General features: G+C 32.5%; 5 protein-coding genes and 2 pseudogenes across 5 annotated transcripts; 6 read left to right on the top strand and 1 right to left on the bottom strand.

The window, feature by feature from the left end:
• Window positions 1–2,273: 2,273 nt before the first annotated feature.
• LOC110700406 (polygalacturonase 1 beta-like protein 3) lies at window positions 2,274–4,628 on the bottom strand. Its single transcript, XM_021877948.1, has 2 exons — window positions 4,328–4,628; window positions 2,274–4,241 (listed from the first exon to the last, which is right to left on the bottom strand). The coding sequence occupies exons 1-2, from the start codon at window positions 4,385–4,387 to the stop codon at window positions 2,430–2,432; spliced, it is 1,872 nt and encodes a 623-aa protein (XP_021733640.1). The 5' UTR covers window positions 4,388–4,628; the 3' UTR covers window positions 2,274–2,429.
• A 9,396-nt stretch (window positions 4,629–14,024) lies between these two features.
• LOC110700405 lies at window positions 14,025–20,325 on the top strand (annotated as a pseudogene).
• Window positions 20,326–28,229: 7,904 nt separating this feature from the next.
• On the top strand, window positions 28,230–34,422 carry LOC110700862 (polyamine oxidase-like). The gene is made up of 8 exons (XM_021878445.1): window positions 28,230–28,436; window positions 30,556–30,805; window positions 31,016–31,103; window positions 32,277–32,423; window positions 32,500–32,649; window positions 32,842–33,096; window positions 33,188–33,269; window positions 33,907–34,422. The coding sequence occupies exons 1-8, from the start codon at window positions 28,325–28,327 to the stop codon at window positions 34,101–34,103; spliced, it is 1,281 nt and encodes a 426-aa protein (XP_021734137.1). The 5' UTR covers window positions 28,230–28,324; the 3' UTR covers window positions 34,104–34,422.
• Window positions 34,423–36,873: 2,451 nt separating this feature from the next.
• Window positions 36,874–39,046, top strand: LOC110700404. The gene is made up of 5 exons (XM_021877947.1): window positions 36,874–37,375; window positions 37,494–37,739; window positions 38,034–38,115; window positions 38,403–38,617; window positions 38,719–39,046. Exons 1-5 carry the CDS (start codon window positions 37,131–37,133, stop codon window positions 38,837–38,839), a joined length of 909 nt encoding a protein of 302 aa, XP_021733639.1. The 5' UTR covers window positions 36,874–37,130; the 3' UTR covers window positions 38,840–39,046.
• Window positions 39,047–40,314: 1,268 nt separating this feature from the next.
• LOC110700403 (E3 ubiquitin-protein ligase SIS3-like) lies at window positions 40,315–46,527 on the top strand. Its single transcript, XM_021877946.1, has 10 exons — window positions 40,315–40,638; window positions 40,741–40,779; window positions 41,008–41,074; window positions 41,206–41,279; window positions 41,678–41,816; window positions 41,893–41,985; window positions 42,117–42,185; window positions 43,928–44,047; window positions 45,406–45,519; window positions 45,695–46,527. Exons 1-10 carry the CDS (start codon window positions 40,610–40,612, stop codon window positions 46,100–46,102), a joined length of 1,152 nt encoding a protein of 383 aa, XP_021733638.1. The 5' UTR covers window positions 40,315–40,609; the 3' UTR covers window positions 46,103–46,527.
• A 1,471-nt stretch (window positions 46,528–47,998) lies between these two features.
• Window positions 47,999–55,724, top strand: LOC110700402 (protein EXECUTER 2, chloroplastic-like). Its single transcript, XM_021877945.1, has 11 exons — window positions 47,999–48,494; window positions 49,811–49,927; window positions 50,019–50,084; window positions 52,315–52,421; window positions 52,510–52,591; window positions 53,391–54,077; window positions 54,269–54,395; window positions 54,483–54,652; window positions 54,770–54,844; window positions 54,937–55,029; window positions 55,144–55,724. Exons 1-11 carry the CDS (start codon window positions 48,135–48,137, stop codon window positions 55,243–55,245), a joined length of 1,986 nt encoding a protein of 661 aa, XP_021733637.1. The 5' UTR covers window positions 47,999–48,134; the 3' UTR covers window positions 55,246–55,724.
• Window positions 55,725–59,009: 3,285 nt separating this feature from the next.
• LOC110700861 lies at window positions 59,010–64,809 on the top strand (annotated as a pseudogene).
• The last annotated feature ends 7,280 nt before the right edge of the window (window positions 64,810–72,089 follow it).

The following is a 72,089-nucleotide window of genomic DNA, read 5'->3' as shown; positions in this document are numbered from 1 at the left end:
AACTACATTGTCAATTTTGTCATGCCAAATTCCTTTATTCTGAAATTAGACACGTCTAACGTACGAGCACCTATTGGCAAACATACGCGTACTTGCGAATATATCGATCATCCTTTATTGATACTTGTGCTTTACTTCTTTTCTAAGGGACTTCTGTCGTCTATGTACATGCATGCTTTTCATGGTAGTGCAAAGCGAAAGCTATATGACTATGAGCAGTTCTTAGTTAATCCTTATATGCCGTGGAATGATATATATGTCAAAAGAGATCGAGGAGTCCGGTTACTACTGGTCGTAATCCCGGGTGATTGCGTCGTTGTGCGGAGGGTTTACTGTGCTAGTGCCGTAAGAGCGTGCAGTGTATCATGCACACACTGCACCGTGCGCTTTAAGCTATTGCGGAGTATAATGTCAATAAAGATTAGATTATTATGTGGAGAGGTTAGTATGAAACAAAGTGAAAATGTGAATAAGAAATATATAGAAGAGAAATATCTTCAAAACACCTTGATTATTTTAGGCGTTATGAGTTGTAGTTAAACATGTAGAACTTAATTTTTAAAAGAAATAGTTAGTAGCATAAATGGAATAAAATCCCAAAAATTATGCTACCCTAAGGATGTTTTTATAGTGGTCGTTTGAAGACCTGAATTACTACACTAGCTCTAGTAGATGTCATCACGAGCATTGTGCATGAGTGGCGATCAATTGTTAAGGTGCACTATAACTTGATACACCAAATGATCTAGCTAATTTTTCATGGACTACTACTCTACTAGAACAACCAATTAGATGAAGCTTGAAACATATAACTATATAAGCCGTAAAGGCAAATATCGTGCAACTCTCACACATCGTTTTAAGGTGTATCAGATTTAACATCATTAAGCTAGATTTAAAAGATACATAATTCTATCATTGTGTAAAAACTAAATTCTTGAGAAAAATTCTAGGGAGTAATACATGTTGGTCATGTGAAGATAGGGAAGACAATTAATGAAATATTTGATGGATTAGCTGAAAAGTTCTTATACCTTATCCAAAAATCACATCTACATAAGGACACTACACCAACTGCATCTTAAAATCAAGTTTTGCAAGTTCAATTATTAAAAGAAACAGGGTTGATATTAATAATACTCTGCCTTGTTATCCATTTAATTTTTCCTGTAAGTTGTTATCTGTAAATATAGCAGGAGCTAAATTATGTTCCCCAACCTCCAAACCCAAAAAATGATGATCTTTTGAGCACCACATTGCCCTTTTATGAGTAGTAGAGATTAAGGGGAAACTTTATGTAGTAGTAAAGTACTGCTCATGTCATTGGGTCACTTACAAGTTACAACATAATGGCTGTCCGACTTTCCGCCCTAAATTAAGTGCAAATACTATATTACTTGTACAAAGTACTAACTCTATTTATGAAATTTGGACTCACTTTTATATATGTGACCAAAAGATATAAAATACTTTGGGCCTGTTCTAATAGAATGAAATCAGCTGAACTGAACTGAATTGAAATGAACTAAGCTGAACTGAACTGAACTAAAATGAATATTTTATAAGAGAAGGAAATTAGGAACTGAAATGAACTAAAATGAAAATAAATGTATGAGAACAGGCCCTTCGTAGCATGTGGAATCTAGTTTTACTCTTCTCAATACTGAACATAGTGCCAAAGTCAAGATAGTTGAATTTTTATGATGAATACCATTAAGTGAGATCTTGTTATAACTTGTTTCAAATTTGATTTTAGCATAAAATTAATTTTGTGATGTTGATCGTAATGTAATTAAATGTGTAAATTAGGGTCTGTTCAATTCAGCTTAATTTCAGTTCAGTTCAGCTCCTAATTTTATTCTCTCATAAAATATTCATTTTAAATCTATTCAGTTCAATTCAACTCTAATCATTTCAGTTCAGCCCAATTCAATAAATGTGAACAAGATTAAAGATGAGCCCGTACGTATGAAATGTTTAGCTTAATTTTGGGGCAGAGGTTGGCAAAGGATAAATATATAATCGGCATGATTATATAGTAGAGTACACGCCTGCTAGCAGTCTAGCAGTTGTTTGTGGGGCTAGAAATAATCAGTCACTGCCCTCTGATCCAAGCATGAATATGAGAAATGATGAGCATATTCAATATTCCAAACACCATCATTCATGTTAGTAAATTTATGATCATACTATTACTATAGAATTGAACATTTGAACATAGATTTAGTTACAAATTAGCAGTAATTAAATCGCTCAAATAAATAATCACTCGGTAGCAAATCAATTTTTCTCATAAATATAATGTAATACTCCGTACAAATCTTGTGAAATATTAGAAATACAACAAAAACACAACCTCGGCAATGTATCAAGTACAATTAATTTGATCTTTCATGTTTTGTACTCTGCAATTCCGTATGTCTTTAAAATTAATCCGCGACTGCCCATGTCATATCATTTTCAAAGATCCAATGACAAACTTCAATTAGGCCCGGCCCAGAACCCAATGACAAAAAGGCTCCATGCCCTGCACTCCAAGCTGAAGTATCAAGATGACAAATTGCAACACCTTGATTTATCTTAGCTTTACTTTTCTTGTCCAATATATCTGCCTCATACACTCTTACTTTAGGGACAGAGTGACAATAGTAAAGTAGATAAGGTAACAAACTTTGGTGACACGATACTGACTTTGTCACCTTACCCCTATTTATCCCTCTTACTGACCCGATCACGACCTGCTTACCCGATCCGTTCACATTTTTCGTAGTCCGGACCGCCACATTGTCACCCAAGACCGAAATTACAAAATCTATCATGTCTTCTACCGAAGCAACACATTGTTTGGTCTCACCAGGGCTCGACGGCCTCTCACACTCACCTAGCGCGTTCACAATAATGCGCTCTAGAGTAGAATTCTCCTTGGCCTTGAAGGTTCCCCTTAGGTCCCCCAACTTAGATGTCGAAAATGGTAATTTCGAGGAGATAACCCGGGGCAAAAACGACCTTTTAGGCATTTTATCCTTGATATCAGGCATCTTCATAATAGTACCAGGCTTCAACAAAGATTCTCTAAAGAATTTACCCTCCTCAACCCACTTATTTACCAATTTACCACCTTGAGGTACACTTTGGGTATACCCTGTAAAACTAACACCCTTCTTATCAGCATACCCACTAAAAGAATTATTAACACCGTAAGTTTTGAACTCAATTTGACGATTAACCGCACCTTTACCATACCCCTTAAACTTATCAAGCCCTTGATTAAAAGACTTCCCATAATTAACAAAACTCGCTTTGGTAGACGTGGAATCCCTTAAGTAATTTTGAAATGTGTCATCCCCAACATTCGCCTCATCCCTATAATTTTCAAACCTCTCAACCCCGGAACTTACCTTAGCCCCGTAATTCTTAAAAGTACTATGAGGGTTATTCGCGCTAGACGAGTAACCCTTAAACGAATCATTGGCCGCATTGGCCAACTGCCCATAGCTGGCAAAAGTTGACCCGACAATATTCGAGGACTTACCGTAGTTGTTAAACTCGGTAGGGACCCCATTCCCATTTTTACCATAAGAGGTAAAAACCTCGGTACCTGAATTTGTATTCTCAGTATAGGAACTAAATGATTGCTTATGATTATTACCGTTAGAACTGTAACTACTAAATTTGAGATTAGGAACATTCACGTTTGACTCATAGCTCTTAAACTCACCTAATCCACCCGTCGCACCTGCTCCGTAACTGCTAAAACTATCATTAGCAACATTGCCATTATCCGAGTAGCTCGTGAACCGTTCACCGTGACCCGCCGTGTTAGGGCTGTAACGAGTGAACGAGTTCACGGGCATGTTGATGTTATCCGAGTAGTTCTTGAACGTATCAGCTCCGCCAACGCGGGACCCACCATAAGTGGTGAACTGTTTATTGTTGTAGGAGGCAAAGTTTGCGTCATCTTTGTGCGGAGGTGTTAGGGGACGGCGGTGGGTTTGCAATGACGTGTCAAAGTCGCAGAATAAGTTGGCGGCGGAGCAGAAGGTGGAGAGGCGGGTGTTGAGGGTGTTTTCGGAGGCGAGTTTTGTAAAAAAGGCGGTGTCGACGGCGTTGAGGGGTGATGCTTTGGAGATTAGGAAGGTTGGTTGTGGAAGGTTGTTGGAAATGTGGGTGTTCCAATAACGGATTAATGAGGCTTTTGGTGTAAATGGGTTTTGTTTGTGTTCATCTGTTGCAAATGATACCTGCATTTATAAAATGACATTAATAATTAATGTAACAAAACAAACTAAAATACAAGAAAAAAAAAATAAAGGAGAAAAAAACTAACATGTAGGAACAAATAAGAGAATAGGAATAGAATCAAGTGAAGGTTGAGTGGTTTGGACATTGTTGGTTTTATGAGATGTAGGTTGAATGGAGAGTTTGGCAGGATGGAAGGGGACAAATGTATGTATATATATTGTTGTAGTGAGAGAATTTTATCTGTTTAATTTTCTAGATTTCTAAAACTGAGATTAAGGTTTCTTAAGAAGGTTTTAATGAGAGATTAGTACAATTTATTTGTTATTATGCTTCAATTATCCATTAAAAGATTCCTTCACAAAGGAGGGTTGCAAAGATTTTGTAAATGGCTAGCTTAACGGCTAATATTTATATTGTTGGAAAGAAAATTAATTAGTGTGACTGTTAGGTGGCGTACTCTTAACCATTTAACCTTACTCTATCAATTAAAAAAATTAGATATTCTATATACTACTATTTGATACCTAACATCTAATTAATCATTTTTCATCGTAGGCTAGATTATTGGAAAAAAAAGGTTAAAGTGAGTGGAAACAAAAGTTTATACCATTCGTATATATGTTACTCTAATTACTGTGTACAATAATACTAATTGTCAAGTTAGCTTACTCAAACCAAATACTAAAAACATGCTTTTCACAAAATGGACCTTCTTATATCTTTGGGGGCCACAAGATTGTGACTTTTGGGAGAGGTGGTTCTTATTTTATAAACCACGTTATTATTGTTAAAAAAAGTCATTAAACTATAATGTATTTGAAATTGGCCAAAATGCCAAATACTGATAAAATTGAATTTTAGTACCAAGTCTTTACTACAAAGTATTGTATAAATTATGAATCTAACCATACCTAAATTTAAAAGTTTATAAACCAAATTAGCCAATGACTAGTCAGAAATAAGCCAAATAAGCAACTTTAGTTAAAATGTAACAGTAGTTACATTATTCTAAGATGATGAAGATAAAACAAGAATATCTAGCTTAAATCATGATCTTACCTTAGGTTTTCTTTTACATTTAAAATCATAAAAAAGGTAAGAAAATAATAATGTTTTACTATTGAGAGTAGATTGCTTTTAGGCAGCCTCCTATATATAAGGCTTTTTACTTAATTAAGTAAGACAAAAAAGATGCAATAAAGTAAACAAGAGACATTTACTCCTAATTGTTGAAGCAAAGAATCACTTTAGTTTTCTGACTTAATTTTGACTTATTTCTATAAAGAGTTGTGTGGGATGAGTATGGGCTACTGCTACATACAGTTAACAAAGTATGGGACTAATTATAAACTACTGCATGTATAGCTTATTGACATCAACAACCCATGATATTTAACGGGAATCGGAGTTGCTAATTACGACGAGTTTTTACGATTAACGATGAGATTAATTAATAAACTAGAGGTAAAACTGTGTTATATTGATAATTTTATGAGCTCAAGAAATACCATTTGTACCAACTGACATTGCTTCCTTACAACTTTCAATTTTTAACTTTGTATCTAGAAGAGTTTAGACAAGGCTACAATTGTGAATGCCTTAAAATAGTCAAGTTGATTGACTAGAATACATGCAATAATGTGATGAACGGTAGATTGAGTAGATCATTGACTAACCTAATATCAACCTGGTCTAAAAGTTTAACTGCGACTCACTGGAGCTTAACTCCGACTACATCCGGATCCGACTTGGATAGCACACCTGACTTATGGTGGGTGAGGCTCCGAATAAAAGTTTCTGCATACGGCGAGACTCGAACCCGAGACCTCCCTTAAACGACATCAAGTTGCTTACCACGAGCCAACTCTTGTTGGTAAACCTGGTCTAATAGAGATGGGATATTATAGATTGGGTAGACTAGCATTTTAAAACCAAAATAATATTCAAGGAGTTGTACCATACATATTAATAATAACAATGTTACAATTCAAACTTAAATTTTCTTAGAATCGGGACCGGACGTACTCGATCACCTCTACTACTAATAGTAAGTAGGGTTGATTATGCTTATTGAATAAGTTTGTACAATTCAGTTATAAATTAAATTATGTAAGCAATACTCATGAATTAAATTCCAGAGGTCCATAATTATAAAGCAAGACAAGAATCAGAAGAAGGCAGAACATGTGGGCACGTACATCCTTTATCAATGAACCACAAAATTTATAGTGGAATTTACTTTTTACGAAGTACTAGTAATTAGAATTTTCAATTTTGTTTCCTTACCACATCTTTTCTGCCATGCTCTTTAGTCTTTACTCTTTACTACGTATTTCTCAGTCAGCATATAACATATTATATAACCTTCCAGCTTTGGAGGGTAAATTTAAATATGCAAAGCATCCTGTACTGTTGTTGAGCATCTCCACCCATAAGATGACAAAAAATTACTTCAAGTGTAGGAATTAATATAGTGTTATGGTTGCGTATAACATAATATATTAAGTTCAAACTTTTGCATTAACAAGTGTGAAAAGTTAAGTGTAATCATTGTATTAATACATACTTCGTAAGAATTATTTGGCGTGAGATGGCAGTATTGTACTTAAGGGTCTATTATAAGAACTTAGAAGAGTTGATTCTATATTGAGATAGGAATGCAATTTTATTTATTTATTTATTTATTTATTTTTTAGGGAAAGATAGGAATGTAAATTGTGATATGATATTATGAGAATAAATAATACTATAAAGTTACATGTGAGATATTGTGAATAAATTTAGGAAGTTAAAATATTAAAGAATATTATGGTTGGATTTTGTCTATATATATTGTAACTTGACCGAATACTATGAATGAGAAGATATTATCGAAAAAAAACAATGAGGAAATACAAAGAATTATTTTTCTAATATTTAACATGGTATCAGAGCCAAGCCCATGGTATGAGACCTCTAATGACTTGAGTAATGAGTACACTCGGCCACATTGAGTGAGGTCCGTGTGAGGGAGAGTGAAAAAAAAAGTACTCTAACTCCATAAAACATTGCATGAGACGAAATTTAAGAAAACTTTACATTTTTTTTGAAAACCTTACATAGTTACATACATGTGAAGGGAAATGTTAAAGTATAAACTTTCAAAACAATATATAAACTTTTAAAACAATACATGTAAGTGTCACATTATGAAAAAGAAGGGAGAGTTCAACACTCTATAATAATAAAAGGCTCCTCCTACTATCGCTATTATGATTTTGGGATGGAACTTCTTTTAATTTAATCTTGTGAAGTGAACTCTATCTCTCTTTTGGTTGCAGATACTGCCCAAACCCTTATTTAACATACTATTTATAAACAAGGCCAATTAGCTATTCTTGGTAATTGAATGACTGACCTTCTTCGTAGAAGTTGAAAGTGTTAGTTTTGTTTTCTTCTCTATTCATTGGTTTATCAATACAAAGTATTTTGTTTAAGTAATATAAACAATATTTGAATTCAAGTCTTAAGAGATAATCTTTCTGTGCACCTAAAATTTTAACCAACTAAATCATCTAACATATATATATATATAAACAATATGGCCAAGCTGTTTCAGGCTGAAAATAGATGATGATGTCTCAATACATATAGTAGGAGAATGAATTAATAATCATACATTTATATAAAGTTTACTTTCTCTTTTATCATTATATACACAATACTATGTTATATTATAAAAAACATCTGATCAATCATGTATGATAAGTTAAGCAAGGTTCCACAAGATTAGTGGTTGAAGTAAATAATGATGATATGGAGAACCATTATGATGAATTTTTATCATTATGATGAATTTTTGAAATTATAGATCCAACAATCATCATTCATTAAATGTAACAAGCTTTAAAAACACTTTATCTCAATAAATAGTTTGTTTATTGATACCTTTACAAAATTAATGTCCAATTGTCCAAATAGCCCAATCCAAAGTCCAATACAAATTGGCTGGGCATACCAATGTAAGTAACCACGTAATAGTCCGTAGTGGACATTAGTCAATAATATTTCATTGTTCCTTAAAATTCTTCATATAATCATATTTCTTTAAATATGGTCAGATTTTTCAAACAATATTCAACTTTTTATAAATTTTGAATTCAAAAAAATATCAATGGTCAGAGAGTATTTTGGACTTTGTATATACAGTGGCGGATGCACATGACCAAACATGAAAAAAAAAAAAAAAAAAAAAAAAAACCTACAAAATTAAATTGTGTACTTACTCACATAAAAATTATTTGTATTTTTTATCAAATGACCCCAAAAAAATTTATCAAATGCAATTTGACCCCGTTAAATATTTTTTCTTGATCCGCCATTGCGTATTTAAACACCGAATTTTTAAGAAAGTGAGTTTGGATGAGAGATGATAGCCAATTATCCTAATTTTGGTAAATCTCAACTTCTCAAGCGACATAATTTGGATCAAAGATTTTGAAGGGTATATGCTATGGCTATATGCTATCCGGCCCACTTATCAAATAGAAGCCCATGATGGAGCCTGATATTACTTACTTGTAATAGCTCAGTAATTGTGGACTTGTTAGAACCAAAGTTGTTATGTTCACCCAAATATCATTTTGTTCTTTAACAAAGGTGTACAAAAATTAATGTGCTAATTAAATTTTTATGGTTTTTATTTTTAAATTTTTTATTATTATTTATTTTTTTAGAACAATCACATTCAAAATTCAATTTTTGTTTTGAGTCATTAGAGCAAATTAAAAGGCTTTTATAATTGGTGATGATTTATTTTGAGTCATACTATGAATAAACCAATTTTTTTTTTGATGGAAGAATAAACTGATATTTTGATCAACCATGAGTTATTTTATGGGTTTGAATGTTTGATCATCATGAAACATGAAAAACTGGATTAAGACTTTGGAGTGTTGGTTAAAAGTTGGATAATTCTTACAGAGTAGTAGTCATTATAAAAATGATACCGATGCATATTGCAAGTCTTATTATGAAGTAGATGTACGAGTATGGAATTGGATTGATCCACAAAGTTATAAAATACTCTTAAAAAAAGTTATCCACAAAGTTATCCCATATTTGTTTAATTATTTTCATGTTTTTTTATGCAAAATACTTGTATATTTAATATCTTTGTGGATAACTTTATTAACTTAATTATTAGCTTAATCTAGTTGTAATTTTTTTTTTTAAAAAAAAAAAAAAAAAAAAAAAAAAGATACACGCTCTATCTGGTAAGCCTAAGAATGTAAGATTGACAGTTGTAAACTTGTAATACGTGAGATCGTGAGAACGTGACTATATACGTGAGTCGCAACTTTATTTCTACTTTCCGATGGACCTTCTTTCCTTGAGATTCCATATGTTTGGACTTTGGTAGGAGTACAGCGTACTTGACTAAGTAAATCCCAAATTTACAAGTATATATAGGGAATTAAATAATAAAAATTACTCCCTCCATTCCTAAATTACATTTTTCTTTCTATCATTTATTCATCACATAATAGAGAGGAAGAGAAATGTAATTTAGGGACGGAGGGAGTATTTATTTTATTCTAATAATTTTTAAAATTCGTGCATTGTACGGGTCTAATCTAATTAAAAAGAGAAAAAAGAAAAGAAAAAAAATATGCATTTTAAATATTTTATTATTGTAGTCCGTATTAAAAATTTTAAATTGCTTTTTTTGAGGGAAAAAAAAAATTAAAATTACTTGTGTAAAATTGTTGCCTTTTTTAAAAAAAAAAATTATTTTTTGAGAATTAATTGTTGCCTTGTTGGGTTTAGGGTAAGGCTCACATAACAATATATAGAAAGCTATTGAAATAAGAATGTGTATATTGATATGATATTATATTATTATGAGAATAATATCATGAGTAAAGATATTATTGTGATATTATATTGTGATAATATCCTAGAGAATATGTGAAAAGATATATGTGTGAATATATATTTTTGATTTATTAAGGGTCTATTCTCGTTGACTTAACACAGCTAAATTGAATTGAAATGAATATTTTATAAGAGAAGGAAATTAGGAGCTGAATTTCAACGTATGATAACAAACCCTTAATTCTAGATTTTATTTATTTTTAAACCTATTGATTTATATTGTTTAAATATATTTGTATTAGGGATTCCAACGGACACGATGCACTCAATATGACTAGCCCTTTGAGAAGATTAATGTCCGGTGGCCTATATGGTCTATGCTTGTTGGCATGCTAGTTTATTATAGCTATTTATGTGTTGGTTGTTATTTAGCTATGCAATGTTTGAATTTTTAGTAGAGCTATTTTGATTTAGCAAAGGAATAGTAAAAAAAAAAAAAGTGAGATCCAAATGCCGGAGATTCTAGCCAAAATTATTAGAGTGGTGCTACTTAAACTTCTTACAACTTTGTGGTATTTCTTTTAAAAAAAAAATTAATAAGTATTAAGTAGTTGTTTTCAAAATACGTGCTTTAATGGGTAATTGTTGACAAAAATTTCCTTTAATAAACATATTTTGTGATAGAGAATATCCATATAATATTCTCATCCTAGGTTTAGGATATATTTTGTATAAGATTATCTTTGATATCTGTACATATCTTATAGTTACCTAATATGATTAGGTTTCTCATTGTAACCCTATAAATATTGATCAATGGAAATCACTCTAATCAAGGAGTTTATATTATCTGACATGGTATCACAGTTTAGGTTAGATCTTGGGATTATATACAAAATTCTCACCCCGTCGGTGGGTTAGAAAATTAAACCCACCGGCGGGATATACAAAGTTTTTTATGCTTCCACAAACACACATATAATTTTTTTTTTCTTTTCTCAAAGTTTTTTTTTTAGAATCTTTATGTAACCTTGCGCCTCCCACCAACAGTAGCAATCGCGAAAGTCTCCTCCATCATTGTTGGCAAACGCATACACTACCGCCTCCCACTACTGGCAGTAACCACATCTGCCAACCTACTCCATGTGTCGTACTCTATTTCCACCTCCCCATGACCAACAATGATTCTTACATTGCCTCATTAGTTTTTTTTAACACATAATCACATAGATTTTGTTTTGGTGGTGGTATATCACAATAAGGTCAACTTTTGCACATCTCTTTTGCTATCAAGTTAGCTCCTTTTATTGTTGCAACACTTGGAATCTTTGTGGAGTATTACTTCTTGCTACCTGGTTTCTCTTTTGAGAATTGATTAATTTCAAGCAGTGGGATTTAATCTTTTCTTGCGCAATTTTATTTGTTTTTCTTCAATTGTGATTTCACGTAGTAGAGTAGTGTCTTCTCCCCGATGATGGTCTGGTCCCTTAGCTTCTTCTTCTCTGGATCTGCAACTTAGCCCAAGTATATGCGTGACTCTTCTCCTTCGGCCTAAAAGCGCATATCTTTACTATACGTAGGTCGTGGTTGTTGCTTCTCATCGTCATCACCAGCACACGTCTACTACTTCTCTTTTGATCATGGGTTACTATACTATCCTTACCGTTCGATGCGTGATTTAGATCCAGTCTGAGCATCCGATTTTCTCCCGCTCCGACTGCGGGGTGTGATAGAGAATATCCATAGAATATTTTCATCCTAGGTTTAGGATATATTTTGTATAAGATTATCTTTGATATCTGTACATATCTTATAGTTACCTAATATGATTAGGTTTCTCATTGTAACCCTATAAATATTGATCAATGGAAATCACTCTAATCAAGGAGTTCATTTTGTATATGGTTTTTTTTGAAGGAACTTTGTATATGGTTTTGGGCCACATTATTAATCAAATAAAGACATTGGAAATAATTCATTCCTTGTTTAAAATTTTTCATTATATTTTTGCCATGATTTTTTTCTATTTTGGTCAGAGGGTTCGATTCTAGGATTTTTTAGGGAATTTTGATTCAACTGCGTATACGAACCTGGATTAGCCATATAGCACTATGGAGACATATTGCTAAATATACACATTTAAACATATTATTCACTTCAAAAACTATGTACTTCATATATGACAAAGTCTTAATATAGGTTAGGAGCAAGCTTAGGACTCTTAAAAGGTTACTGAGTCACAATTTTGAGTTAGTGCCAAATAAAGAAATTAAACCTTGGTAGAATTAATAATAGCAAATGATTAAACTAATATAATGAAAACACACTCATTCAAATCTACTCATGAAAGATTTTAAAAAGTTTGCCAATATTGTATATGGCGTGTCTTTTTTTTTTTTATATATATATATTTTTATGCCTTTACACATTTGGTACCATTTGACCCTTTGTTTATTTTATCTTTGATTACTTTGTAGGTGAGTGCATAATAGAAAACGGAGGGAAATTTTATAAATAAAGGACAAGTTCAGCTGTTCAGTAGCAAAAGTTAATTACTTAATTTTATAAGTTCAATTCAACAAATATTAATCAAGTTTAAATAAGTAATAGGGAATCACTAATTTTTTATTTTTTTTTTCTTAAAAAAAATAATAAAAAAAACTTTAGCTAAAATTATATGAAAAGAACAAGATCAAGATCTTAATTTATCAGTTATGGTGTTCTGAAACTAACATTGTCTTAACTCCAAATAACATTATTCCGCATTCATTGTAAAACTACAAAAAGAATTGGACTCAATAACACCAACTATAGGTTTGGTGTAGAGAATAATACAACTTTAATCGGGTGCACTAGACATCACAAACTATTACCCCGTAATTTAGTTTGGTGCAGAAAATGTCATAAATGATATCGGAACTTCTACCGAAAAAGTATAATTTTATTAATTAATATTTTTTTATAAAATTTCACCCTTTTAAAAAATTTTCTCTTACCTATTTAATTAATTTACTATACCTAAGAACATGCCCCCTTTATTATAATTCACTTATTACCCCTAATTAGTAAAAATTAATACTACTCCTTGAATAACACCAATGTAAACGAGGAAGAAAACTAAGATCAGTCCTAAAATCCTAGGCAATCAATTGGCACAAGACATTCTTTAAATTGTACTTTGGTAAATTATGAAACTTAATTTCTAGATCTGTGCTGAATACATGCATTTGGTTATTCTTTTTTTTTTTCCATAATTTTATGAAAATAGGATATTCTTTGGTATTATGATGATTGGTTGAAATTGATGTATTGTTTGAATGACTTTGCATAATTTGTGTTGTGAGATATTGAGTTATGTCACTAGAAAACTTTATTTTGCCAAACATAATCCATTCATTCCAATTCATTATGAATTACAAAATATGTTAAAGAAAAGTAATTAGGGAGTATGGTCTAGTTATCATAAAGTAACTAAATAGTTTAGGGAAAATTTAAAAAGGGTGAGAATTATATATACTTTGTATATATCAAAATAAAAAAATACTCTTTTTGATGTGATCTTTTAAGACATTTTCTGCACCAAACTTAAAAGTTTGTGATGTTGAGTGCATCCGATTAAGGTTGTGATATTCTCTTCATCCAATCTATAGTTAGTGTTATTGAGGCCAATAATAATAATAATAATAATAATAATAATAATAATAGAACATATGCGTTAATTATGTAGGAGTGGACACAATCAGACAATGTAATGCTTACATCAATGGACGGAGTAGTATTTAATTACGGAGTATTTTTTTGTAGAACAACCCACTTGTTGATTACATGTATTAATATTGACTACTCGTAGAATAATTTCGTGAATCTCGAGCTAATATATATTATAATACTAAGCACGACTTTAAGACCTTACTTAAGCCCTATAAGTAGAGTAATTTTCCTAGCTAATTATCGCAAATCGCAATTAAGCAACAAACACTCCATCTCACAAAACACAAAATGAGGGTGTTAAACTTAATAATGCTCAAACATTTCTTCCTCTTCTCCTTTTTGTTAGCCTCGGCTTATGCTTTATCTTCAACCCCCTCCGTCATTATCGTCGGCGCCGGAATGTCAGGTACGTACTACGTTACATCCTACGTACCATACATTTGTACATTTACTAAATCCTAATATAACTTTGTACTTGCGAAATTAGTATTATTACTAGTACTACCTTAATTATATTTTGATTTAGTTTTCACATTATCAGTGACCTAGTGTAAAACATGTATGTGCCCAAAAATTAACATTGGAGAAGTGTTTTACCTTTAAGCACGTACAATATTTCATTAGAAAAATAATGGCATAAATAAACATACAAATATTTGAAGCATTTATTTAATTTATAGGGATTTCGGCGGCAAAAAGACTTGAAGATGCAGGGATCAAAGATTTCCTAATACTAGAGGCAACCAACGGATCGAATCGGTGGCCGAATCAAGAAGACTCAATTCGCGGGACACACAGTTGAGATGGGAGCAAATTGGCTTCATGGAGTAGGAGGTCCAAAGAGAAACCCTCTTTATGAAATGTCTGAAAAAATCCACCTTAAAAAATTTTACTCCGACTTCAACAATGTCTCACTCAACACCTATAAGCAAGAGTACGTAATAATTAATCTAACAGTACATTAAAAATATTTTTTATTATTTTATTTGAACTTATATCATTTGAAGTTTGATGAAGTTCTTTTTTTCTAAATTTATTTTAATTAAATATATTGTATATGTAATTAGTTTTTCTTAACTTATTTTAACAAAAAAAGATTAATTAGATGTTATAAAATAAGATGAAACAAACAAACAGACTCTATAATCATTATATTTTGTTAGAGATATAATATATCGGAAAATATGTGTGATATATTTTCCGTATTGATCTTATTAGGAGAATAATATATTTAGGTTTATTATATGTTAAAATATTATTTAAGTATATCTTTTAGGAAGATTGTTTCCTATCTTATGTTCTTAGGTTTTGTATAAATATTCAACCTATTGATGAATAATAAACAAGCAATACAAAACCCATTCTATTCTATATTTCTCCCCTAATTTGTCATATTTGCATTATACATAAATTATAATACATTACATGTTGGAACAACAAGTGTGTAGTGTGTGAATTTTGTGAAAAAACTCAAAGTCCCACATTGGTGGGAAATGAGAGTTTTACTCTCTTTATAATATAGAGAGTGGGCTAAAGGGGTGTGGCCCTTGGGCTACCCACATTTTGTGGAGAGGGAGGACCTATATGGTAAACCATATATCACACACACGCGCGCCGAACTGAGCTGGGCTGGGTCGGGTTTGGGTTATTAAACAAACTTAATTTTTGTTACCGGTTTGATTAATATTCAGTTACAAAACGTTTTACTGTTTTAGTTTAAATTTTTCCGTTACATTGCTTGATTCTCGTTGCTGTTTTACTACTAAACGTTGCACCGTTACACTGATTTAATGCCTTGATTTTTGCTTAACGAATACACTAATTGCAGTAAACGTTGCTAATCTTTCTCCCGTTTTCATGCTTAAGCTGTTACGTATCTTTACCTATAAAAGGACGGTTCCAGCTTTGTTTTTAAAAACACACGAAAAAATACAGAAAACCACTTTGCAAAATATATTTTCTCTTCCTCTCAAAACAGTCGAGCAGTTTCTTTCTGATTTTCTGGTGTTCCGTTGTCCGGTGGTTCGGTGCAAAACTGCCGGTATTTTATACTTGTGAAAGACTGTTTTATCCTGGGGGCATCCGGTTTGGTACGAGCTGCTTGCACAAGTTTGAGGCAGTGCCGCGAATGTTCTAAAGAGAGCGACATAGTCCGCGACTCAGTCTTATTCTCGGTAACATTGTTCTTACTATTTTATTTGTGCAATTCTGTTTATAACATTACATTATTACATATGTAACCTAACCTTTGTTTTTCTTTTTCTCTTTTTAATTTCTAATTTTTAATTTTTATTTTTAACTTTATAGGGGTGGAAGGTACAAGGAAAATGAGGTAGATGCTGCGTTTAGCAAAGCTGATAAAACATTAGACGATGGTGAAAAGTTCTCAAAGGTTTTGAATTCGGAGAATAATGGGGATGATATGTCCATTTTGAGTTTTGAACGCCTACAGAAAACGTAAGTATATAAATTAATTTATTTTATTTTTTTTGGCGTTTTACCCAGTTCACCCTTTGGATTAATCCGGATTTTAGGATCAATTTTGGGTGGTTAGGTTTCAATCCTCTCCCAATTGTTGTTGTGGGGGATCGAAATTAAACAATATCTAATTACTAAGTATTTACATTCTTTATTTGGTGTATATATATATATACCAAATTAATTTTTTATATTACAAAATCCTTTACAGAAAACTTGTTTGATTATAAATTATGTGAATTATATAGTACATCTATATACAAGTATACGACAGTATGAGTACTTAAACATTGTCTTTAAGACTTTAACAGATGAGCGGATTAGATGATGACAATTAGTTAATATTTTAAACACGATACAAATCCGTTGCAATAGTACTTTACATAATTACATTTTATTTTTATATTTTGTAATAAAATAAATTTATGATAAAATTTTTAAAAATGGGAATAGTCCACTTGTTTGTTGATATACTTTAAAATTGTTTACGTAGTAGGTGAACAAAAAGAAGAATATACGAGTGATTCTTTTTTTATAGAGGATGCAAATCAAACATTTTTTAAAATTTAAACTTTTAAACAATATATAGAGTATAATATATATAGATCTACTCCTAATTCAACAACAAATTAAAATTTGTACAACTCCCTCCACTATAGTCCCTTAATTAATGATCTTTTTGTTTATTGTTCAAGTTCTTACTATGTTAAAAATCAATTGTTGTTAATATTCATACTTTTTTTTTTTATTATTATTTTTTAATTAGATCTTAGATGTTAGAATATCTTTATTACCTTTTCCATTAACTCGATTATAATTTCTAAGGACACTCACAAGTGAGATGGAGTCATCTCACATTGTAAATTTGTAGGAAAGTTATAGATCTTATAAACGCTACCTAAATCCTTATAACAATTGATAGATTAATTGGACTAAATACGGACAAATAATACTTGTATATTATTAATCTATGACGTATACCATGATGAATTGGTGAAAAGTTGATAAAACTATACTTAATGACAGTGATCCAAGAAGTACCCTAGAAAAAATGGTGGATTTCTTCACATTTGATGGAGAACAAGCGGAGGCACCAAGGGTAACAAGCTTGAGGCAAGTACTACCTATGGCGGAGTCCCATGATTTTGGTGAAAATTCATACTTTGTAGCTGACTCTAGGGGTTTTGAGAGCTTGGTTCATCTTATTGCCAAACAATTCATCTCCTTTAAAAATGGTGCTATCAATGATCCAAGAGTCAAATTTAATCAGGTTCGTACTAGTATACTACAACTCTTAAATTTTTTTACCAATAATAATATGATACAGTCTTTTAAATAATTATCGACCTGAATTTATTTTTTACTATATCTATTGCTGAAATATAAAATTTTAATAGATATCCATGGGTTTATGGCTAATTAATTTTGGCATAAGGATCTTGCTAACAAGCACCCTGGACGTTAGATACTTATTACGAAATTTACGAGTAATATATTACTACGAAGTATTAAGCTCGTAATGCATGACAAAAGCACGTGTCGATCAATGTTATTAATGTTAATTTTACACTTTATTATCTACACATTTAGTTTTCTTATTTAATGTTCCTAGGGCGCTTGTTATTAGCTTTTGCTTTTTTTTTTGTATTATTATTTTTAAAAAAAATTATTGTTATTAAAGCTTAACTTGTACTCCATATTTAATACAGTATATTAATTAAGGAACTTGGCTAGATCTTTCTTTCCTAAACCATTTATTACTCGTAGCATTTACTAATGTCGAATGTTAAAGTCCAAATAATCTGAGTTTAGTCATGTTAGCGTATTAACCATATCTTATCTTACTACTTCTAAAAAAAAAAAATCTTATCTTACTAAATAAGTGCATGCGACTTGAATTTATTTATTACTCGGTAGAATATTTATTCGTTTATTTGTGTTTTGTATTTTTTATTTTTTTTGTATGATAAGCAACTTGAATTAATTTATTCGTCTGTAGTTTATTTATTCGTTTATTTGTTTTTTGTATTTTTTTATTTTTTTTTTATGATAAGCAACTTGAATTAATGTATTACTCCGTAGTTTATTTATTCGTTTATTCGTGTTTTGTATTTTGTATTTTTTATTTTTTTATTTTAGGATAAGCAACTTAAAATGTATTCTCTAGTCAAGAATTTCGAGAAATTAAAAAAATATATCTTTAGTGTTATATCCATCATTCCATCCACTATGCTAATTATATATATACTCCGTAAGACCGTAATTAAGAAGTGCATAAATCTAATATATTTAATTGATACAGGCTGTCACAGAGATTGACCAGTCAAAAGGTGGAGTAACGGTAAAAACGGAAGATGGGAAGCAATACCATGCCAAACTTGTTATTCTCTCTCCTAGCCTTGGTGTGTTACAAAGTGAACTTATCACCTACAAACCACAACTTCCTGTAAGTTACTCGTACTAATTATACCACTAAACTTATTTTTACCAATGACTTTAAAAAAAGAAATAAAAAAAATCTCGTATAATCATTGTATATATTTAAGACCAGTAATCATATACGAAGTTGTTTATAATAATGACCATCCACAAATACTTTACTTCATATTTTTTCATTAACTGACGTGTTATATATTATATATATCATATCGAGTAGTTATTATTGTTATAAGAATTAAGAACATATACGGAGTACATGATTATTTTACTTATGTTAATGTTGTACACGTACGTACTTGACTTAAACAGCTATGGAACAGGCGCGCAATCTCAGAGTTTAGCATAGGAGTTTATACCAAGATATTCCTCAAGTTTCCTCGTACATTTTGGCCTGTTGGCAACGGCACTGAATTTTTCTTATATGTTCACGAACGAAGAGGATATTACGCTATTTGGCAGGTACATTATCAATCAAAATGTTTACTTAGCTAGATGATTAAAGTTGTGCGTGATTAATTAATTTAATTACGTGCTAATAAAACAAATTGCAGCATTTGGATAATGAATATCCAGGATCGAACGTTATGTTTGTAACATTAGCAGACGACGAGGCTATAAGAGTAGAGCAACAATCTGATGAAGAAACAAAAGCGGAAGCAATGGAAGTATTGAGAAAAAGTTTGGTAAAAACATCCCTGAAGCAACAAATATTATGATTCCTCGTTGGAAATCTGATAGATTTTACCGTGGTTGTTTCACTAATTGGCCGGTTGGCTACCCTCAAGAGCGCCATCAACAATTGAGGGTAAGTTCGTTTCTTAATTACCCCGTACTATTTTATTTAAACTTAAAATATACGAATGGATTTGCCCGGGACTCCAGGAGCGAGCAAGGATTTGACTACGCTCGGGCAAAGATTGCCCGAGCGTACTATAAACTCTAGTATAATAAAATAAAAAATTATATTTAATAGTTAAATTACTGTTAGGTGTAAGTACATCATTATGATACCCTAAAATTAATTTATATGAAATTTACACGTCTGATTTGTTTATTTATTTGTGGTTGGTATAGGCTCCATTTGGTAAAATATACTTCACAGGAGAGCATACACACCCAAGATTATTTGGATATGCAGACGGTGCATATTATTCAGGTACATTCTCGCAAATTAACGGGACCATATCAATCAATTATTGCACTCTATATTATATTTTTCTCCGTATCTAAATGTTGTTCTTATTTTAATGTATTTTTTTTTTAAAAAAAAAAAATTTACGAACCCATGTCAAAATAAGAACATTTTAAAAACGAGGATGTAAAAGTAATCAGCTTGTTAATTTGCACATCACGTGGAATGTGATTTTGCAGGTGCTGATACTGCAAAGGATGTAATAAAATGCTTGAGGAATAAGAGTTGCAGTGGATAGCTCCAAACAAGAATAAATAAGGGTTTCTGTCCTTAATTAATAATTAATATTGTTTGATTATAAGTTCATTAATATTCCGTACGTACTATACAAATTAATCAAAATTATATCTCTGGAAAAGAGTTTTGATGTGTCTTTATAGTAAAAACAAGGCAAGATGTCTCATCACAATTATCGATGTGATTTTTTTATGAAACTTTCTTAATTGTCAATTTGTCATTGGAGTACTACTGATTTTCCTATATTCGTGTTTATGTGTTCGAGAATTAATTTAATTTGTAAAGGTTGTCACAGAAATTGGCCCATGAAAAGGTAGTGTGAAGTAAAAATGTACTTATATACTCCGTGTTGTGTTATGTAAAATGTCAATATGTCATTAGTTATTATTATCACTCCGTGTGGTGTTATGTAAAATGTTACAGTACAGATTATATAGCATTTTTTATAATTTTTTTTTTATTTATATATATTTTTTTTTTTTGCAATGAGAGTGTCATAGTCTATGTCCAACTAAATTTCTATAACATTAATTATTTTGGGACTGAATTCATGCCATATGTCGTCTGTCTATCCGGCATACTTCAATGGAATTAATTGAGACACACACCCCATAATAATTAAGTAGTGTAAATTGGAGTAGCTTAATAAAAGTAGTTGTAGTGTTTAGAATTACAGAGCAAAAGTAGTAGAGTCTAGGTATAGTCAAGTTGCTCAAACAAATCCATTTCTTCATTAAATTTTTTCAATCAAATTCATTTCTTATTTTTTTTTGCCAAAATTTACATTACTTGAACCCTAATTAATAGCTTATTCTCTAAACTTAACAATCTTGAAGCTAATTTTGCAATTAGAGGAAAGACAAAATGCCAAGGATATCAGCCGATTAGGGTTGATACTCCATTTTGGCAAGGACTTGAAATAGAGTATGATGAATTATATGGTGAGAAGATAGAATGAAGTGGGTTTGAACTAGACCTGATCAAAGTGAGGCTGATTCGCTGGCCCGGCCCAATTTTGCGCGGGCTTGAGAATGAGATTTTATGCATTTTAGTTATTTTTGGCCTTGTTCGAAAATGGCCCGAAAAGCACGCATAGTTTGGACGGATTTGGGCTCTTTTGGTCAAAAACTTGGCCCGACCCGACACGAAGAATGGGCTAATCCCAAACCCGGCCCGCCAGTTTGAACTACTTTTTTGGGCTTGTGTGGTAGGTATGTATGTAGGATAAAGTTGTAGCTAGCTAATCACAAAAATGTCACTAGTTTTTACAACAGTGAAAGTAGGTATGTAGGATAAAGTTGTCGGCATTGTAGTATAAATGATTAAATGGCACTAATTAGTTCTTATATTAGTGGTAGGTGAGAAGAAAGCTCTACTTATCACAAAAGTGTAATTATAACCAGTTATACAATTTAATGCTACAGTTTATTTATGTTGATGATAATTTTTTCACCTTGTACAAAAAAATCACCGACAAAATGTGGCCCAAATATTATTTAAGGGTGACCGTGTAAATGAAGTAAGGCATGTTCATTTCAGCTTAATTTCAGTTCAATTTAATCCAGTTCAGATCTAATCAGTTCAGTTCACTTCATTTCAGCTCTTAATTTCCCTCTCTCATAAACTATTCATTTTAGCTCTATTCAGTTCAGATCAGTTCAATTCAACTCCAATCAATTCAATTCAGTTCAGCTCCAATCAATTCAGTTTAATTCAGCTCAGTTCAGTAAATGTGAACATACCCTTAATCTCAAGATTTTAGTACTCTGTATATTTTTTATAAAAAAAAAATAATAAAAAAAAAATTGAAGTATGAAGTAATTCTACTTTGTATTAAATGGCAAGGTGAGAACCATTAAAATACCAATATTAAGGCCCTTTTCTATTTACTTACAGGAGTATTATTTTGCAACAGTGAAATAAATTATAATTATTGATAGAAATTAATTATTACTAATAAAAAATAATTTCTACTTATTTACTATTAAGGTATCTATTCAATTCTACGAGGTTACTATTTTTTATCATGTACAATTGTTTACGGTTTGCCCCATGTTCATGATCATCTCAATAAAATAGCACACGACACAAATATTAAAATTCCAACATCAAGGTCCGATCTTTCTCATCTAAATTTTTTAGCTGAAATTATTATTGATGATTCTTTGTAATTAAAATTATATATTTTAATTAATTTACTAACAAATGTATACAATGCTTAGGGCTAAAACATTTGTGTCGTGTGCTATTTTATTGAGATTGGTTTTAACCAAATAAATCCGTTCAAGTGAATCAGATGAAAATCATCCTTACGGCTAAAACAATTCGTTAGGCCGTCTCTCCGAAAAGGTTGTATAATTCCAGCGATGTGTACGAGAGATGTACCACAGACCCACAGTGCAAGATCTTTTCAAAAATCGTAGCTTTGATGAAGAAAACCCTAATTTGATTCAATTTTTTGTATGCATAACGTATTTATATTTATAAGCCAATTAAAACCAAAAAAAATATGAGTTGAATTTTAATGTTAGGTGCCATGTAGTAGCCTATTACTCGCTCGTACAAGTATTTCAATAATTTAGCAGTAAACGACAGAGGTCTTTCATAGTGAGGTATGAGTAAATACATAACGAGGGGAATAAGGGTTATTACACATAAATGATATTATGAATATAGAGTAGTAACACTGAGTAATCAGTAGTAATACTGGATGATCAAATAGTACCATTGAAGATTCAGTGGTACCTATATATTTGTAGTGTATTATATATTCATTTAGTGGTACTAAATACATGTAGAGATAGTATCACTACATAATCAATGGTATTATATAACCTTTCAGTGATACATTTAAAAGTGGTCCAAATTAGTCATCTCTATCCTCCTGTCTCTTACCCCCATATCCTTTTCAATATTCTAGTATTTGCAAATAATGCATAACCAACCTATATTAGTAGGTCCTTGTAAATGAAACGTGATGAAAATATTACAATTATTATTTTATCAATAATTCCAGCTTTGCAAATTATCTATAGCGTTACACGTCAAATCAACAACCTGGATGAGATTATGATGCATGGTCCACGTTGAGAAATTATGATATGATCGACCATAAATTTTGTGTTTTATATCGTCATTATTACTCCCTATATCCCAATTTTTTTTTCTCCATTTGACTATACATGGTTTTTAAGACACGTCTTAAAACGTCTATATCTTTATTTCCTTATACGTAAAAATTATAAAAATATGATGCTCCGTAGTCATAAAGTATACAATAAGACGAATCTAACAAGATTGTTCATTACTATATTTTCTTTTATAGATTAACGGTAATTATTTTCAAATTTTGACTCAAAAAATAACAATGGGCCAAAAATAAAGGGATTCAGGGAGTACTACTTTACTGGCTAATCAAATGAGTAAAAAAGTAATAAGAATTCAAAATACCAAAGACAATTTAATATAAGCACCATTAATTATCAAATGTACTACATTTTTGTGCATTTTACTATTAGCAAGTAATGTCTTAAAATAAATAAGCTGAATCAAACAAAGGTTTACTAATACCTCCCCTTTACCTTTTTTTTTTTCTTCTTTTTTTCTTTCGAGGTTAGGTTTAAAATTATATCATGTACAAATATGTATGAACAAATAAATACATAGTAAGAAAAAAAGGTATAATTCAAGTCCGGTAGGAACAAATAAATATGGACAAATTAAAGTGAAAACGAAATGAAACAACAAAAAATCAAGTGGAGCTAATAAAACATGAATGTCTATTATGCTACTGAAGTGATAGTGATACACCACAAGCTAAAGATAAGGTTGTAGGTTGTGTAGTGTACTAGTGTACTAGATCGATCATGCACAATCATAATGTACGTACTTCATTCGAAGTTAAGCCTGTTTAATTGTTTATCGTTCAAATTGTGTAATTTTTTCCTTCTAATTATTTGCTTATTATTCTTGGTGTTGTATTTCCTGTTTGTCAACCATAAACCATATTAGGAAATATTTTCCTTAAATTTCCAAATCCATGAAGAGTAGTCTTGCTGGCTAAATTCTAAACTAGAATACTAATTTTGAGTAAAAGTGTCAGCTTCCGTTTCTTAATATTTGCAATACTTTTCTAAAAATGAAAATGTCACAATAATTACAACAATATAAAAGGAGGGGTTTTACGGTAACAATTGTACAATTAGCTTTATTTAAAACTCATGGTCTACTTGATTATACTCTTAACAACCTCTAAACTCCATTTAAAGTGTATTATATCATATGAGGTACACTTTTATAAATACTGTGATTAAGTGTTTGTTGCAACTATAAGGAAACGGAGAAACTATATTACTACTCCGTATATACTAAGTAAATTTTGGAAAAAAAGGCCGAAAATGAGCTACGTACACAGAAAACTATTAAGAAAATATCTCTAACAGTAACAGCTGATCTGATTTTCCAAAATGAAGATAACAATAACTAACGACCAACCATGAAAACCTAACACTCCTTAACATTATTAAGACGCACTGTTCAATGCCCTCACTCTTGAAGAAATCTGTAATTCTTCATCGATCGTTCTAGACGCGCGTACTCTAAGCTAAGAACCCTTCTCCGATCACCTATCGTCGTAACCCACAACGTACACTTTGCAAAACCAACAATAATCTATATATAGGCTTTGTTTAGTCATATCATGCATCTTACAAAACAATACTTATTGTAATCGATTAAGCAACATATTTAGTTTTTTTTTTTAAGCCAAGAGCCTGTTTTGTACACCTGGGTAATTTACTCATTAATTTTTGTTCATTCAATAAATAAGCAGAATATTTTTGCTTGTTTATTAAATGAGCAAAAAATTAATGATCATATTACCCGAGTTTATCTTACAGCCGGGTATATATAATAAATTTTATTTAAGCCAGCAATTTTCTTTAGTTAAAACTAACTTTAATCGATAAAAAATAGTTCACACGCTAAGGTGCACGCAAAGCAAATCTTTCCCGTTGAAGTTGTTTCGACGACGAATGAGGCCCGATTCTCTTTTATGAATTGAATCCTCAAAAAGTAAAATCACTAGTGAAATACGGAGTAGTAAAAACTAAGTGAATAAGAAAGGGTCTTACTATCAATGTTTTAATGGTCTGTATTTTTTTTTTTTTTTTTTTTTTTTTTTTTTTTTTTTTTTTGGAGCATAATGGCCTGGTTCTCACTAACCATTATTTTATTTTATTTTTACAAAAGATACAAACAGATTACATATTAATATTAGAACAAATAAAATTAACCGCCGCTTGAAATTTTACAGTAAATATTTTATTTGTACTATAAAAGTTACCGAAATCATGAGGAAAACTTCATTTACACGGTCACCATATATTGTTTTATTAAAAAAATATACTACGGAGTAGTAAAAACAACAAAAATTAACTGTAATACTATCTCCGTTACATATTATTTGCAACGATTAGACATTTTTCCTCTCTACTTTATATCAAATCGTCGCAAATAATACGTAACGGAGGTAGTAAAACTAGTTGCACACTTGTACTTTCACTGCAAGATACATCTGGACGTTCCTTTAGTTGCCAACAATAGATTTGTTTCAATCAATTCCATTCATGTAGGAACAGACAGATGGTATGAATTCAGTCCCAAACTAATTAATGTGATAGAAATTGTGTGGTTACAATTCATTTCATACAAACCCTCGCGTGGATTTTTCCAGGTAGTCCAATTAATTAAATACTCACTTTGTTTTTAAATACAATTATATATTTACTCCACTTTTCATTTTCGACCACTTTTAAATACTTATTCTATTTTTTTATTTTGAAAGCTTTTATACGAGTAATATTTAATTCATTTCTCCCAACTAGTAAACCCAATATAAATATATTTTATTAATTTTATACTCTTTTCACCAATTCTCTCTACTACTTTTGTATTTTTACAATTTTTAATTCTTCCACCAACCCTTCATATTTTTACTTTCTCCAATTTTTCCTAAAATTCCGCATACGAAGAAATGGAGCGTATTTAAAAATGAAGGAAGTACGTCTTTCTTCACAACTACGACTCTACTATCAAATTTAATTGTACTCGTACGTCGTACTCGTATATATAGAGTTGAAATCAACATAGTACATAATCATGTAACAGTGTAACACTTTAACTGGTTGCGGTTGGTCCAAGTCAAATCACAACTTAAATGTTTTTTGGAATATTTGGTAATGTAATAACGGCCTAGTGGAGGTAGTGCACTGTTAAGTTATGGAGGTACAAGTTGAATAAACATTTACTTGTATGATCGAGTGAGTTGTGAAATACAAAGTATTACCCCGTTTTTATTTAGTTCACGTTATTTTATTATCATGTTTGTCAACACATTATTTTATCGATTAATATCTCTAATTCTTGATATTCTAAAATTATATATATATATATATAAAAGGATATTTATAAAATATACATGAAGATGATTCAAACAAGATCCCACTTAACTATATTTTATCGTAGTTATAAATCACAAAAGCTAGTCAAAGTGTATTTGTGAATAGTGTAAAAGTCAAATGGTGTCAACTTAAAAAAACAGAGGAAGTATAGAGTCTAAAATTTAGTATTTAAAATTTATGGATGACTTTTCAATGACACACCATATAAAAAATAAAAAAATAAAAAAAACTTATATGTATCCTACTTTCAACCTTCAACTTAATCTCCATTAAATATGTATGGAGAAAAAATTAACATAGATAGGATCAAGTATATAAGGTCTTCCAATCTTCAATCATCATCCCTCCAAATGAAAAACAATTATTTACCAATCTAATGTTTTTCTCCACTCAAACCATAATCGACAAAATTGGTCTCCAATTATATTGAAATCTTAAGAAAAATAGAATGTTAAGAACTGTCAAGAATTGAAGGACATTGATGAAAAATCAAACAGATTAATAGGAGGAAGAAAATTTAAAACTAATATCTAGTCAACCAAACAAAGGGATTGATTTAATCTTAAATATTAACGTTGCACATTCAAAAATTACCGTGACTAGCTACAAAATTAATATGGCCATTCTAAAGCAATCCGAAAATTTATAGCTACTCTATACATTTATAGCAATTGTATGTTTTTGGAATTTATTAGTTCCTTGATTTTTTTTTTTAATGAAAGATAAACTAGTAAAATAATGCTAACATCTTAGAAATAAGTTTAAATTTTATATAAATTATGAAGTATGTTGTATAATATTTGATTATAATACTACTCCGTATTTAACATAACATATTTTGTTATAGCTCGATTATCTAATAAGATCACACGATTTATTATCTAATAAGATCACACGATTTATTATGTTTTTCTTAATTACATATACATGCATCACATCAAATTAAATAAGGCAAAAAAAAAAAAAATTGTTTAAATCAATGCACGAGACTAACCTAGTTTTAAAACGAATGTATTACTTTTAACAAATTAATTCCAATTTTACAAGAAATTTAATTAAGTTCGAAGACAATAAGGTCACTCTCTCTAGTACACCAATGTTGGGACACAGAATAACAAGGTCGTTTAATTGAGAAGATATGATATTTCTTAAATTTTCATGATTTCATCTGCCGTTTTTTATTTCACACCACCTTTTCATGGGTCAATTTCTATGACAAACATTACAAATTAAATTAAAACTAACTCTCAAACACATAAATACGAATCTAAGAAAATCACTAGTACTCCAATGACAAATTGCAAATTAAAAAGTTTCATAATTAAATTTCACATCCATGATTGAGATTGGCACATCAAAACTCTTTTCCGGAGACATAATTGAAATTACTTACAGTAGTATAGTACGAAATATTAATGAATTAATAATTTGCATATCAAAACATGCAATATTTTCTTTAAGTGTCATTATTCACTGTTAAATTATTGAAATAATTGTAATAATATACACAGTGCCACGTCTAACTCTAAATTCCACCTCATTTTTACATTTTAATTAATTAATTTTTCAAGTGGCCTATAAATATAGATACATTATAGCCCGTTACTACAATAATTTGCCCTCACTTTTCTTTTTCTAGGGTTTTATATATTATATCTCTACAATAGAAAAACTATTATTTTCTTAAAAGTTTTCTTCTAGGGCAAAAATGAAGGGTGAAGCAATGAAGTTTCATCTTTTGATCTTCATGATATTCTTAGTTAATCTTGCTTCTGCCTCTTCATCCCCTTCAGTCATCATTGTTGGAGCTGGAATGTCCGGTGAGACACGTGTTTTTCATTTCTTTTTAACAGAACGAACTAACCTTTTTAAAAATGTTACACCTCACATTATACATAATTGTTAATCATATTTGATTTATATCAATATCTATATTACGTGTTGTATGGAGAATTATAAATTGTTTATGTAAAGAAACATATATTGATATCTTTGTCGATCCGCATATATACAAGAAAAATAATTATGTACTTGTATTATATATCTTAGCTGGATCTGAATCCGTACCTAAATATTACAATTGATAGTCTAATTATAATCTCAAATTAAAATTGATTCCAGATGAACATAGGAGGGACTCAATCTTAGTAGTTAGTTAGTACTATCCCTAAGACTTTAACCAATAACTAACCTAGTTCTATGTTACTTTATTTATTTCGATGTCGATTAGGGTTGTGCTTACATACTTGCACGCAATTATTTGCCTTTATTGATCTTGTACCTTTTCTTTTATATATCCTATTTTAAGCTTTGCTCTTCTCATTATATATTTGCTGGACTTTACTTACTTTATTTTAACTTTTTAAATCTATGCTAATTATTATTACTTCATGTGTTTTTTATATGTTACCATATATATATATATACCTTTTGCATTATTTATACAAGTTTATGGGTGCACAATTGTTATGATTTTAAAGTAAAATTTGAGCTTTAAAAAAAATTCTCAGTAAGGGCTTGTTTCGATTTACTAAAAACAACTAAACTGAACTGAGCTAAAATAAATTATTTATGAGAGAAGAAGATTAGAAATTGAACTGAATTGAACTGATTGGAGTTGAGCTAAACTGAAATTAAGCTGAACAGAACATGCCATAAATTTGGAGTAATAATTATAGTGTAAAATTATAAAAAAAAAATTCTATAATAAATCAATACAGTTCAATGATTAAAAATCTCTAGCTAGAGAAATAAAACCTATACATTTAAAGACGTATTATATACTCCGTATAAGGGAAGTAAAACCTATACATGTTTTATTATACTCCGTTTATTATAATAATAGTAGTATAGTACAATCATTAAACATGATAGCACCACTTGAGGAGTTGAGGTGAAGTTAGTTAAGTTTTAAATGATTTTATTAATTATATTTCATCTTATAATTGAGCCACTAATTACAAATTGAAAATCCTTACTCAAATTCATAAATAAAGCAGAGTTTCATTAACTTATATTGGAAGCTAGACGGGTTAAAGTTATCCTAAAAGTACTTAATAATGTTTATTACCTATTCCTTATATCTATTATATATATATAAGTTAAATTTTTTTTATTGTAAACTTTACACTTAATTAAAATAACTCATAATGTAATAGGTTAATCATATTAGCCTCTATAAGATGTTTTCATTAGAAAATAAAGATTAAAAACAATCAAACTCATTACAGATTAAATGTTAGCCTTAAGGGGGTTAAAGTTATTATAAAAGTTATTGTTAAAGTTTGTGTAAAAAAAAAAAAGTTATTGTTAAAGTTACCGTAAGATTGACCGCCTTCCAAAAATAAAATTAACAAAAGTCCAATTTATATAAGACTGTTTTCTTACACAAATAATTATGTAAATGTGTATCTAATTTTTGAAATGGTGAGAATTATTGAGAGTAAGGGTCTGTTCTCTTACGTTGAAATTCAGTTCAGTTCAGTTCAGCTCAGCTCAATTCAGTTCAGTTCAGTTTAGTTCAGTTCGGTCAGCTCAGTTCAGTTCAGCTCCTAATTTCCTTCTCTTATAAAATATTCAGTTCAGTTCAGCTCAGTTCAGTTTAGTTCAGCTCGGTTCAGTTCAGTTCAGTTCAGCTGAGTTCAGTCAATGAGAACAGACCCTAAATGAAATAAAAATTGAGGTCCTATTCACTTCACTTTATTTTTGTTGAAATGATTAAATTATTTCTACTGAATTTAAATTAATTTTACTAAACAAAAATTATTATTTTTTTTATTTTTTTTGAAACCAAACAAAAATTAATTTTACCTAACTTAAATTGTATTATTAAACAATCTTTTTTTTTTTATTTATTTTTATTTTTTTTATTATTTTTTTTAATAAAACATACGAGTTTCAATTTTATTAATGCACCTTATTTTCTACTACAAATCTCAGGAATTTCAGCAGCTAAGAAACTACATGATGAAGGCATCAAGGACTTTATCATTTTGGAAGCAACAAGTTGGATTGGTGGTAGGATTCACAAGACTGAATTTGGAGGTTATGTTGTTGAGAAGGGAGCCAATTGGCTTCACGGCGCCGAAGGTCCTCTTAAGAATCCCATGTATGAGATCGCCAAGCAAATCAAGCTCAAGTCCTTTTACTCGGACTTCAGCAATGTCTCATATAACACCTACAAGCAAGAGTAAGTAGATCAGTCGTCGTAAAAAAATTTCTATAGAGTCATCATTTTGAAACTAAGGCTTTGTTGCTGTTGTTAATATATATAGAGTCATCGGTGTAGTTAACTCTATGTTAAAGAGAACAAAGCCTAAACATTTAACGTCGATTGATAGGTAAATATATATGTACTAACTTCATTGTTTTATACTGTTATATTATTGTTGTGTTAAAGTGGTATACTGTGTTTGGGTACTAAAATGGTCATACCCATTTTAGTTTTGGGTAACTCTACCCATATAAGCCCAAAGGGCATAAAAAAGGTATAAAAGGCCCCAAATAAGTCAAATACATCAATATGGCCTTCAACAGCCCACATATGTAATTTTAGGGCTCATAAACCCACTTATGTACTCATATAAATACCCCTCAAAGGGCATAAGGTAAAGGGAGGGTCACTCTTATCATCTAAGATGACCATATTCCTCCACTCTCTCCCCTAAACTCCTCTCAAAATATGCATTGTTTGGCAACTAACTTGGGCGTCGGAGGCTCCGCCCCCGGTTCAACCCCCGAGGCTCGGGGTTCATTTTGCAGGTCCATTCAAGGCCCAAATTCGAGGTTCTCAGACACCCCTCCAAGGCCCGGTTAGCTCATTTTTTGCCGAAACAATTTGGCGCCGTCTGTGGGGAGACGAGTACTACTACCCATGAAAATCCACTAATTCATGGCTACTGTGTTCTATCACGAAAAAGGGTCAAAATTTCTAGCAAATTTAACCCAAAATTATTACTCCTGTCAAAAGGGGTAATCATTCTTGCAAATGGTGGAGATGATAGATAAACATTTTGATTTGTCGCCAATCTAACCACTACTAACAAGGTACTTCGTGCCTTTACAAAAAAAATTGGGAAATATTCCATGAATATGGTCAAAACTTAATTATTCTTGAAGAAGAATAAAAGCTAGATCTACGTGGCTCTAATGGAAAGCTCACAAAAGCAAGCCTTTCATTCACACCACCAAGTTGAAGAGGCAGCAGGTGGCATGAAACATACATAAAAAATCAATCAAGTTTATATAAATTCAATGCTTGCCGAAGGAAATTGCCATTGTCTTCATCACAAGCTTCAAGGCTCACAACTCCACCACTAGAACGACTCACCATTTCATCCTAGGCAACACATGCCGAGGTCAATGGGGGTCAAGGCTAGTATTGTGAAGTGAGCCAAATCTCTTCACATCACATCTAAAGTAGCAGCCGAAGAAGATCCGAGGTTGTCTACCATTGTTGAAGCTTAAAAAAGCTCAAACTATCACCAATCTAAACTGAACTGAAATAAATTGTTTATAAGAGAAGGAAATTAGGAACTGAATTGAACTGATTGGAGCTGAACTGAACTGAATTTAAGCTGAAGAGAACAGACCCTTAATTACTCCATTCATTCGTCTTTAAATAAAAGTTTCATTAATTTGTCGTGAATTCAATTTAACAGGTTGTGACAGAGGTTGATTACTCAAAGAGAGGGAAAGTGACAATTAAAACAGAAGACGGCAAAGTATACACAGGCCAAGCTGTCATTTTATCTCCAAGTATTGGTGTTCTTCAAAGTGATCTCATTACTTTTAAACCACAATTACCTGTAAGTAGTTCATAACTTAGCTAAGTAAAACTACGTGTGTTTCCGGTAATACTAAATCAGCTTGAATGAAATGCAGTTTTGGAAAAGGCGGGCCATTAATGAATTTAGCATAGGTGTATACACAAAGATCTTCCTCAAGTTCCCTAAGAAATTCTGGCCTACTGGCAAAGGAACCGAGTTTTTCTATTATGTCCATGAAAGGCGTGGATATTATGCAATTTGGCAGGTACATACATTTTGTGAAATATTAATACCTAATGTACTATTACTTCCGTTACAGATTATGTGCAACGATTTAACATAAAGAAGAGAGGGAAAATGTGTAATCGTTACATAATCTGTAACGGAGATAGTATAATTATTTTAACTTAAGTGCCTGAAAAATAAATAATATATGTATGACTTCGTATAATTTCAGCAACTAGAAATGGAGCATCCTGGAGCCAACATTATGTTCGTTACAGTAACAGACGACGAGTCAAAAAGAATAGAGGCACAACCAGATGAGAAAACAAAAGCCGAAGCAATGAAAGTTCTGCGTAAAATATTTGGAGATGACATTCCTGATGCTACTGATATAATGATCCCTAGATGGTATTCTGATAGGTTATACAGGGGCACTTTCACTAATTGGCCTGTTGGATACTCAATTGAAAAGCATAACAACCTTAAGGTAACTTTTGTCTATATATACTTCGCTTTAAAGGGTTTTGCTATATGTAGTCTTGAAATAATTACTGATCTTGTATGTACACATGTATTAGGCTCCGGTTGGAAATGTATTCTTCACCGGAGAGCATACACATGCGGAACTTTTTGGATATGCAGATGGTGCCTATTATGCGGGTATAGTATTTCTTCCCCTTTTTTTGTGTGTCCATGAATAATTAATTTGGTCATATTTTATTAAAGGGCTTTTTCAATTTTTGATTTATTTTTTATTTGGTATGTAAGCAAAATTTTATTAACATCAAAAACGAAAAATAAAAATACAACACTATAAGCACAAACAAGCCATCAAGGATGGGCTCCTAACAACATCAAGTTTTGAAAAAGTCCAATATAACAAATCAACCTAATCAAAATATATATATGAAGCTCAACAACTAAGCAAAAACAAAAATATAAGACAATTATAAACTTCTGAACCAATCTATATTACTAATATGATGATTTTTATAGGTCATTAAACTTTCTATTTTTATGTATTTTTACAAGTATTATTAGAATTTTTTTACCGCTATATCTAATATACATCCATGGAACCTTCAAGCCTTAATAAGTCTCATTCTTATGCAAGTATTTCTTCCCCCTTTTTTCCACGTCTTTGAATAATTAATTAGCACATTTTATAAGATGTCGTTTTCAAAATAAATAAGGATCACATAATTAATGCGACGGACTACAAGATTAATTATTATGATATGTAGACAAATCTTCAATAAATATAATGAATCTAACTTTGTTGCGTAAATCATGGTAGGTGCAAGCACAGCAAATGAGGTCAACAAGTTGCTCAAGAAGAAGATGTCACCAAGTCTAAGATCTTTATCTCTCACTTCGGGAAGAGCGGACGGAAAGAGAAGGCCTTTGCTCTATCTGCTTCTTTCACTTCCCAGGAATGAACAATTGGAAAATCCATTTTTTTCCAATTGTTTATATTTATATTGGTGGATGTGATTAATTGTACCGAGTTTTATGCTTCAATAATAAAGTTGTTTTGCAATTGCTTACATATGAAAATCCAAGTTTAAATTATGTTCTTTTGAAATTTTATTTCAAAGAACAAGAGAGAAAATCATTAGGAGTTGCAAATTTGGTGTTTTTTTTTTTTTTTAGGTTTCAGTTTTCTTGTGGCTTTTAGAAGTTTATGTATGTAATGCATTTCATGCATGAGTATGCATGAGTGTTGGAGAATAAATATTGAGGTGTTTGTGGACCAACATGTTTACTTTAGATCGTTTTGAATCTCGTACTAATAAATAATTCATGTCTTCAATTATTGAGTGACCTAAACTTGAGCTTGTCTTTTATTGATCAAATCAAATGGTAGAAATAATAGGTATTTGGGGTTGGTTTTTCAAAGATAATATCGTGATATCAGAAAAACCAACGCAATGGATTGATTAGTTTGGCTGTACTTTTCAGCAAATTTGATTAATTTTCTCCCTTTTTTCTATTTTCCTTTATTTGGTTTGTGAAGTGGCAAATAAGTTTTGCAATGGTGAAAACTTGCATTCTTAATGATTGGAGAATATTTTTCTTTACAAAACAAGAAAGCCACATTTTCCTTCCTTCTCCTTACCTTCTTTTAATTTTTTTTATTACTTCACATTGGGATGATTTTACAGTAGTCGTTTGAAAAACGACTACCATATTATTCACATTGCCTTCTATATTTATTATTTTTTAAAATTTTTTTTTTCTTGTAAGGATCCAAACTAATTAAGATAAACTAATTTGTAATTTTGGTTCTCTTTGAAGTTATCTATTCCATGAAACCTAGTTTTTCATTAAAATTTATTTTATATCAAACATAACTAAACGAAGCAAGGGAAAAAAAATCTCATTGTAGCTCCTTATCTTAAATTTATGTTGTTGAATGACTAACATCACTTATTCTGTTCTATCATACGAAGTAAATAATTATTGATACTCCCTCAATTTTTTTATGCATCACTTGCTTTAACTTATTTGGTTGTTGTTTTTAAATGCATCACTTCTATATTTGATAGCTTAATACTATATTTCATTATTTTTCTCTCTTCTCCAGAACTCAATTTAAAATATTTTATCATTTCTTTATCTTTCACAGTCCCTATTTATATGGTTAAAAAAATAATTCTCTCTTACATACTACTTCCTTCGTTCTTTTTTACTTGACCTGCTTTGACTTTTACACTATTCACCACTTCTCATTTGACCGTCTTTTGTGAATAATTTGTAAGGAAAAAATATGTTCATGTTGGATATTTTGAATTCGTCTCAAGAAGTATTATCATCATATATAACTTTTATAAGTTTTACTTATGGAGAATGAAAGTTATTAATCGTTGAAGTTTTGCATTGGCAAGCGTGATAAAAGAAACAGGTCAAGTAAAAAGAACAGAGGAAGTATCTCTTTTATGGTACACATGTATTTTTATCAATATAAATTAATTACCCATTGATACCACTTGCACAATATACTATTAAAACAATAACTCTCCTCCACATAATTGAAGTGATGCATTAAAAAAACGAAGGGAGTTTAATTTAATACTCCCTCCGTTTTTTTTTAAGTGCTCCATTTGGGGTTTTGGCACTATTCGTTAGACATATAATGACCAATGTTTTTGAGTTATACACTTTTGTTGGTATGTGTTGAAATTGTCTCAATAACTAGATTATTAATATCCAATTATTCAAGGTCTGTTCACATTTACTTAATTTTAGTTCAATTCAGCTCTAATCAATTCAGTTCAGTTCCTAATTTCCCTCTCTTAAAATAATCATTTCAGCTCAATTCAACTCCTATTTGTTCAGTTCAATTCAGCTCTAATTAATTTAGTTCAGCTCCAATCATTTCAGTTCAGTTCAATAAATGTTAACGGGCCTCAATATGAATGCTATGAGTAATAATTAACAACACTTTTTTAGCTCTAAAGTCCCAAACTATATCACCTTACTTAAAATGATACTGACATCGTTTTGACATTTGGATCAATGACTACAAAGTCCGGCCCAAAGCGCTTATACCAATACCAACTGCAATTTGCTCTGTAAAAGCAAAAGTACTTTTGCTTTAACCAAATTGATAATTATATTGGATCAATCCACTATACTTTGCAATCTATTCTGATTTTGAGTACAATAACATCTTGATTGTGTCTATCAGCATCACTACCACTTGGTTGGCCCAAGGCTTGAGAACACAGTGGCCATGTTTGGGAGAAAGCTGAAAGATGAAAGGTGAACCTGATTGAGTTAGCTGATTTTGACTAGCTGATTTTATTAACTGATTTGACTAACTTATTATATTAACTGATTATATAAAAGTGTTTGTAAATAGCTGATAGCTTAAAGGTGAATGAGTATGTAAAATGACCAATAAGCTAATTGTGGGGTAGGTAGTTTAGATAAGATTTTAAATTAAATGAGGTTATAAGTGTAATTTCACAATAATTAATGAATAAGCTAATTGAAAAAGCTCTTAAAATGAGCTTTTTCAAAAAGAGCTTATTTAGTGGAATAAACTCTTTCAATAAGCTTAGTACCAAACACTTGTATTAACTTGTTTGACTAGTCAATCAGCTAAAGTTAGTCAAATAAGCTAATATACCCCCAATAAGCTAACTACCAAACAGGGCCAGTGTAATTTTGCAACAAAATTCTACGCTCATTACTCATGTCAACAAATTACCTAAATTCACCATACATGCGTATTGTTCGCAAATATTCATTACCACACTATACCATTTCTAAAATGATAATGAAAATTTGCGAAAAAATAAAATGTTTAATAAGGAACTTGCATTACTAATTTACCATAAACATTGACATAAAATCTTCTCTACAAAAACACTTATAAAATCATTACCATTACAACCGTCTAAATTGTTAAATTCCGTATCTCATTTGACTCTTCACTTATCATCCATTTACCAGCACCTTGTCCAAGATAACAGAAAACAGAATTTCAAACCAATTTTTTAAAAACACAAAAAAATGAAGTCAGTAACAATATCCACCTTCAAACTCAACCTTCCTCCACCACCACAACTACAACCACCAATCCCTTCTCTCTCCTCACGTGACTCCAGCAATCTCAACCGCCGTCATCTCCTCACCTCACTTTCTCTCTCTATCACCCCTTCTTTCTCTCTCCTCACCTCCCAATTTCCCATTTTACCCCCGCCCGCCGCCGATGCCCGAGGACTCTTCCAAATGCCCCCATTCCGCCTTAACAACAGGTAACTACCTAATCTTGTTTCAATCCTCCATACATTTTAAGTAATTTTAGTTTAATTTGATAGAATTTTTATTTATTTATTTTAGAAAATGATTTTTGGGGTTTGTGGAATGATGAAGGTATTTTCTGGTGAGGGCAGGGGAGTCACAGTATGAAAGCTTGGGGGTGATCAATACAAACCCGGTTGCGAAAACATCGGTCGATAACGGGTTGTCGGAGAATGGGAAGAGACAGACTGTAAGGGCTGCTTTGGAATTAAAGAAAATGGGAGCTTGTGATGGGAGTTGCTGGATTTGGCCTTCTATTACTCAAAGAGCTTATCAGGCTGCTGAGGTTATTGCTTCTGTTAATAAAATTGATCGTAGGTAATTGAATACTAAATACTATACTTTAATTTGATTTATGTGGACTTACTGATGACTTTGAGTCTAATTGATTTGCTTATTATTAGGTAAAAATATGGGTGACTAAGGGTCTGTTCCGATTTACTGAAAACAACGGAACTAAACTGAGCTGAAATGAATTGTTTATGAGAGAAGGAAATTAGGATTTAGGAACTAAACCAAATTGAACAGAACAAACCCTAAGTTGATGGTCATAACTTTAAGTAATAAATTTTTAGCCTTTATGACTTGGATGTTCTTTTGCTTTTGTTGTAGCCACATAGTGCCTGAGTATAGCTTTTTGGATGCTCGAGGGCTAGGGGCTTATGAAGGAAAGGCGCTAGATTCTGTTACAGAGGTGTGGCTTTGATCCATTTGAATAAGTTATGTGCTTATACTTTATACATTGATGCTAATCCTTTTGAGTTTTAAGTAACAAGAAAATGTATTTCTAATGTCAATTTTCAAGTTTGACATGATTAGTTTTATAGTACTAACTATATCACTATATGATTAATTTTTAAGCTCAAAATGTGACTATATATCATGTTAATTTCAATGTTTCAAACCAAATTCTGAAAATTGACAATAATATTAGAATTGCTATGTAGTGCTCTTCTGTTTACTGCTGAAGTGCTTAAGCAGGTTTATGCATCAGATGGTCTATCTCCCAACATAAAGCCGCCTCCTATTGATGATGGAACCCCTAACGAGAGTGTAGAAGATGTGTTTGTACGTGTAACACAGCTCATGTCAATTCTTGAAACTCAGTACTCCGGAGACACTGTGATCATCGTGTCCCCGGATTCTGACAATTTAACAGTTTTACAAGCTGGCTTAGTTGGACTCGATCTTCGTAGGTATACTAGTATATGCACAACTTTGACAGCAAGAATTTTATAGCTTTAGTCTAATATCATTAGGATTTATAACTTATTGTTGCTATCACTTCGATTTTTAGGCACAGGGATCTTTCCTTTAGCCCAGGAGAGGTGCGATTTGTTGATGAAAAGAGTATACCTGAATACAAGAAACCGGCATCAAATGTATACAAGTGCTATAATCCACCTAATTGTAGGTAGACTAGTTTTCTTCATACAACTTTTGCACATCTATTGTACATACTTGGGTGAATGCTAATTAAGTAACTGTATGACAAATCTTGGTTCGGGTGTATGAGAAATGTTTACAAAGTCATACATATAAACGCAATAGCTCTAACAAGCACAGGCTGTTAAGCAATGTGCAGTGATGTGAATAAATTAGGAAGGATTTCTGAGGTTTGGTCAGTTTCTCTGACTTTGTGAATGTTGGCATGTTGCTCAACTCATGAAAACATTTTAAGTAGCCTAAGCACACACATTGTCGAACTATGCACTAACCAAGGACCGTGCCAATATCCTGGATCATTGCTAATCTTGCTAGTTGCTATATTCCGGGACATTTGAAAATGTCCTGCTTTAAACTCACCATGTTTGTGACATCGGTTTGTATGAGGTGCGTGCGTTTTGAAGAGGCTCAATGCGACCCTGCTTGACACTTTTGCTAGTTGCAAGGGGGGTGTTGGGAAATTTCATAGGAGTCTAGGAGAATTGTCTCGCTTCAATAGATTAGTAAGAAGGCAACTTAAGTATGAGGTCTCACTTACCTTGTGTACTTGTTGGTTGCCTCTCCTCTTGACTTTTACTATAGAAATTTTCTTAACAATGCTACACCAGATAGTTGATTGGCCAATTTGAAAGCCGCCATGTTCCAAACATACTTATTTTGATTGTTTGACCACATTAAAAAGTAAATAAACAATTACCGTAATAAATTTCATTTCATTTTAATTAAAAGTCACTTAAAGTCCCCCCTAAGGTTATTATTGTTCCTAGACTATACCTAATGAAAATTTATTACATACTAATATAAATCCCTCATACAATCATACTCTTATTTGTATGGTCAAAATGACCATTCAAAGTTAATAGAGTATGAATTACAAAGTATTGTTGTTATTTCAATTTGATAGAACTAGAAGTCTCTACATATGAATCACAAACTTAGGGCCTGTTCTAATAGACTGAAATCAGCTGAACTGAACTGAGCTGAGTTGAGCTGAACTGAACTGAAATGAATATTTTAAAAAATATTTTATAAGAGAAGGAAATTAGGAGCTGAACTGAAACTGAAACTGAAAATAAACATATGAGAACAAGCCCTTACATTAACTTTCTAGAGATAACAAATTATAGAATCACAAAATTCATACCCAAGACGACTCTTATACGAGTTAGCAAAAACGAAAAAACTTTGTATATACCTAAATTCGAGTGAGCGAGCCAACTTAGATGAAAAAATAATCTTATATCTCCAAATTATACTCCATACAAGTCAACTTTCAACAAATATGAATTCCTTCATCAAAATGAATTTAATCTACAATCCACAAGATTTCATTTTGGAGTATAACTCTTGGATCATCCATAATTAAAGTGCTTTACAATTTTGATTTAGGACCTTCCATATTGCTAGCAAAATTTCCCTAATATAGAATTTTCTTTATTTAGTAAAAAAAGATGATCCATTTTCATTTTCTTTTAATCTTCACCAGTCTTCTTCAGCAGTCAGTTGTCAGTTCAACCTCCTGCTCACAAACCATTTTCTCTCTCCTAAATTTTCTCTCTCTTCCTCTCAATCACTGTTTCTGCACTTTGGCGTGAACGTTTCATTTTACTGCACTCCTTTCCTTTTTTTCGATTCGATCAACATTCAATACCCTTTTCTTTGAATCAAATTTTGGTAGTATTATATAATGCAATTCAATTCACTTTAGAAATCCCCAATTTAGGGTTTTTGATTTCTCTTTAATGGCTATCAGAGGCGTCGATTTCAAATGGTTATTCTCTATTCTGGAAATTAGTACTTCAATTTTGTTATTTCTTTTGTTAATTTGAGTTTAATTTTGATGAATTTTGGTTTTTGATTTTTTTTTTTTTAGGTATGATGGATTCTTCCTGTCGATGCTCGCCACTAGTGTGTATCCTTTTTGCGCGATTAAATTGTTCAATCTTTTCTGTTTTTAAAGATGAATTTAAGTGTATTTGAGTTTTTTATTGCTAAATTGAGCGATGATTTTGGTGTCAATTTGAGTTTTTCTTCGTTGATTAACAATTAGAAAAAAAAAAAAAAAATTGTAAAAAATTATCCAATTATCTTACAATTTTTATTATTCAAGAAGTGTGCTCTTTGACAATATTGATCTCAGAATTATAGTGGCTATTAACTGGAAACGCTACCATCTTTGTACACACCCTTTGCACATATGGATTGTGGTGGGTTTTGATTTGATTTTATTTTTCGCTTGTTAATTTCTGGTAATATATATCTGGAGTTTTTGACGATTCTGGTTAAGCTAGGTTGCATATGTTTGATGATATAATGTGCTACAACTTTTGATGGGCAGGTTGATTACACTACTATTTTTGTGTTTCGACTTTTGATGTTTGTGGATAATGGACTCTCGGCTGGAATGGGACCGTAAGCATTTCTTCTATTTATTTTGTAGACTCTTTTCGAGTGCTCGTAGCGTTTTTACCTGTAAAGAAACTGGTTTTTTGTGCCTTTAATTCATAGTTTTGATAGAATCAATATGGTTGAGAATTGAAATGCTGCAGTTGATATGGAAAATGTTGTTTCTCAGTTACCCTTAAGACTGTTCGGAACTATGGAATAGCTTGATTTTCCATCATCAAATTGCTTGTCTGTGGATACTTTTATTTGCCCCTTTCCCCTTTAGTTGCTAAATTCTGTTACCATTGTGTGAAGCTCTCTTATTGATTTATGAATCACTGTCTAGAAGTGTACGTAATTTCGTATTGAAAGACTTTTTTTTTGCTCATCAACTTGAAATTTTAATGCTTGGTAAAAAAATTTAGGGACTTTGGCTGGCAGCAGAGGTATGCTCGCTTTTGTGGTAGAGTAGCAGTTCTCTCAGTCCTCTCTCTGTTACTCTATCCCTTTCTTTGGGGATGGACTGTCATCGGCACCTTGTGGTTCACCAAAGCCAAAGATTGTGTAGGTTACCTTATCAAATGTCCTCCGTTTCTCCCCAATCCATGAACCAGTCTAAGTTGTCTTCTTAATTGTGCAGTTGCCTGAAGAAGGTCAAAAATGGGGTTTCTTGATATGGTTAATGTTTAGCTATTCAGGACTATTTTGCATTGCTTTCTTTTGTGTTGGAAAGGTATGGGTTCAGTCTTTATATTCTTTCATCTTCGATACATTGCTGTTTTAGATAAAATAAAAATACTGCTCAATTTTCAAATGTAGCTGTTCTTTTTAGTCTTCATAATCATTCTGCGTCCTTGTGAACAGTGGCTGTCACGAAGGCAAGCTCACATGCTCCGAGCTCACCAGGGTGGAATTCCTGTTTCGGAGTATAGGGTAATCAGTTTTGCCTGTTTAATGTCGTCTCTGGATTAGTGTGTTATTTGTTTTTTCTTGTGAAGACAATGATAAATGGTTTGTTAGTAAAATATAAATTTATTATAATTTGCTATTTTCACCTTCCGCGTTGTTGCTTAAGTAACTCTTTTTATAGAGAAAAAGACATCTTTTGCAGGATCTCCAGGATTTATTTATCATGTTTGATATGACCTAGCTCCACCAATTAATTCCCTGGTTCACTAAAAATTATAGAGATGATATACTATTTTGATGAAGTATATCCAGCCATTTAAATTTTATTTTTGGCTAATATTGGCTAATCAAAAGTTTGTGTTTCCTTTTTGGTGTAGCTCTCAAGTTTTAACCATTCGAGGCCATATTTTTTTCAATTGATATCTACTGAACCTTTATATTTTTATTAGAACTTCTTTGTGGTAATAAAACCAACTTTTGTTGATTAATGATACTTTTACCAAATTATAACTTTTTTTTTGTTGATTAATGATACTTTTACCAAATTATAAAACCAATCAGGCAATCAGTTGTGATTTTCATTGCTGAAAATTGATTTCTAGTGCTAGGTAGTACTTACTATGACTGATTTTTGCTTGCATTTCATGTCAATTATTATAATGAATTAATGATTTTTTTTTACTCTTTACAAATTAATAATGGATTATAGATATTGTTGATTAATAGAGAAAATTTTATTAGCGATTTTGCTGAACTGATTTTTTACTGTTAAAAACAGATTTTAATTTATCAAAACTTATTTTTACTACTCAGAATTGTGTGTGTGTGTGTGTGTGTGTGTGTGTGTTTTCCCTATGATTGATGTTCATATATAAAGAAGCTGTATTAGAAAAGTTTAAGAGAACTTAGCCTTAGTAATATTTTATCACTGTGGGTATGTGCGTGAGTGTGTGACTGTTGAGTTGTTGACACGTCTACCAAGTCTTCCTTTGTCACTTGGAGGTGGTGTTTAGTGTAGAATATTCTTGAAAATGGCATGGAAAATGGCATTTATTTTGGCATACTCTATGGGCTGGATGTCATGTTGGGCTGTATGATGTTCTCGTTTGGCAAAAGCAATTGTTTTACTAGGTAAGCACATGAATAATGGCTCAATGAGCTGTTAAAGTAGTTGTTTAACATTAATGTTTGACAACTGTTAAAGTAGTCCAATACCTGATTTAATGACTTCTCTAGTTTTTAAAGTCTAAATTTGGTAGCTATTGCAAGAATTTTACACTGAAAGCAAACTTAGTTTTTTTTCAAAATATTATCGTATCTCTAAACAATAGTGTTCAACGATCACCACTACTATGTCAAACACTAATATATGAATAAGTGTTGTTTTGATTTGTCAACAAACTCAAAGTTGCTGCAAAAGCTATCGCCAAATTAGTCCTTTATCTTAAACAATAATAAATTTGCTTAATTTGTTAATATAATGAACTTAATGTTGAAAGGTGTAATTTTCCTGCTGAAAAGTGTTTCCAAGATGAGGGCTTGGCCTGAAGATAGTGTAGAAATTAATGATAAGAACCTGTTTCTTGGCTGACACTATATGGATTGTGCAATTGTTACTAATGATCTTTGTGTTAAAGACAGACAATCTCTAATATTGCTTTTTAAAATATATGCATGCTTGATTGGTTTCTGTTGAGTCTCAAATTACGTTGTTTGCTTCCTTCATCATGCTTGGTAGAAAATCTTATGAATATCTTATTTGTCAGGTGTTGATCGACATGATACGTATACCTGATTGGGCATTTGAAGTTGTTGGGCAAGAGATGAGAGGCATGGGCCAAGATGCTGCTACGTACCATCCTGGGCTTTACTTGACTGCAGCTCAGGTACCATTCATTTTCCAAATCCTATATATCCTGAAAATTATCCCTAGTTGAAATTTCTATGACATATAGTTTTCATAAAGACATCTGTTTTCCAGAATAAGTGATGGTTATTCTGCGTGCTGTAGATATTGTGGTTTGTCTTTATTTACTTTCTGAGATGATAAATAATGAATTATTTTGTAGAGTTGGGTTAAATTGCCAAGTACAAGTCCAATGCATGATTGAATTCAGGAATATGAACTCGTTAGGCCTGTAGTTTGAGGTAATAGCCAAAAGTCAACGAGTTCAAAAATACCTCAAGGCCTAAAATAACCTAAATTCACAAATATGGACTCATTAGGTCTGTAATTTGACGTAATAGATAAAAAAAAATGAGTTCAAAAATACCCTGAGGCATAACACAACCTAAATTGCCAAAATTGGTGTGTGCTAATGTCTGAAATTGAACTAACAATTGTCCTTTGAATGAGCTAACCAATGCATGTCCATGACTTGTGTGTGGGCATGCCATGCAGCTAGTGTTGTTCCATGACAGCTTTTCGCTAATGAGTGTATCTATGGAAGCTTTTCATGGGGAACTCTGTGCGTGCCTATCATCCAATAGCAATTAGCCTTTTGTGAAGCAGTGAAACTCTAGGATCGATCAAAGCCTCAGCTATCTGCATAGCCTCTAGAGTCCTGGACCTATATCTGGCTATAAGCTTGCAATCATGAGTTTTCTTGCTTCACCTGGCTAACTGAAAGAATTGAATGAAGTGCAGTCTGGAGCAAGGCAGTTTGTGGCTGGCAAATTTTGTTTACACCACAGTACACAACAATTCCTGCATTCTGCCATTCTACCTGGTCAACAGAGAATATGGAAAGAGAGGGAGGGAGGGGAGGTAAGGAAAAGGAGTGAGTGTGAGAGAGAGATAGAAATATGATGCAGAAACTAAAAGTTTTGCAGATCTAGAACCAAATCCAGATCTTTATTAATGGTAAAATCCACCATATTCATAACAACTTTTCAGGTCAAGACCTCCTGGTTCTCTTTGAATTTTAGCTCCCCAATTTTATTTTATTTATTTATTTATTTATTATTTATTTTTTTTTGCCTATTTCTGTCTTTAGTTTCATCTCATAATGGTTGTACTATTTTTCATGCATGTTTATGTCTTGGCTACCACATTCCCTCTTATTACCAAAAGAGTGGGTATTTGATTAGCTCTTATTAGTCATTTGTTTCCTTCCCCCCCCCCCCCCCCCTCTCTCTCTCTTTTTAAGTTTCTTTCTTGTGCTTGCTTTTAGAAGATGATGATGGTGGTGGATAATTATTTATATATGATTTCTGAATGATGTATAATATCCTTGTTATGTAGAGGGAAGCAGTGGAAGCTCTTATTCAAGAACTGCCAAAGTTCATGTTGAAAGCTGTTCCAATCGACTGCAGTGAATGTCCTATCTGCTTGGAGGAGTTCAGCGTTGGAAATGAGGTAAACATATTGCTACCATACTATAATTTGCAGCGATTTATTAGGCAGTATCATACATATTGTAAATAATCTGATAGTCAACTCAATGTATTGTTCCTACCTTTTATGAGTCATTACTCATCATCATATTATGGACTCGATACTTCGTATATTCTGAACTACAATTTTTGGTCAGGTTCGTGGCTTACCTTGTGCTCACAACTTCCATGTTGAGTGCATAGATCAATGGCTCCGGCTGAATGTGAAATGTCCTAGGTGTCGCTGCTCCGTATTTCCAAACCTTGATCTTAGTGCAATATCCAATCTTCGTGCCGATTCAGAACAGGAACGACCCTCATCTACTGTTGTGACAGCGACTCAATATGCTAGAGCCCAAACTCCTAGCCAAAGTCATCGCTTGAGGTTACATGGTTTGTTGCGTCCTGTAAGGACTATAAACGCTGGACCTGGTGAATCAGAAAATGCCTTGGAAGTTGCTGAAAATGGAGGGTTGCATCTGAATCCAGGCCTTGCTCGTGTGAACCCCTCACCCTATGCTGCTGAGCATGATGCTGCTGCACCGTCTTCAGCCCCTCCTCACTAAGGCATTCCAGATACCTTAAATTTTTTGGCATTTTACTTAGCTGCAAATGCTTGTCCGCTATGGTAGAGATGAAATGAAAGTAAAGCAGCCTCATAGGATAAAGTCGGGATTCGGGAATGATATGTGAAGGAACTCACTTTTGGTCTCAGGGATTTGCCGAGTAAGAAATCGGCACTAATATTTGCCCTGAGTTTAATTGAATGAAATGTACATAATGCTAACCAGGCTTCATTTACCTGGATAACTGGAAGGAAAGTTATTCAGGTCAATGTATGCACCTTCTACGCAAAAAGAGGAAACCATGACAGTGCATTTGCCTTGTGAATAGCTTATCTCATGAGAATGACTGAATGTCTCGACTTTATGATATTTTGTTGTCAATACCGCAATATCAGTAGGTGAGTTTGATTGTTTGCATGCTTCAATGATATCAGCATGTCACTTATCATGTTGACATCTAGAAGTTTTTATTTATTTTAGACCCACCAAGACCTCAATAACCATACTCGTATTATTCATATACCATTTAATGAAGCGCAATTTATTAGACTAACAAGAGGGTTACGTTTGTCATTTTGCACTTCCTCTAACAATAACGTTACACTTTTTTCCTAGATTGAAGTACGGAGTAATTTTTTTGGTACAAATTTCCCTCATACTTTGCTAGGGGTTTTGTTGGAAAGGACTAGTTTGATTATTCACCTTGGTTGTTTTTATCTATGCGAGGTTATAACTTGATTAAAAATAAATAAAAAATCTTAAAGATAAGGTAACTATGGTACCTTTGTTTTATTTTTTGAACGGGAGTAGCTATGGACATGCTATATTATTTAGGAAAAATTGTCAAAAATAATACTCCCTCCGTTTTTAAATACTTGCTCCATTTCTATTTTTTGCACTATTTATTTATCCTACTTTGATTAATGTTTGTGATTTATACCTCGTGTGGAAACTTGTTGGAATTATCTCAATGAATAGATTATTAATTTTCAATTGTTAGAAGTTATACCTATTGATAATTAAAAATATGAGTGATTAAAGATTAGCATGGAGCAAGTATTTAAAAAAGGAGGGAATACAAACTTTGAGCATTCCGTCAAAAACAAGTCGAACTTTTAATTATTTTTTAATAATACAAACTTTAAGGGTATTCGCTTTAAACAAGTTAAAACCGATTAGTTACCTCATGAACATGTTATATGGAACATGTGTCATTGTATTATTTTTTTAAATCTATTAAACAATTTTATAAGATAAACAAAAAAAAATTAAACGGCTAAATAAGTTGTAGGTAAAAATAACTTGTTTAAAGCGGATATCCCTCAAAGTTTGTATTATTTAGAATTAATTAAAACATTGACTTGTTTTTAGCGGATCGCTCAAAGTTTGTATTATTTTTGACAATTTTTCCTATCATTTATGCATAAACTCTTTTTAAAAATAAAAGTGGTAAGGTTTTCCCAAATTACACTCTTAAGGTTAACCATAATAAAACATACTCCTTATACTTGTTCTACCTTTATGAGTGGATATAAGATAAAGTAAGAGAGATTTTAAAAAATGGGTTTGTGTAAAGAAAGAACGAATGAAGTATGAGAAAATATAAAAATGAGCAATACCAATTAATCGACCAAAAAAAGAGTTGCGCGATAGTATAACTACGAATAAGTAGATGTGTCCATTCATGTGTTCGATCGAATTCAGTTAGGTCAGATCATGCCTATTTTAAAACCTGAGTCATGCTATATTTTTATGTCCAACCAAGTCAAAATCTAAATCGGGTATTTTTTGAATCGAATCGGGTATGATTTTTACGCCTCTATCCGATACATACATTCTTGGGGTGGCAACTTATGATTAGCCGAAAATTAAATCCTACACAGGGTCTATCCACATACATAGAAACAAGAGGTCCAAAGCCCACAACATTCACTCTCTCTCTCTCTCTCTCTCTCTCTCTCCAAGAACAAACTCATCGATCCTACAGAGTTGCCTCTGCACTCTGCACAATCAAGAAGAGAGAGAAGAAAACATGGCGATGACGAGCCCATGGGGGATGGGCCGCACAATCCCTCTTCCCCAAACTACTGGTTCTTTATCTTCTCCTCCATCTTCATCTTCATCTCCATCTTCTTCGTACAATTTCCTCTTGAAGAAATTGCAGCAACATCATATTAACAGCAGCAGTAACACTGTTTCTCTCAGAAAATTTGTGGGTCATCCCAGATTTTTCAGTTTGTCGAATTTGTGTTGCCGTTGTAATATCAGCAATAATGAGAATTATACCAGTATTAGTAATTCCAATAATAGTAGCAATGATTGGGATTGGAATCGATGGAATCGTCACTTTTCTGAAATTGAACAAGCTGAGAGCTTTTCTTCTGTTCTTAAGGTACTTTTTTATTACCCTTTTATCCTTTTTTTTTTCTTCTATTTATGGTGTCAATTTGAATTCTGGCTTATAGTGGAAATTTATCAATTGGGTGTTTTCGATTTTTGTTGTTTTATCTGGGTTGTTTACTATTTGGGGAATTTTGTATCCTAGTTTGTGTAATCATTAGAATTACTTGAATTTTGTGGGATTTTTTTCCTTTAATTTTGTTGAATTATTATGTAAAAGATTATTTTTATTTTTTTGTTGAATGGGTGAAGATAGTGCTGCCCTGTTGCTAATATAGTTTGAAGTGTTTTTTGTTTGTTTGTTTATAAAAAAGCTTGTGACTGCAATTAGTCTTATTTTGGATACTATTCAAGAAATAATAAAAATTAAGTCATTAGAATAGGGTAAAAGAATGGAGTTTCATTGTGCTGTTGTTTGGTTCAATGGCGAATTCAGCCAGTTTGATGATGGCAATGATTGCAAGAGGTTTGTGTCATATTAGAATTCTATACATTCAAGCTTGGAGTTGTCTGCTAGGCAGCAGAAGTTGTGAGAGAGGACTTTGATTGGATCTAGTCATCTTGTGATTGTAAATGCTGTCTCATATTTTCTTTTCGCGACTACTAGGTAATCCGTATTGTTTACTCTCATTAGACTCAATTTAGGCTTACAAGAATAAGAAAAACAGCGTAAGCCAATGATCCTGTCACCATAAAGGATAATATCCTTATCTGGCTTTGTCCGTCTGTCTAGAATCGTAGGCTTTGTTTTGCAATTAGAAGCTACCAATAGGAAATAACAGACCTAATGGTAATATCCTTATCTGGCTTTGTCCGTCTGTCTAGAATCGTAGGCTTTGTTTTGCAATTAGAAGCTACCATTAGGAAATAACAGACCATGGTGGAAAATTTGACAATTAGATGGCAGAATTATTAGGTTTTTCTAAATTAGCAGTACTCGTGAAATTCATCAGTTCATCTGCTAACTGTTTGGATTCTGCTTAGAACTGTTTAATAGCTAGCTACTCTTTTAGGGTTTTTTTATTGGCGTTTGCAACAATATATCTTCAAATGTTTTAAAATGAACCTCTTATTAGGTATTTTGAAATAGTAAATATCTTATTCTTTTCTACTATGGAGTGTACACTAAACACCAAATGGTAAATCTATCATATGAGCCCAATCTATTTGTATCCTACAATGCAATATTTACCAAAAACCCTCTGGTATTGTGAAACTGATCTCTAATTTTGCAGCAATTCCTTCTAAATAGGGTGGATTGTATTTCAAGAAATGCATGTATTTACACATTTATATTCCTTTTTGCAGTTCCAGCTTGAAGAAGCTGTTGAAAAGGAGGATTTTGAAGAAGCTGCAAAATTGAAAGCTGCTATTGTGGAAGCTACTTCAAAAGACACTGTGGCTGAGATAATGTCTGAGTTGAAGGTACATTACTGCTTAGGTTTGTAATCGCTGAAGTTGAGACACATGCAGAAAACTGTTCATTTTGATCAAGATCTTTGTTCTTTGGCTGCAGAATGCAATTGCTGAAGAGCGTTACCATGATGCCTCGATGCTTTCAAGAAGCACAGGAAGTGGTTTGGTAATATTTTTGGTCTCCTGAGCTGTCTTCAGTCCCAATTAGCTGCTAGCTATGCATCCATGAATGCTATATGCATGATACTAAAAGTCATTCACCTCTTGTCTTTCATTCATTTGAACTAGAATCTTATATCGAAGGCAACATTAATTTGCTTCCTTACCTTTTAATTTTGGAATTTAATTTAGTAAGTTGGTGTCTTCTTGTGGACTTTTACCATGATAGTGCTAGACTAAGCCTATTAGAAATTGTCTTGGGTAGAATTTAATCTGCGGACAGATTCTTGATTTTGAAGCTTGATGGCTTGCTGCCAAGGCTTTTGGGTTATATTGGGTCACTTAGTGCTGAAAGTGAAATGACTGGAGCTCATTACGTATAGTATGCTTTCTGTTCTACGGTAATTTTAGTTTACAGTTATTTGTTCATTATATTTCTTGCCATTTGTGATTTCTGTTCCGTGCTATATCTCTTTTTCTCTAAGGGACAATCTTTTAGTGACCTTTATTTGTCAGGTGGCATTGATTAAATATGTAGTGATGGACCAATGATAGGTTGGAAATTTCATCTAGACTCAACTTTTTACTTGGCTAGATTGGACTGCTACTCAACTAAAGTACAATATAAATTTTGAGCATTTAACTGTCTTCTACCTTATATAGCAAAAAACTAGTACTAGTAGGTACTCAATTGAAGCTCATTTCTAACCTGGAGTATTAGTAGGTACCTGGAGTATTAGTAGGCTTTTTACTTGGCTATATTGGATTTCTACGAAGATCAATATGAAGTTTGGCACGCTACTTATTCTTGATTATCTAGAAATTAATGGTTTAATTTGCTTTTGTGAAGCCAAGTAGCTTGATCAAGGCTCACTCCTAATCTGTTGACTTTAGCTCTAGCCCAATTGGTCACATGCCTTAAGAAAAAATTTCAGCTGTATTAAAAGAACTGTAAAATCAAGAGCAGGCTAGACTCTTCACTCTTGGCTTTACATTTAATAAATCAACCCATTTCTATCAACTAAAATACTTTCGTATTGCTAATTGTTATGTTTTCTGAAATTTTGAGCTCTATGATTGTTGATTCTGGTGATTTGATATCTTTTTTTTAATGTATAAGTGGTGGCATTTAGTATCTTATGTGGCTGCAGGCTTGGCATACATGAAAGGGATGGTTACACCCTCATGGGGCACTAGAACAGGACAAAAATGTGTGAAATTTTACCAAAGGAATATGTTTCTTGTCCTCAAACATATTTGCTTATGACTCAAGAAATATTGAGGGAGATTGTTATGGTGTGTATGTGATAGTCGGTTAGGCTATGTCCTTTAGATGTTGGCAATATGTCATGCTATCTTTAGTCACCGCTGTTTTAATTATTTTTGTTGGTTGTTTGAGATTCCTAGGTTATAGAACATACAATTGAGTGTTATTCAGGTTTATCTGGGAGAGTATACTTCCCTTTTTTGCCTCCTTTGTCTTGTTTTTTGTTTAGGGTAGGGGACTAGGGGTAGAAGAGAAGGAAGGCTAGAAAGATTAGTAACTGACTTTAACAATTGTGCATTGTAGTGGTATTTCACTAGGGCATCATTGAGTCAAAGGTATTTTGGGGGGGCGTGCATTTGGTTGTTCTGATTATTGGAAGACAATCTTGACTTTAATAAAAATAGTATGCGATAATGGATACAAGACATAATATAAGGTGATGAATGGTGATGATAGTGGTCTTGATAGCTTGAAAATTTCTCTTATCATGAGCATTGTTAAAGACCTTACAATATAGCCTGTAATTCTGGATCATGAGTGATGGCCATAAGTTAGCATTTCTGACTTGATGACTGTTTAATTAATTTAGTGGGCTTTGAATTAGTAACAAAAGCTGACAGAGGCCTGCTTTAGCGATTTGATTGCAGATGGAATTGAGTGACTTGCTTCTGTCAATTTTGAATCCTTGGCGTAGTTAAGAGTTTCAAGACTTCCAGTGTAAAGTATATAGGTCAAATTTTTACCAAAACATGCAATTGAATACTGGAATTGCGTAATAGTTGAACTTAAAACTAGACTGTGCTATTAAAACTTGAAAATAGACCGTTGTAGAATGTATACTTATGACATAAGGGTTAGATCTCAACACACTGTTTGGTGGTCTTGAGGGATGTTGTGTGTCAGCCCCTTAGTGAATTTATATTTGTGAGTTTTTTGTTTCTTTCTTATTTTCTTTGTTGTATAATTGCAGGTGGGGTGGTGGATAGGCAATGCAAAGGATTCAGATGACCCATTTGGCCGGCTTGTACGTATCACTCCTGGTGTTGGCAAATTCATTGGCCGTACTTACACGCCAAGGTGAGGAGACGTTGTGCTAGTAATCTATGAAGACATACTGAAGCTTTCAATCATGACTAATAGTTATTGGTTTTTTACTTGATGACAGACAGCTTGTAACTGCCTCTCCTGGAACCACATTATTTGAAATATATGTAGTCAAAGACACTGATGGTACATATGCAATGCAAGTGAGTTGTAAGATTTATTTTATCTCTATATCGTGTAGTTCATGAACAGTTGGTGCTTATATTTTATATATGGACAATTGATTGAGATCGCTTGGATCATATCTTTCTAAAATAGAAAAGTGAGGGTCTAGGAACTTCAGCATCTCTTTAAATTTCACAACCTCCCTGTTGTCTCATCCCATCCACCTAATTATGCCTGCATGAGACCTCTAATCATTTTATAATATTCTATTTTTCTTTTTATACTTTTCTTTACATTTCTTTTGTTGTTTTTTTACTACCAATAGTCACAGTGAGAAAAATTTATTTAGATAAGAAGAGCAGATTGAGGGAATAAACTCAATAAAGGAGGCTTCTTGATTGATGAGCAAAGTTTCTTACAAACAGTGGCTTGAGACCACCAATCTTCACAAGGTGACTATAGGTCTCTACTCTCACAATTCCTTCAATACACAAAAGCTACCTATACCTTACCCTTCTTCCTTTTTTTATGTGTACACACTCTCACAACAAAAACTGTCAAAAAGATCCTACCTACCCCTGCCAGCATTTGTCTTCTTCCTTCTGAAATTGCTGCTCCACTACCTCTCCTTCCCACGGTTTCTCTTGATCCTGCTCGCATATGTAATCCAGCCACATGGCTAAGCATCTTGGGCTTGTTGCTGTGTGTGTGTGTGTGTGTGTGTGTGTGTGTGTGTGTGTGTGTGTGTGTGTGTTTTGTGTGGGGGGGAGGGGGGAGAATTGTGCAATCGAGCCCTTCAACTTATTGAATATGACTGAGGATATGTTTCTGTGGCAGGTTGTGTACTTACAGAAATCTAAAAGTAATCAAATGACCTCTGCTAGTTTGCAGCCAAAACCGACCAGAGAATCACCAAATAGTGAGGCTGAAAATTCGTCTGCAGTGGATGATCAAGCTAACAAAGATAAGACAGAGAAACAAGAAGAGAAAATTTTGAACATTGAAGGGGCTACTGAGGAAGGAATAAAGAGTGTGATTAATTTTCTTAAAGATAAAATTCCAGGACTGAATGTTAAGGTCATGAACATTAGCATCGGAGACCAAGTCGTGGACAGTGATGCTGTGAAGCAATTGACACAGGAAGATTCTAAGGAAGATGATGAAAATTCTGATGATGATGAAGTTGATAAATTGGATGAGGTTGAGGATGAGAGCGATGGGATTAGGATGGAAGGAGATAGCGATTCTAGTGAAGATGAGAAAGATCTTGATATGAAGGTTTTTGTTGGTGGGATTGTCCATAATGAGGATGATGTTTTATCTAAAGAGGAGTATATCCGCTCGCCAGCTGAAATCAGTGACACAGAAAAAGATTCTTTCATTTTACATATTCCTGGTATACGTGGAAGTGAAGAAAGTATGGCATCTAATGTCAAAGTAGCTGCTTTAACTCAAGGTGTTTCTGATCTCATGCCCTCTGATGTTGCCAAGGCATTTTTGGGCAGTGAGAAAATTTCACCCAAGGTTAGCTAAAGACTGCATTAACTATTTCCCATTACACCTGTAAAAAGATAAATTTGTATTGTATCTTAGAGTTTAACTCCTCATTTTTTCTTTCCTGCTTTCACTCCTACCAAGAAAAGACTTGAAATCTCCGTTATCTACTTTCTCCTTAAGAGATGAAGACTAACTATACACTGCTGCACCTGCCTTAGGTATCCAAGAATGTGCGTGAAATTGTTAAGCTTGCAGTCAGTCAGGCACAAAAGAAGAGCAAACTTTCTGAATTCACAAAATTTAATAGAATACAGATTCCCAGAGGCAATTTAGATCCTTTTAATGGTAAAGATTGCTATTCCTCACCCTTAGCAACATAGCATATTCAAGTTGGAATAGTGTTTTCAGATACAATTTTATCATGGCATGCAGGACTATATGTTGGTTCTTTTGGACCTTATGGAACTGAGATAGTTCAATTAAGGCGCAAATTTGGTCACTGGAACAATGGGAATGAACTAGAGGGCTCCTCAGGTATGGAATTTTTCGAATACGTTGAGGCTGTTAAGCTTACTGGAGACCTTAATGTTCCCGCTGGTCAGGTTTGTATATTTCCCAGTACCATTGATGTTTTTGTCATTTCCTCTGACTACTTGTCTATTGTTTCTTGTATTAGCTGTATGAATATTCCTTGGTTATATGTTTTGTGCTACTATTAGGTGACTTTCCGTGCTAAAATTGGGAGAGGGAGTCGTCTTTCCAATCGGAGCATTTATCCAGATGAACTCGGAGTGGTAATATTTTCATAAGATGTGCAAGAAATTTGTGCTCATGCAGGTTGGTCAACTATTATAAATTTGTTAATCTATAATCTGCTTTTGTAAAGGTAACAAGCTATAAAGGGCAAGGAAGGATTGCAGAATTTGGATTCAAGAACCCCAAGTGGGTTGAGGGTGAACTTCTTCAACTGAATGGCAAGGTAATTATTATAGGTTTTATACCATGAATATTGTTTGAAAGAGAACCAAAAGTACTGCCCATTCATCCTATTTCCTCTTGAACGATTTTGTTGCTTATGAGGTTGATTATGCAGGGTGTGGGACCTTATTTCCGAGGAGCAGATCTTGGTTTTCTCTATGTTGTCCCAGAGCAAAGCTTCCTCGTTCTGTTTAACAGATTAAATCTGCCTGAGTGAGCTATTGGACTTCCATCTTTACTGTCTTACATTTACACCCTTAGCTTAGAAAAAGATATAGAAAGAGACATGAGAACATGAAGGCTGGTATGACTGCCCTTGCTTCTGCGCCTTGGTACACATCATGAACAATTTTGCCGCTCACTGCACCCCCTTGCTGCGACTACTGCTCCTCCCCTCCCATCTGCGGACATCTTCAGCGCTCTGGATACTTTACAGCACACTAGTCTTTATTTATCTTGTATGTGCATAAAGTCATTAACTATTACACTATACTGCTTTTATGATAAGGTGTGATACTTTAATCTCATATACACTTTAGATGACTTATCCTCTTCAATTCTTTTTCCCTTTGGTAGATTTCAGACTTTCAGAGATGTGATAAAAGTTTCAGTTATATTGGGCATGTAATATACTAGTATCATACAAAAGCTTCATATGATTAGGGCTTTCTTTTTATTTTTTTTCCATTGAGATAACCTTTACCATTTTACCAATTTATCTGTTATGTGGTGATATTATCAACTTTGGCTTCCAAATTAGAAAGTCACACGTAATTGGGCTTACTTTCACTACTTTATGTTACTTTTTTTTATCAATAGATCATGTTTTAAGCCCTTCTATCTGTAACAGGGAGCCTCTGCCAGACTGCCACAGCATTTTTGAGTGCTACTGTACAAATTTAAAGATCTAGGAAGGTCATGATTAGAACACTTTTCTAATTTTTGAACAGGGAAGTCCGGACACGTTTTTTTTTCCCCTTAATAAAAGATTGAGCGATTGATTCTTTAAGAGTAATTGAGGAGAAATGCGGGCATCTATTGACATGAAGTTTTTGTAGCAATTGACCTGAACCTTAAACTAATCACACTATAGTTGAAAAACAACATAAATTTGGCAACTTCGCAACTTCCTAGGGCCAACAACACGAATGTTGTTGACCTAAAAAATTGCAATAAACAATATTACTGCCTTGAGATATTTAAAACAACTCAACAAAGTATACATTTCTAATTTAGATTCTAAACTAAGATGATAAAATTAATGTCTTGTATCAATTTAAATAATTGTTATAATGTATGGTTGGTGCACCCGGGTGCACCATGCGCATGGTGCACCCGAAAAAAACATAAGGTATATTTAAAAGAACATGGGCAAAAAAAGAACATTATATATATTTATAAAGAACATGAGCATAATATGTTCTTTAAGTTTGATGATTATGTTCTTTGAGTTTGAACTATATGTTCTTTATATTATACAATATGTTCTTTATATTATACAATATATTCTTTAATGTATGTACATTAAAAAAAAAATAAAAAAAATCAATCACTCGAGTAACCAGAAAAAAGAACATGTTCTTTAATGTATTATCATGTTCTTTTTGTAAAGACTTTATGTTCTTTGGCTAGAGGTGATCAAAGTTAGAACGGCCCGACCCGATTTTGGACGGGTTTTGGGCAGAATTTTTTCGCCCCCAAATCGGGTCGGACCCGGCCCTTAAATTTAATTTATTGGGCGGGTTTGGGAATGCGTTTTATGCATTTCAGTTGATTTTTTTACTCGACCCGAAAAGCCCGCATGGCCGGACAATTTTGGGCACAAAAACTTCGGCCCAAAATTTGGCCCGACCCGAGAAGCGAGCTGATTTTTTAACCTTGGCCCGGCCCACCCAATGATCACCTACATCTTTGTCAAACACAAACATGTTCTTTTTTGTCAAATATAATGTTCTTTTTCAAACACGTTCAACACCTAAATAACCATGAAAAATAACATGATCTTTTTGTAAAGACTTTATGTTCTTTGTAATGTCATGTTCTTGTCAAACACAAACATGTTCTTTTGTTAAACATAGGGAGTATGGTCTTTTTTCTAACACTAGCATGTTCTTTTTTTTGCCCATGTTCTTTAAAATATGTCTAATGTTCTTTCCGGGCGCACCATGCGCATGGTGCACCCAGGTGCACTATACTATTTTCATAATTGTTATTTCTCTTTGAATTATTTTGGTTTGGATTCAAATGTACGCTAAGTTTGAACACAATACTCTAAATAATATTGCCCAACCTCTCGAATGAGTGAGTGGAGATATTTGTGGTCTTTTGGTTGGTAGACTAAAGAAATGTAAAGCACAAAAAAAAATGATCAAATAATTGAAGGTGTAATCATATATATAGACACAGCAAAAGAAGTTGGTATAAACTTTGTTAAAAGCACCTTGTGATTTGTGAATCTATATTACAAAGTGGGAAACCATGCAAAAATAGTCACAACTTCTTAAGTGGAAAGAATAAGAGAAAAGCAAAACAATATGGTTTTTGGATTCTTTTTGTAATTTAAGACATCAAAAGCAGTTTTTCTTACTCTTTGTTTTTGTTTGTACTTTTTAGTGGTTAATTAAAGGGAAAAACTAGAGGATTTTAGTGCTAAAAAGTAAAGAAGATGATGCTTTTCTTTCGTGTGCCTTTTGGTATATACAATGTAGCTTATTGAAAATGTAGCATGTGGTCTAAGATGAAGGTAAGGTACCATATACCATTTGTGTTTTACTTAACCGTGTTGCATTGTGTTGGTGAAAAGAGTTGCAAATCACATAATCATCTACTTATAGTACCATGATGTACTTAAATTCTTATTTATAGGGATGTTAAATAGACTACTTGGTAGGTAATTTGTATAGGTGTTCTCCTCATAGTCGATTAATTAGATGATTGACTAACATGCAAAATATATATGGATGGAAAATTAAAGGAAATACCGAGGACAAATAACTTATTCATATTTTCAGATGTTCTATATAGTTCTTGACAATTTTTATATTTGCTAAACTTAAATATTTTTGATGAATTATAAATTATTTATAGGGAATTTTCATAAGGAGCAATGGGGTTAGTAAAAATGCATTAGATACCCTTATGATTTCATAAATGCATCAAGAAGCCTTAAGGTAAACCCTTCATGCTATATACATTCACTCAAACTACATCAATGAAATAAGGGTCGATTTACATTTACTTAATTTCAGTTCAGTTCAGCTCCAATCAGTTCATTTCAACTCCTAATTTTCCTCTCTCATAAAATATTCATTTCAGCTCAATTCAATTCAGTTGAGCTCCAATCAGTTCAGTTCAGCTCGAATCAATTCAGTTCAGCTCGAATCAGTTCAGTAAATGTGAACATGCCCTAAATGAATTAGGATATCATTCATCACTGGGTGAAAATTTAAATTGTAAAAGCTGTTATACTCTTTGCAGAGACAAAATGAACGGAAATGTTTGTTAGAGCATTAAATAATGGAAAATAAATCATGTGTAGGTAATTGAAAGGAGAGGGTAAGAATGTGCTCTATTCACCTCATGTTTACTTATCTAAACTTATTACTTTTAGAACTTATTTTAGATGTAATTTGAAATTGATTATCACTTATCAGAATTTATTTTTCCTAAATTGAACCTATTAAACCTAAAATAAGTAAAATTAAGGCGACCGAATGTCAAATTCGTAGTATATTTGGTTTATGGAGTTGGAATCCTTATTTTATATGATATTTTATTATTTTTTAAAAAAATTACTTATGTAGTATTAAATTAAGATTATTTTTTTTTTTTGCTAATATTATAAAATTTAATGTTAAGGGAAAATTTTAATATTAAATGCAGGGAATATTAGGGGGAAATTAAAAGAAATAGCCTAAAGAATGTTCTCTTCGGCTTAATTTCAATTCAACTCTAATCAGTTCACTTCGTTCAATTTAGTAAATCAGAATAGGTGTTAGGACCACTCCAATTTTATGTCAAACAGTCAAAGTGTCAAACAAGTTAAAAGAAAAACAAGGGACCCAGCAAAAACCTCCATCTTCAACTCCTTTTGAAAAGCTTCAAAGTTTAAACAAACATTACTCTCTTCTTCTTCCCACCCTTTATCTTCTCCCCTCTCCCTCTCTCTCTTTCTCTCTACACCCCATCTCAAACTCTTTCATTCATCTTCTCTCTCTAAAAAATGCAGAACAACACCCACCATAAACCACCTCGCCCACCACCATTATCAGTCTCTCAACCTTCCAAACCACCCTCACCACCACCACCAGCCCAACCCCAACCCCAATTCCAAGCCCAACTGAAGCCCAACAACACTCAGCCCAAGTCGAACGAGTCACCCCAGTCCCCACTCCGATCCGAGTCACCCCACCGATCCGACGACAACGAGCTCGACTTCCCCAAAAATGGCAGCCCAATCTTAGCACTCGAAAAGTACTACTCACCATTAACTTCGCCTGCTCCTGCACCTCCCAAAGACGCCGGTAATTTCCCATCTCCTCCGCACCATCTCGTCAACGTCAACCTTCATCGCCGGGAAGAAGAGCCACCGCAAACCGGCGTCGTTTTGGGGAGGGTGGAGGAGAGAGAAAGGTTAGGTTTCCGGGTGTTGAGAATATAATTGGGAGGCAATCGAAGAAAGAGGGAGTTGTTGAGAAAGTGAATTTAGGGGTTAGGGTTCTTGAGATTGGGTTTTGTTTGATTTCTTTCTCGGTTATGGCTGCTGATCGAACTCAGGGTTGGAGTGGTGATTCCTTTGATCGTTATAAAGAATACAGGTTTTTTCTTTTTTTAATTTTCTGCTCTGTTACATAAAATATTATCTTTTTTGGTGTTAATTTCAATTATTTGGCATTTTTGGTGTATTGGGTTCAATTTCAATTTTTTTAAATTTTTTTTTATTGAGGTTATTTAAATTGGTGGTGTCAAAGGGAATAAAGGACAATGATATAGACGGGATTTAATCGAGCGTATTGGTCATCACCACCAATGCTTAAACAATAGCTAAGCTCGTTGACTGTTATTATATATTTGATGGATAAAAAAAATATATTATGGGTGAATTTTGTAGTGTTCAGATAATGATTTGGGTGGTTTTTGTGTTTTAAAATTTTGGGAGTAGTATCGTTTTCTTCATTTAAGAAAACTTAATCTGAGCTCTTGATTGGTGATAATGTTGTAAATTTGTAAAATTTTCTAGGATTTATATATTCTAAAAGTTCTTTTCCCCTATTTTTAGTGATATTGCATAGATTTTCTGTGATTGAGATTGGTACATTTTTCTCATCATTTTGTATATCCATATCTCCTCTCAAAGTTTGAATCTTGTGCTTTTCGTTGAAGGTAGCTGGAATTGGTAAATGTTTTTCTTAACAAAGTCTTAGGATATGCCTAATTTGGTTTGCCTCTAAATATCTCCTGGATTCTTGGGAAAGGTTATCAAGCATCCTTCTTTACAAACTTTGTTACTCGTAATTGATAGTTTTATCAATGCCGTGTAGCTTAAATTAAACCTGATTAATTGGGTACGAAATTGTCTTCCTATTGGCACATTTGGTAGATGGTTATGAATCGTGGAAATGATAATGAATTTATGCGTAATTTGTGAAAAAGTTGTCTGTCATCACCAATGGTAATGTGTGCAGTGTGCCTCGTCTCTATACCCTCATTTTCTTCATAAATTTTTATTACCATCCATTACCATTTGCATGGTGGTAATGGAAACTCATAAAGAAAATCACATGTATGGGGATGGAGTTCTATTACCATGGTAGTGAACATGGGGATTTTTTGATAAAATTGCCCACAAATTTATTATCATTCCCATGATTTATGACCACTAACCAAACAGACTGTATGTTCTTTGAAGTCATTTACTTGCACGGACTGTATGTTTTTTTTAGTATAATAAAAATCTTCTTTTTACGTAGGGGCATTGTCTTTATTAGGGCTGTGCAGAGTTTGGTCTGGACCGTAACCAAACCAAACCAGATTTTAGCGGTTTGGTTTGGTTTACGGTTTGGAAAATTACGGTTTGGTTTCGATTGTTTGGGAAATACGGTTTGCGGTTTGGTTTGGTTTTTCAAAAATTATAAACCAAACCAAACCGTAAACCAGTAAACCGCATTTTAATATTTATATAATATTTATAAAAAATAAAATAGTTATTATATATTTTAAAAAAGAAAAAAATAATAATAAAAAACATGAAAAATCATTAGAAGACGGTCAGTAATTCAGTATAATACTATACTCCAAGATCAGTTTAGCTCCGGCAATCATTGATATTGCATAATGTAGCCCCTGATGTTGTCAAGTTGCTGCCAATTATTAAAATCTATAATGTAGTATGAATTTATTTTTTTGGGACAAATGTATTATGTTTTTTCCGTTGTTAATTTGTTATGTATTATTTTTATTATGTGTTTTTGTGTTAGCACTTGATTAGTTGGTTGTTAATTTTATTAAAACTTTGTAGTATAATTTAATCCGTTTGGGCTAATTATTTGAACTTTATTATAAATTTATTAATATTTGACAATTTTTAGGAAAAAATGTCGTCTCATCATAAACCGCAAACCAAACCGCACCAAACCGCATTATTACGGTTTGGTTTGGTTTGGTTTCAATAATAATATGGTTTGGTTTGGTCTGGAAAATTGACCAAACCGTATTTTGCGGTTTGGTTTGGTTTATACACAAACCGCACCAAACTAGACCATGTTCACCCCTAGTCTTTATAAGCATCACAATATGTCAACCATAGTTTGCCATTTGTCTAGCTTGCTAAACCAAAGCTTTATAACAGTCTGCAGTTGAGGCATTGATCTTAATTGAGGTAGCATGTTAGGCTGTTGAAGCACTTGCTACTTGCTTGTTAAGTTTCTTGCCCGATATCTATTTTCATGGTATTGTGTGTGAGCTTTACATCTCTTTGCGCGAATGGGGTCAACCGTCAACCTGATATCAATTTTTCTTCTTTTTATTATTAGTTGTTTCATGTTAAATAGAACTTACAATGGTGGTCTATTGTGGTTTGATTGGCTATATATGCCATCGTGAGTAGCCTTAACTATGTGTGTTCAGTTCTCACCTTTCGAATCATACAATTAAGAGTGTTCTAAACCATTATTCTCCTCTTTTTATTCCTAAAGAAGCAACTTTCTATCATCAATCCTCACTTCAATAAAGCACACCCATTTCATTGTCATTTCTAACCCTCCTCTAGTCCTCTCTGTCCAATTTAATTCACCTTTGTACCTCTTAACTCTCTTCTTGTACTGATGCATGTGAGTAGAAAAAAGTTAATGCTCAAGCTGTGTGTTATTGTTTTTTTGGTGTTGGAAGATGAGTTTGGTTGAGTTCCAGTATTCTGATTCATTTTTGAGGGTTTTAGAAGCTTTAAAAAAATATTTGAGAAGCTTCTGGGCTTTAAATGGGACTAAATCAGGATATTTTGGGCTTTTGTTTCGAAGATAGGTTAAATGTTGGTTAAAATTTTGATTATGATGGCTGAAGGTTTATTAATTTTGGAGTTTTAGGGAATAAAGATAGGTGGCTTGCTGGCTGAATGTGTTAAGGACAAATGCTATTAGAATTCACAATACATCAACAAAACTAAACCCTTCCTCCCAAAAGTTAGAATTGCCTTTTAGGGTTTAAATTCAGGACTTAATCCATGAACCACCACCAAATTCTAGAAAGGTCTTAATGGACACTTAAAGAGTAGAGGAAAGAATCTTAGTCTAAGTCATTGACTTGTTTCAAACTAGTTTAAAGAACTTAAATAGAGAAATATTTTGCAAGAGAATTTGTTTTTCATTCAACACTCAAAACTTGAGCGTAATTGGGCGCCTGCATGATTTATGGCTTTGCCACTCATCCTTCTCTGCTTACAACTTTACAATCCCCTAGATCAAGTACTGCTCTTGTTCCCAATTACTACTTTTTAGCCCCATTTTTTCATTAAGACCATGTAATTGATGCAGGGCAGACTAGTCTGATTCTGCGTGACCTGCAATACATCCACGTCAAAGCTGCTTATCACTTTTGTGGATTGATGCTACAGCAGTTTTGTAAATATATGGCTTAAGTCCTGCATATATTGGGTTGTCTGTGATTGTTTGTAATATTAATTCCCTTAGTCCCCTTCCAAATTTCATATCATTAAATTTTAATTAGACACGTGAGTGATCAATCCTTTTATTGAATTTAGTAATTAGCCAAACTTATCAGCCACACACCTCTTTCTTTTTTGAAGGAAAGTGACATTGTAGTTTTTCATTGCAGGTTTTGTTTATCTGTGAACATTCTTGGATTTTTATATTCAGCATTTCAGGCATATGATGTCACCAGCCATATGGTCTCTGGAAAACATGTGATCACCCATCATCTCCGCTATCAATTTGATTTTGTCATGGATCAGGCAAGTAGCTTCTTGTAAACTTATATAACTCATAATATGTTTGTTATGACAGTATATGTTCTGTCAAGTTATTGAATTCATAAATGTGGATATATGCTTTATCACAATATGAAGATTTAAGTCGTCATAGTCGTTTATGGAGTATATTAGATTAGCCACAGTTGTCAGTTTGATGAATTTAGGCTTTAGAGGTCACTGTTTGGTTGCATTAATTCTGTATGGATTGGATTTGGCAGATCATGAGGAGTTGCCATTAGCATCGATGATTAGGTCGTAGCAGATAGAAAAAAATTCCATTTGTCTACATTCTGATGGAAGACAGTATGGACCATTTAAATTTTCTTCAATGAGATGAACCTATTTGCATATGGTAGTGGGAGATGATGATTAGTGGCAGATGAATTATGAACCTGCCTGAGCTGCTACTTCAAACTACTTGCAGCAGCTCCGATAGTAAAGGAAAACTTAAAGATTTTAGATGGCAGGTAATTTACAGAATGATCACCATGCAATCGTTCAAGAGAAGAAGAAATAGTTATGTGGATATGTTACTATTAAGAGAACATTTGGACTGAACTTCGTCATCATCGTAATTTTGTGTGGCTTAGATGACCAAATTTTTTAAGGGTTAGTATGTCAATCTTCACACTCTATGATAGCTTTGTAATTTGAGGACTTGTCTTGAGCATGTTGATTTTTGGAGCACAGATCTTGAGAAGGAAATGTCAACACCATCTACAAATGTATATGTAGAATTCAGTCTTCAAATATCTTTGATACATCAAACTTTCTTAACTAATGTAGCAATACATTCTGGCCTGATTACTAAGAATGCTTCTTTGAACTTTGCAGATACTTGCATACCTTCTGATATCAGCCTCGTCAGCAGCAGCCTCGAGGGTTGATGACTGGCAAGCTAATTGGGGGAAAGATGAGTTTACAGAGAAAGCTAGTGCATCAATTAGTATGGCCTTCTTGGCATTCTTGGGGTTTGCCATGAGCTCTCTAATTTCAGGCTACAACCTCTGCAACCGTGATTTACCGTGATTTACCACAGTTCTGGCATTTCTGTATCAACCAGCAATATTTTTTTTAGCTAGCTATAGAATTTGTACAGGAAATATATGGAATAGAGAGGTGATTTTCAATCTGTGAATAAGTCTATACGACAATAATAATGGCAATGAAGTCTAGAGATAATTTTCCAAATAATTTTGTTTAGTTTTTCTTAATTATGTTGTCAAGGTGACATTGATGATAATTTTGGCTACCACTATAAAATGTCTGCTGAATCTTGTTGGGTTCTCTTTCTTTTCTCCTTTCAATAATTGAGAATTTTTATTTACTAACTATCCTCTAAGGGTCTGTTCACATTTACTGAACTGAGCTGAATGAACTGAACTGAACTGATTGGAACTGAACTGAACTGAGCTGAAATGAATATTTTATGAGAGAGAGAAATCAAGAGCTGAACTGAACTGATTGGAGTTGAACTGAACTGAACTGATTGGAGCTGAAATGAACTGAACTAAAATTAAGTAAATGTGAACAGGCCCTAATACGCGCTTAGCTAATTCTTCGTAGGTGATTAGGGCTAAGTGTTGAAAAGGACCTTGTCTAATTGATTATTGTTGAGTATACTTGCACGATAAGATACCTGGCCATTAGATACACAAATAATTCTCACTTTTCAATAAGTTAAATTTATTTTACAAACTTAAGTTCATGTAATTGAAATTTGTGAATGGTTTTATTTATGGTTCATGTATCATATGTTGTGTATCTTAGCCAAGGTATTAGGCTAACCGGCTAGGTAAGATTATAAGACCATCGTAGCCTCGTAGACTTTTAAATATGTGAAATTGTGTACGTGTACATGAACGCAACTGCACATATATCGACACACAGATAATCCCACACTTACATAGTGCTATGATATATTTGTTGAATTTGGGAACAATCCGAAGTGATTCCAACCAAAATTCGATCCACCTAGCACTATCTTAACATCAAAATGATCCAACTTGACTAGGATTGATTTACGCATATGATTTAACAGCTCTATGTTTATATGATTTAATTTACACAAATAATTGTACAATAAGCTACGCTCATGCACAATTAAAAGTGCAAACCTTCCACAATTGATAACTATAAAAGATAAGAGACACAATACCTAAAATCAAACCCAAAAATGTGCACAATTTTCATGCAAACACACCATATAGAACAACATTAACATGGTAAGCACAACACATCACTATATTTATCCAGGATATAGTGACTTGGATCATAAGTGTGCGGGAATTTTAAGTCCTCGATATGATGTAGTGGCTTGGATCATACAGATGTGTCAAACCTTATTATTTGAAAAGACAGTTATTTAAAAGTTAAACTTAAGTGAGACATTGAAAGTTAGTTCAAAAGTTGTTGTCGAACACACCCTAATAAGAACCTGAACAATTAACTAGTACCTTGTTTAATCAAACAATCATCAATATTCCAAACAAAATCACAACCACAAAAAAATATGGCTACCTTTAACCAACAACTAGTGATCAATTTGGTTCACAAAGTGATTATATAATTGGTTTGATGAATTGATTATTGACATAACGAACTTTCAACGTACTTCAAAACATGAGTCGGACCCATGTTTAAATTGCCAGCACTAGAGATTGAACTGGAGGCTTAGATAAGAAGCCTTTGGGCCCATGATGTCCTATAATTGTTTCAGTTTAGTGTTTGGTTTGGGCCCTTCACAAAGCTTATAGACAAAGCCTGACAACTTAGCTTGCTAATTGATGTTCCTTTAAAGATAAATGGTATGTACTATGTACACTTATTGGACCTAAGGTGAGAATAACTGTAAACCAATACCTTATAAATTACAATTCCAAATTACATGTAAATATAATCGAAATAGAGGTGTGCACGAATTTGAATACATAATGTAATCATATACTTCAATTGTAAACCAACACCTTAAAAATTACATAATAACATTATAAATTGCTATAACTTGCTAATAGCAAGAAAGCATGGTCACGTAAATACATAATAACATTATAAATTGTCATATGCATTTGTTTGATGTTTAGAGATGTGTTTATCTTAAAAGTGCAAAATCTTGATATTGTGATAACCAAATGAGTAAACTAAGGGGTAATCTTGTAATATTTTAAGTAAACCTGCTAAAAATATTTGTCGTTTTATCTATGAGCATTGCTGCATTGAGTGATTTATTTACAAGTTTACCACTTGATTGCATTTCAAGTTTATAACTTGTATATCTTTCTAACTAAATCCATCAAGTCGCAAACTCGCAATAATGTAACATAAATATACCAACCTTAGTTAATTTCAAGAACTAAGAATAACAAAACATGAAGACAAAGATAATAGACGTATGTTCAAAAAAAAAGAATGCCTTGATATGAATGGTAAATGGTAGATCCAACATCTCTTTCATTCACTAAAATCGCCTAGGCAATATCATGTGAGCCTTGAATCATATTGATTAAAATTGTTGGCTAATTTAGAGCAACCAAAAACCAAAATTGCTATTTTTAAGGCAGCTCTTTCTTATTTCCCCAACCACATACATCATAATTATATCCATATATTATATCTTTAATTAATATTTATTATTTACTTATTATTTTGTATTAATTTTCTTATATTTGAAAATTAATATTATTATAACATGCACGTTGCTTCTTTATCTTTCATGTAACTTGAATGCTCAAATTGAAAGAAGATGCCAAATATTTATGGGATATATTAGGAATCAGACATTACTCGACGTCCATATCCGTTGTTTTTTCAAAGTTAACAAATTGGCCAATTAGCTTGTTTGTATTTTGGCGTTAGTGGTGCATTTTGTATGTTCATTACCTACCAATATCTATGAATTTATTTAATTAATTATTTCCATTAACTAATCACTATTATTCCCTAGATATCTATCACCGACGCACGAGAGATTTTCTAAGGTTTAATGGAGGGTGACTTCATATAATTACTACATGATGAGACTCAATACAATGTGGTCACTTATTGTGACAATTAATTTAATAATGTGGAATTATCTAGTCTAAATCAAATATCAATTTCACAACGACTAAAACATTGTACCTAAGAAAATAAATAAGAATTAATCCAACAACATCAATCAAGGATATTTAAAGTTCATACGCAACGTAATTAGTGTCCCGACCCAAAATTCCTGATCTACTGAGCCAAAAACCACATTTGATGTACTCTAGGTTTAAACAATATCCGCAACCTGACATCGCTATTTATCAACAAACGAAGTAATGGTTGATGCTTTTAAAAAAAAAAAAAAAAAAAAAAACATTTATTCAATTAAGGGCATGTTCTCTTCGGCTTAATTTCAGCTTAACTCAGTTTTGTTCATCTCCAATTATTTCAGTTCAATTTAGTTCCTAATATCTTTCTCTCATAAACAATTCATTTTAGCTCTATCCAGTTCAGTTCCTAATTTTCTTCTCTCATAAACAATTCATTTCAGTTCTATTCAATTCAATTCAGTACAGCTCCAATCAGTTCAGCTCAATTCAGTATATAATAACAGGCCCTAAGTGCAGTATCAATTAAACCCAATAGCCCATTATAAAAAAAATACAAGAACTAGAAATTAAAGTAAATGCCCCGAATAATAAAGAGTATGTTTTTTTTTTTTGGTGTTCTACCCGGTTCACCCTTTGGGCTAATCCGGATTCGGGGATCAGTTTTGGGTGGTTAGGTTCCACTCCCCTCCCAATTGTTGTTGCGGATAATAGTAGGTATATACTTAAAATTTAATAGGACTACCTGAGTATATAAATCAATATGAGTACTAAACTTAATTTAACCATCAGTTTAATATTTTGATTAAATTAGTTGCTCTAATATGATATCAGAGTTACTATGACACAAAGATAGTTGACGCAAAGGTCTCCTCCATCGTACGGAAAGTATTTATGATAGTATCTGTTAAAATGGGGTAAAGGACATAAATTAAGCGAGTGAACATGGATAGCTGGGTTCATAGGAAGACAGTCCATAATAAATTAGTACGAGTACGTCCGTGCTGAGGCTGTACTGCAATTGATTGTGTTTGTGTTCATTTTACAGGGCCACACTTCACTGCAGTCCACCGATCTGTGCTCGAGAACGTCTTGGCCCCGCACCTTTGCCGCTTCCCTTGGCCCTTCTCTTTCCCACCTTCTTTTTGGGCCTACCTTTTTTATTTCCAATTCTGTTGCCTTTATTTTATTCTTGCGTTTTACCGCCTTCGTTATTTAATTGAATTCGAGTCTTATTGTATGCAGAAACTATTATTGAGAGAGTCACCCACTATAATAAGGTATAAACCAGACATACGACCATAATTTGATCTAGATATAGTTGGAGTTAAGCTCCAATGAATTGGATAGGCATTCAAAAAAAATACGGTCAAAGTTTAGTTTTTGTTAGTTATACTAGATTATCAACATGTGTATGAAAACATAGATTTCCAGGTGAAATTATATAAGATCCAACAAGTATCAATTTTTAGAAGAGTATTTTTGATATGCAAATGAAAATATTTTTATAAGGAATGACGAAAGAATTATTATTTAAATTTTTAATACGGAATAATATGTTTGATAATATGCAATTACATGAGTTTTAGGCTACCTTTAAGCATATTTTATCCAAAAAAAAAAAAGCCTACCTTTAAGCATGTGATTGTGTTGGAAAACCCAAAGCTGCATGTTCAAGTATGGAAGTATGGAGTACAAAGTAATACTTCGTACAAGTGTTGAGTATAAAAGATCAATACATTCTTGGAAATTATATAAAATTAAAAATTTATGACAAAAACACGCGTAAATCAGTGTAATTAGTGTTTATATTTTGATGATTTCTTAACTTTTTACGATTTTTAAGTGTAAATTTAATGCTTATATATAGCCCTAAGGGGTATGTATAACATTTTCCTTAAATAAAAGGTTACTCCGTATTAAATACCAAATCACTTTACCCTAACCGCTATTGTTGAATTTTGGAAGGGGTTTCATTGGTTTTTACCAATGGAAAGCTCCAATCATTATTTTTGTGTGTTTTTTTTCTCTATTTCTAGGTTTATAGTAACTCTTCTTTTTTCTTTTTAGAGGAATGTTTCTCTCTTGAAAGACAGGTTTTTTTTTCTTCTTCTTTATGAGGATTTGACTCCTTAAAAGATCGAATTTTTCTTCTCTCTTTTGATGGAGGATTTGCCTTTTATTTCATGGATTACTATAGAGTTGTTTCATGGGTAAAAATTTGTGTGAGATCGAAAAAGAGATTAATATTTCCGTTGCAATCTAATGAATCAGACGGAAATTTTCTACACGGCTACAACAGATCGATAGACCCCCTCGCCGAAAAAGGTTGTAAGTCACAACGATATAAAACAATGTATGAAGAATATTTTTATGTATTATTCAGTAGATCTAAATCTCTTTTGTAGATGTTAAAATGTCTCGTGTTATTTTTTAGAAAAATACCAAATCACTTCATAAGTGGTTTTTTAGAAATTCGTACTCATCATATTAAAATGCTCGTGTTAAAACTTTTAAATCTTGAAAGTTTGATTTTTCACCGTCATCAAATTGATACTTATTATATTTCGATGATACTTGAGAAGGTAGCAATGAAAGAATATACCTCGTATAATATGAAATCAGGTCTCACATATGTCCTATGTGAACAATTACAAACGAAGTTTCATTTCAAAAGCAATTATCATATATTGTACATGCATTCTTATTAATTATTATTAACTCATCGAATTGTATCAACAAATACTGAATTTTGACAGCTATAATTGATGTTTAAGAGATTCATTAGCACCAACTTTTGATACACACGTACTAGTATTACCAAAACAAATTCTGTATTATACAACTAAATTAAATTTGTAATTGAACATCATTATAAATAATTACCCACCATATCCAAAATCACATCTACAAGATACCTATATAAGAATCATAAGTGAGTCCACATGCTCCATATAATTAACAAAGATTAATGATTAATGGAGATTAATTAACCACTGCGCATGCCAGATAGCATGCACAACTTTTATGACCGTACAACTTTGGTGTTGTATTAGGACAACCAAGATAATCCAAATCTTAGAAGATTAATTACATTTTACAAGATTAATTAAAAGATATTCTTGTGTTATTAAAGGTTGAATTATAAGGAAAGAAGGGTACTCTTTTGTTTTCATACTTTTGGCTCTATTACTATGAACAAATAACAATAGTACTTTATTTAGTTTGTTTTAATTTATTTAGGTAAAGTGATTAAAGTCGAGGTACACGTACTTTACAAGTACGGAAGTGTTATTTCTACGTTATTAATTTCCCAACTCTCCATTTTACAAGTTCCGAATCTTACGCTCTCCCAATGTGCATGCATATCAATCAATAATTTGTTCTCAAAAATTTCAACCCCTTTTATAATTAACAATTGAGATATTTCGAGATATAGGTTATCGTTAAATTTCGAAATAATATGAAATGACAAGGAGGAGAAGAGTTTGGTCCGCAAACAAGGTTTGACAACTTTCATACTAAAATCAATTGGTAATATTAGGAGGTAATCCTCTACCTTATAGAGTGAAAATATCTCTTCTCTTTCTCTAATATAGGATACTCACAGGTAGGCAACAATAGATTTCAACAGACAGGGTGAAATAGAATAAATAACTATAAATATTGTGATATAATATGAAACGAAGTACTCCCTCAATTTCTTTTCTATGATTACATTTTGGTTATGTGTCTACTTTCGATAATCATCTTACACATTTACCTTCATATATACTCCTTTCATTTTAAAGTAATTGACACACTTGACTTTTATCATCAACTTTAATAATTTTTCATTTTAGTGTTTTTTCATCGTATGGTCAGGGTCACTTATTCAGGATTTCTTATTTAGGAATTACTCAAATGGTCAGGGGTTACTTATTATGGGTTATTCATTCGGTTGGTTAACGTGTTTTCCGTGTGAAAGTAACCTCGATCAGCCGAGTAACCCATGACCGACCGAGTAACCCTAAATAAGTAATCCCTAACTAACCAAGCAGAGGCAACCTTCAATCGGGGCCATTTGGGGTCTAGGCCCCGGTGAGTTATTATAATCAATTAGTCAATGAACTTAAATTAATTTATGTTACTCATAACATATCAGGATATAGTGATTAGTTTTGAGTGGGAGATAAAAAATTTGAAATCCAACCTTTCTAATATTTCTGGCCAAAATCAATTATTGTAAAAACCCCTAAATAAATAACCTCGGTCACATAGTTTGAACAGCCACATACTCCGTATAAAAATTATTTTAGTCACAAGTATGCGTACTTCCAATGAAAATACTACATAGTGGTGAATTGGTAAATAATTGTGAGCCTGTGAATGAGGTGTTGACAAGAGAATGACGGGTAAGGAGCGTGACAGCACGCGTTGACAAGGTGAATTGGAGTTGACAAGTGGTCAAAAGCATTATGACTTTACAGCCCTCTTTAAGAATATTTTTGCTTTTCTCTAAATTTC

Source organism: Chenopodium quinoa, unplaced genomic scaffold (assembly GCF_001683475.1).
Source record: "Chenopodium quinoa cultivar QQ74 unplaced genomic scaffold, ASM168347v1, whole genome shotgun sequence".
Lineage (NCBI taxonomy): Eukaryota > Viridiplantae > Streptophyta > Magnoliopsida > Caryophyllales > Amaranthaceae > Chenopodium > Chenopodium quinoa.
Note: the sequence above shows the minus strand (reverse complement) of the source record. Positions and strands in the feature narration are given on the sequence as shown.

Bases quoted from the DNA above. Each gene is read 5' to 3' on its own strand.
- LOC110700406 (XM_021877948.1), bottom strand. From the start codon at position 4,387: ATGTCCAAACCACTCAACCTTCACTTGATTCTATTCCTATTCTCTTAT. The intron at 4,242-4,327 runs GTTAGTTTTTTT...TTATAAATGCAG, and splicing joins TCTCTTATTTGTTCCTACAT to GTATCATTTGCAACAGATGA.
- LOC110700862 (XM_021878445.1), top strand. From the start codon at position 28,325: ATGAAGGGTGAAGCAATGAAGTTTCATCTTTTGATCTTCATGATATTC. The intron at 30,806-31,015 runs GTAAGTAGATCA...GTTGTGTTAAAG, and splicing joins TATAACACCTACAAGCAAGA to TGGTATACTGTGTTTGGGTA. The intron at 32,650-32,841 runs GTACATACATTT...GTATAATTTCAG, and splicing joins GATATTATGCAATTTGGCAG to CAACTAGAAATGGAGCATCC.
- LOC110700404 (XM_021877947.1), top strand. From the start codon at position 37,131: ATGAAGTCAGTAACAATATCCACCTTCAAACTCAACCTTCCTCCACCA. The intron at 37,376-37,493 runs GTAACTACCTAA...GGAATGATGAAG, and splicing joins CCATTCCGCCTTAACAACAG to GTATTTTCTGGTGAGGGCAG. The intron at 38,618-38,718 runs GTATACTAGTAT...TTCGATTTTTAG, and splicing joins GTTGGACTCGATCTTCGTAG to GCACAGGGATCTTTCCTTTA.
- LOC110700403 (XM_021877946.1), top strand. From the start codon at position 40,610: ATGGCTATCAGAGGCGTCGATTTCAAATG. The intron at 41,280-41,677 runs GTAAGCATTTCT...AAAAAAATTTAG, and splicing joins CTCTCGGCTGGAATGGGACC to GGACTTTGGCTGGCAGCAGA. The intron at 44,048-45,405 runs GTACCATTCATT...CTTGTTATGTAG, and splicing joins TTTACTTGACTGCAGCTCAG to AGGGAAGCAGTGGAAGCTCT.
- LOC110700402 (XM_021877945.1), top strand. From the start codon at position 48,135: ATGGCGATGACGAGCCCATGGGGGATGGGCCGCACAATCCCTCTTCCC. The intron at 49,928-50,018 runs GTACATTACTGC...CTTTGGCTGCAG, and splicing joins AGATAATGTCTGAGTTGAAG to AATGCAATTGCTGAAGAGCG. The intron at 52,592-53,390 runs GTGAGTTGTAAG...TTTCTGTGGCAG, and splicing joins ATGGTACATATGCAATGCAA to GTTGTGTACTTACAGAAATC.